At 38.9% G+C, this 63628-nt stretch overlaps 3 protein-coding genes across 7 annotated transcripts in view; 2 read left to right on the forward strand and 1 right to left on the reverse strand.

Annotated features, from left to right (window-relative positions):
- gdpd4b (glycerophosphodiester phosphodiesterase domain containing 4b) overlaps window positions 1-16253 on the reverse strand; it is a 19114-nt gene extending 2861 nt beyond the window's left edge. The window contains exons 1-10 of one of the 5 annotated variants that reach the window (XM_077504963.1): window positions 16137-16253; window positions 14419-14613; window positions 14230-14333; window positions 14042-14135; window positions 12690-12749; window positions 9179-9259; window positions 8979-9072; window positions 4170-4315; window positions 3958-4040; window positions 2731-2881 (exon numbers count right to left, since the gene is read on the reverse strand). In XM_077504963.1, the coding sequence (XP_077361089.1) occupies window positions 2731-2881; window positions 3958-4040; window positions 4170-4315; window positions 8979-9072; window positions 9179-9259; window positions 12690-12749; window positions 14042-14135; window positions 14230-14333; window positions 14419-14541 (936 nt within the window). In that variant the 5' untranslated portion in view covers window positions 14542-14613; window positions 16137-16253. Of the gene's footprint in view, window positions 1-2730; window positions 2882-3957; window positions 4041-4169; window positions 4316-8978; window positions 9073-9160; window positions 9260-10438; window positions 10820-12689; window positions 12750-14041; window positions 14136-14229; window positions 14334-14418; window positions 14614-16136 lie in introns of those variants that run through there. The other 4 variants (XM_077504961.1, XM_077504962.1, XM_077504965.1 and 1 more) reach the window with 4 other exon arrangements.
- A 13052-nt stretch (window positions 16254-29305) lies between these two features.
- On the forward strand, window positions 29306-36016 carry hspa8 (heat shock protein 8). Its single transcript, XM_077504700.1, has 9 exons — window positions 29306-29473; window positions 31887-32106; window positions 32203-32408; window positions 32479-32631; window positions 32703-33258; window positions 34424-34626; window positions 34995-35193; window positions 35284-35516; window positions 35586-36016. The coding sequence occupies exons 2-9, from the start codon at window positions 31902-31904 to the stop codon at window positions 35781-35783; spliced, it is 1953 nt and encodes a 650-aa protein (XP_077360826.1). The 5' UTR covers window positions 29306-29473; window positions 31887-31901; the 3' UTR covers window positions 35784-36016.
- Window positions 36017-36561: 545 nt separating this feature from the next.
- Window positions 36562-60547, forward strand: jhy (junctional cadherin complex regulator). The gene is made up of 9 exons (XM_077505676.1): window positions 36562-37108; window positions 38228-38570; window positions 44515-45205; window positions 49438-49524; window positions 49657-49730; window positions 52354-52624; window positions 55648-55734; window positions 59881-60009; window positions 60286-60547. The coding sequence occupies exons 2-9, from the start codon at window positions 38275-38277 to the stop codon at window positions 60490-60492; spliced, it is 1842 nt and encodes a 613-aa protein (XP_077361802.1). The 5' UTR covers window positions 36562-37108; window positions 38228-38274; the 3' UTR covers window positions 60493-60547.
- Window positions 60548-63628: the final 3081 nt, after the last annotated feature.

A 63628-nucleotide genomic window follows, 5' to 3' on the forward strand; every position in this document is an offset into this window, starting at 1 on the left:
ATCAGACACCTGGTAATGATGATAAGTTATATGTATTGAAGTGGGCGTGAAAAGTGATACTTAGAAAAAGTTCAATGTCTGTCCCATTGAAAATGAATGGGGAAAAGCTTATATTAAACGGTAAACTGTGCAAATACTGTAAGTAACGTGGAATCAGACGGTATATACCCCGGGAGGCGTCAATTTTTCAAGCTAGTTGAAATTTGAACAGTGTAAATTGGAAGTATTATGTGGGAGTTGTTACGTGCCACAAAAGTGTGGAGAATCAAAATCACAACATGTGGACATTCCCGCAACTAGACTAAGTGCAATTTCTTGAGAAATTGCGTGGGAATGCTGAAAGGTGAATGTTAAGATTTTGAATGCATGTGGAATGCTTCTGAAGTAAATTGAGAGATAAATTCTGAGATCATGACCTCCTGGGTACTGGGCAATGGACTTGACTAATTGTGCCACCAAGCAGTATCAGACACCGAGTAATGATGATACGTTATATGTATTGAAGTGGGCGTGAAAAGTGATACTTAGAAAAAGTTCAATGTCTGTCCCATTGAAAATGAATGGGGAAAGGTTTATATTAAACATTAAATTGTGCAAATACTGTAAGTAATGTGGAATCAGACGATATATACCCCAAGAGGCGTCCATTTTTGAAGCTATTTGAAATTTGAACAGTAAATTGGAAGTATTATGAGGGAGTTGTTACGCGGCAAAAAAGTGTGGAGAATAAAAATCACAATAACGTGGGAATGCTATTCCCACAATAATAATGCATATATTTGTGGAGAATGGGGTCAAGTTGTATTTTACAATTTTGAAAAATGTGCAGAATTTCACAAGTGGCTTCATGTTAAAGATTACATCGCTATTAATATGGAAAGAAAAACGCACTGAGCGGTCACCGTCTTACAAATGCAATCATGCCATCTTGTGGCAGAAAAATAACCTCAACACAAATCAATATCACACTCGTTTTACATCTCTTTAAAGTTGCAACGATGCAAGATTAGACTAAAATTTGAGTGTTAAAATAACCATATTTTTCACCCGCACATGTTTTAAGAATTGTATAATGGACAGGAGGCACGACTGTGGCATAATGACTGTTGCCCCTATTTTTCTGTAAAAGGAAAAAATGTTGGAGGATTCGGGCCGGAAACATTAGCTTTTGCTCTGAGCATGACGTCATGCGCGTGCACGCTATTGTCCCTGTTAGCTCTCGCAATTGTTCACGCAACTTCATGGACAGGACAGCTAATTCAAATTCCGTGGAGTCTCCATAAGGGATTGAGACGTATCGGGTGCAGGTCTCTTTAAATCCAGAGACCTGCACCCGATACGTCTCAATCCCTTATGGAGACTCCACGGAAGACAAAGAGAAGTAAAAAACTTTCAGACCAGCGTCACGGGAGGACGCGGATAAATATAGGAGCAGCGTCCGTCAGGTGGAGAGAGCTAAGAGCTATCCTGGGGATGAAACGGGACCCACAGCTTGCGGACTTTTTGCTAAAAAGGGAAGAATTTGTAACAAAAATACGATAGGGTCTATTTACGATTAGCAGTGCAGAATAAAACTACCACACGGTCGCAAACTAATGTCTCCGCACTTGGGCATATTAGCAACACACTGCTATCCTCAATGTCATCGGATTCACGGGATGCACTATTTACGTTTGGAAGGTTGTAATTACGTAAGCTTTTGGCACTCAAAATGACTTTCACATACAAAGTAACTTGAAGATGAATACGTTTCTAGACATTATTAAGCCTATGAAAAAGGTGTTGTGCTCCGTGTTCACGTTTGTTCGATTAACTTGGAGGTTTGCTCGTGCCCGAAAAGTCGCGCACGCTCATGGCCGTGTGGACGTGGCTGGGGTCCATTCCACCTTTCGCCAGAGGGGTCACAAATGTGCAAAAACTCTGAATCTTGCATCCTGCCCCTTTAATGTTAACTCAATTTTGTGAATTGTTATGAAATGACTGTATCAATGACTAAAAGATGCAACCATATTTCTATTAGTTTAACATTTTTTACACTTATGTTGACAAGAGTATGAAAACGTAGTCAAAGAAATTATTGTACAGTTGCGATTAATCGTGAGTTAACTGTTGAAGTCATGCGATTAATTGCAATTAAAAGTTTTAATCGCCTGACAGCCCTAATATATATTATTTTTGGGATGCAACTCTGTTTTTTCGTGCTTTTTTTCTTTTTTTTTCTCCTCGAATTTGGGGGTAAAAAAATGTGACACTCATTCCATCCATCCATCCATCCATCTTCTTCCGCTTATCCGAGGTCGGGTCGCGGGGGCAGCAGCTTTAGGAGGGGAAACCCAGACCTCCCTCTCCCCAGCCACTTCAACCAGCTCCGCCGGCGGGATCCCAAGGCGTTCCCAGGCCAGCCGAGAGACATAGTCTCTCCAGCGCGTCCTGGGTCGTACCCCGCCGGTGGGACATGCCCGGAACACCTCCCCAGGGAGGCGTCCAGGAGGCATCCGAACCAGATGCCCGAGCCACCTCAGCTGGCTCCTCTCAACGCGGAGGAGCAGCGGCTCGACTCTGAGTCCCTCCCGGATGACCGAGCTTCTCACCCTATCTCTAAGGGAGAGCCCGGACACCCTGCGGAGGAAACTCATTTCGGCCGCTTGTATCAAATACTAGTCGTAATGGACACTCATTAAAAAAAAAACAAAAAAAAAACGCACTGATTCCCCCCCTCCCATTTCTCACAGAAAGGAACCAGGCGCCCGCGTTGAGTCTCCTCAGTGCCAGCCATGAGAACATGTCAGACACCTGGTTGGCATGGTTAGGAAACACCTCGTCAACGTTGGTGGTCCGCCGTAATGTGTGGTCGTGCATCAGGAAGGGAACGCCGTCATAACTGACAAGAACACACATGGAAAACTGAGCTATTTTTGTTTGGATTAACCTGTCAAGTTGAACGGATACTATTTTGTTGTGGATCGGGTTGAAGCCCTGCCGCAAATAGCGAAAATCTGTAAGTAACTGACGCCTCCCCCAAAAAAATGTTGTTTGGACTTTAGATGCCAGAAGATGGCGGCAAAGCACTTTTTTTATGTTAGACAGTTTTGGCCTAACTACATAAACAGCAGATTGATGAATTTTCAGCCAGTAACGGAAGGTAGGTTCCAGCGGCAAAGTTATTATTTGTGATGTACCCTATTAAAAAAAAAAAAAAAATCCACATTAGCTAGGGCTGTCAAAGTCAAAGCGTTAATAGATTAATTAATCACAGAAAAAAGTTAAATTAATAACATATTAACGGAGATTAATCGCACTATTTTTTTGGACCGCATTTGAACCTTGAACGTAACCGCGGATGGTTACATTGAAGGCTGTGCAGTTCAGTGATGAGGTCAATGCACGGCATATCCTACGCCTGTTGTTCCAAAATGAGTGGGGTGACTCCAATTGGTGTGCTCGGTGGTAAATTTCACTTTCAAAAACACCCCGACGGGACTTTAGATAAAACAAAAGTAATTTGCGTTTAATTAATTGCTGAATTGCACCCAATTGTTATGATGCTGTTACGTTTTGAGCAATACACGCATGCATGCAATTGCGTACATGCATTTAATCAATGTTTGCAAATGACATTCAGATCATAAAATGCGTTAATGTCAAAATATTACGGTATTTTGTATTCATTCTATATTACGCAAATGCGCGAGTAATTTAGCTGATTAATCGTGATTAATCAAAATTTAAAAGTGTGATTAATCAGATTAAAAATTGTAATCGTTTGACAGCACTAATATTAACAATCAGTTTCCACTTCATGATTCCATACTTGCTCCTGATGTGCATGCCTTGGCCACCAGGGGGCAGTAGAATACTGACATAATACACAAAGGCGGCCTTCTGTACATTTTCTTTTAAGTGCAGTAATGTTTTTCACATAAAAAAAAAATATTGTTTAACAAGTCACAAACTGACCTGATGGTGACGTCCGTCTCCAGGCATTCGCAACCTGCCTCCACCGCCTTCTCGAAAGCCATCAGTGTATTTTCCGGAGCCACCTGAGCACGAAGAATACATCAAACGTTTCGGCGGTGCTGAAACTACAAACCGAGGGCCAAAGACGGCCAGGCCTGGCATGCCTTTTTGTTAAATGTATTCATCCAATTAGCAACGAGGACCACGCTCACCATGGGGGCTCCTCTGTGGCCGAAGAGTGTCGGCGGAGGGCCCAGGGTGTTGTGGTCTCTGATACATGGCGAATACATGCCGAGAGGCATCAAGTAGAGGGCCAGCAGGATGCTCAGATACACCACCAAGATCGAGTAACGCCTTACTGGCAAGTGCATACACAAACACAAAATTTCAGCACATAAAATACTTTACAAAACCATACAATAGGACCTGAAGCAAGGGTTTTATTAAATATGGCAATATTTTTACTTTAAAGTATAATACAGACTTAAGTGTAACTGTAACTGTTTTATATAATTTTTATGTGATTGTAAGTGAAACTTTTATTTGTAACTGTAATGAAAACTGTTTTGCTGCCTCTTGGCCAGGACTCCCTTGAAAAAGTGGTTCTTAATCTCAACGGGACTATCCTGGTTAAATAAAGGTTAAATAAATAAAAAAAAAAAAGTGTGACTCTGCAATGTGTTAGCCGCACTAGTAGCCAGCTGAAGCTATTTGCTAGCTAGGGTGGAGACTAAATTAGTAGTACTAAACTTGTGTACTTGTGTCAGAAGCCTCCAATGTGCTTGTTAGGATTAGTTCATTCTGTTGTAACATTGTAACATCACCACACATGCTAACTGTTAGCATGTATTTCTATGGAGTTTCCCATTGTATGTTAGCATGAGGTGGTGTTAAATAGCGTTATTTGTCTGTTTTTTGTTTGTTTGTTTAGTGTGTCAGTAAGCTTTATTTGGAGCTATTTTTTTTTAAAGAATACTTACAAAATATCTGCCAAACTACTTGCTGTGAAAAGTTAAGTCACCTGGCACCATAATATAGAGCTCGTATCGGAATTTTGCGCTCACACTGGGAAAACCTGAGCAGCGATTCAAACCCCAAAACTGAGGCAGACCTTACGTGAAATGAGTTTATACATTTCCTTGGATTGCTACGATTAGAGCTGCATGATATTGGACAATCATGCAATAGGCGATATAGTTGGATATGGATATTATTGCGATATTCAACATGTACGGTACTTAAAGAAATGACATTTTTATTATCTGCTAGTGATGTAATGATATCCAATCATCACGATACGATATCACCATATAAAGGTCACAATACGATAATTACCGCGATATTGTGGGGAGATTTCCGATACAAAAAAAAGGCCACAATATAACAAAACACAATATTGTGCTTTTGCACATTACAGCAATGAAAAATATAATGTTATAAAGATTTCCCTTCATGTGACCATTAGCGTGGATTTGTAACTGTCACGCCGCCACCGGCGTGACGGCCCATGCTTTTATTTTTGTGTTCATGTTTCCTGTTTTGTTGTGAAATAATGATTCCCCTCTCACCTCAGGTCACTTACCCTTCCTGCTGCTTGCTAATTACCGGTCCCCGCCCATGATTACCACCACCTGCCACCAATCAAGCCACAATAAAAGCCACCTGCATTCTCCCCTCCGTTGCCGAAGTGTCACACACAGTCAGTGCATGGAAGCGTCCCACAGTCCTCGAGTCCTTGTTCCCGGTGCCTTGTTGTCTTGTCTTGCCTTGTTTTTGTGCCTTGTTTTTGTGCCTTGTTTTTGTGCCTTGTTTTTGTGCCTTGTTTTTGTGCCTTGTTTTTGTGCCTTGTCCTCCCCAGCGGAGCGCCTTTAGTTACCCCTTTTGCCTTGAGCCTTTTTCCTCCCTAGCGGAGCGCCTTTTGTTGTCCCCTATACCTTTTGCCTGTTTTTTCCTCCCCAGTGGAGCGTTTTTAGTTTTCCACTTTTTGATTCCCCTTTCTCCTCTCAGTGTGAGAGGAGACAGCTGCTGACCGGCAATAAACCTGTTGCCTTTGTGGCCTACCTTGATCCTGCGTCTGGGTCCTACCTCTCCTCGTCGTGACAGTACACTTCGGCCAGCATGGACCCAGCAGGAAAGGTCGAGGCTAGGCTACAGAGCCTGGAGGTCCGGCTTGCCAACCGGGAAAAGGTTCAGCAAGCCGTGATTTCGCAGCTGGAGGAGCTGTCAAGCCAGGTCCATGAACTGGTGAGCCACATGCAGCCTCTCGCCCCTGAACCTCGCCTGCTGCAGCCTCTCGCCCCTGGACCTCGCCTGCTGCAGCCTCTCGCCCCTGAACCTCGTCTGCTGCGGCCTCTCGTTCCCGAGCCTTGTCTGCTGCAGCCTCAAGCCCCTGAACCTCGCCTGCTGCAGCCTCTCGCCCCTGAACCTCGCCTGCTGCAGCCTCTCGCCCCTGAACCTTGTCTGTTGCGGCCTCTCGCCCCCGAACCTCGTCTGTTGCGGCCTCTCGCCCACGAACCTCGTCTGTTGCGGCCTCTCGCCCCCGAACCTCGTCTGCTGCGGCCTCTCGCCCCTGAACCTCGTCTGCTGCGGCCTCTCGCCCCTGAACCTTGTCTGTTGCGGCCTCTCGCCCCTGAACCTTGTCTGTTGCGGCCTCTCGCCCCTGAACCTCGCCTGCTGCAGCCTCTCGCCCCTGGACCTCGCCTGCTGCAGCCTCTCGCCCCTGAACCTCGTCTGCTGCGGCCTCTCGTTCCCGAGCCTTGTCTGCTGCAGCCTCAAGCCCCTGAACCTCGCCTGCTGCAGCCTCTCGCCCCTGAACCTCGCCTGCTGCAGCCTCTCGCCCCTGAACCTCGCCTGCTGCAGCCTCTCGCCCCTGAACCTTGTCTGTTGCGGCCTCTCGCCCCCGAACCTCGTCTGTTGCGGCCTCTCGCCCCCGAACCTCGTCTGCTGCGGCCTCTCGCCCCTGAACCTCGTCTGCTGCGGCCTCTCGCCCCTGAACCTTGTCTGTTGCGGCCTCTCGCCCCTGAACCTTGTCTGTTGCGGCCTCTCGCCCCTGAACCTCGCCTGCTGCAGCCTCTCGCCCCTGGACCTCGCCTGCTGCAGCCTCTCGCCCCTGAACCTCGTCTGCTGCGGCCTCTCGTTCCCGAGCCTTGTCTGCTGCAGCCTCAAGCCCCTGAACCTCGCCTGCTGCAGCCTCTCGCCCCTGAACCTCGCCTGCTGCAGCCTCTCGCCCCTGAACCTCGCCTGCTGCAGCCTCTCGCCCCTGAACCTTGTCTGTTGCGGCCTCTCACCCCCGAACCTCGTCTGTTGCGGCCTCTCGCCCCCGAACCTCGTCTGTTGCGGCCTCTCGCCCCCGAACCTCGTCTGCTGCGGCCTCTCGCCCCTGAACCTCGTCTGCTGCGGCCTCTCGCCCCTGAACCTTGTCTGTTGCGGCCTCTCGCCCCTGAACCTTGTCTGTTGCGGCCTCTCGCCCCTGAACCTTGTCTGCTGCCGCCTCTCGCCCCTGAACCTTGTCTGCTGCCGCCTCTCGCCCCTGAACCTCGCCAGCGCCTTCAAGTCCCTGAGCCTCGCCAGGCGCCGCCCAAAGTCCGGGAGCCTCGCCAGGCGCCGCCCAAAGTCCGGGAGCCTCACCAGGCGCCGCCCAAAGTCCGGGAGCCTCGCCAGGCGCCGCCCAAAGTCCGGGAGCCTCGCCAGGTGCCGCCCAAAGTCCGGGAGCCTCGCCAGGCGCCGCCCAAAGTCCCGGAACCTCGCCAGGCGCCGCCCAAAGTCCCGGAACCTCGCCAGGCGCCGCCCAAAGTCCCGGAACCTCGCCGGCGCCGCAAGCCCTGCGGCTGCCTTCACCTCTCGTCGGGCGTCGAGGACGCCCTCCTGACTGGCCCCGCTGGGACTCTATTGTCGGGCGTCGAGGACGCCCTCCTGAACTGCCTTTTTGTCTGGGACGGATGGGTGGGCCGTGTTCCCACCTCCGTGCCCCCTTCCGCCCGCCCTTGTTTTTGGACTCTTTGTGTCGGATGGCCGTCAGGAGCCGGCCATTGAGGGGGGGGTACTGTCACGCCGCCACCGGCGTGACGGCCCATGCTTTTATTTTTATAGTCATGTTTCCTGTTTTATTGTGAAATAATGATTCCCCTCTCACCTCAGGTCACTTACCCTTCCTGCTGCTTGCTAATTACCGGTCCCCGCCCATGATTACCACCACCTGCCACCAATCAAGCCACAATAAAAGCCACCTGCATTCTCCCCTCCGTTGCCGAAGTGTCACACACAGTCAGTGCATGGAAGCGTCCCACAGTCCTCGAGTCCTTGTTCCCGGTGCCTTGTTGTCTTGTCTTGTCTTGCCTTGTTTTTGTGGCTTGTTTTTGTGCCTTGTTTTTGTGCCTTGTCCTCCCCAGCGGAGCGCCTTTAGTTACCCCTTTTGCCTTGAGCCTTTTTCCTCCCTAGCGGAGCGCCTTTTGTTGTCCCCTATACCTTTTGCATGTTTTTTCCTCCCCAGTGGAGCGTTTTTAGTTCTCCACTTTTTGATTCCCCTTTCTCCTCTCAGTGTGAGAGGAAACAGCTGCTGACCGGCAATAAACCTGTTGCCTTTGTGGCCTACCTTGATCCTGCGTCTGGGTCCTACCTCTCCTCGTCGTGTCAGTAACATAGTAGGACCAAAACATCCCTAATGAAAATTAAACTGCACTAAAAAAAATATCCACCAGAGGGTGCTAGAACTGCACAAATGGAAATCAACCTCATTTTTTAAATAGATGTGCTGCTTTTAAATATTGTGACATGACGACGACGATATATTGTGGCAAATTTTTCATGTGGCAAAATAAGCAAACTCAATGTATTCTTAATTAATTGTAATTACAGCTCGATAATCAACTATTGGATGGCGGGTGCACATTTTAGTTCACGCCAAATTCAGATAAAAGCATAAAATTCCATATGGAACTTATTGCATGTCTTTGCGATATGCATATTGCATGGGCCAATATCGCAATATCAATATTTCCCTGTTTTTTTTCTAGTCAACTCACCTTTCTTGAGCATGCTGAAAAAGTGCAACGCCACTGGCCAGGCCAGCACAGTCATCAGCGCCACCCCGCCAACATGAAGGTACGGCGCAGTCACCTGATGGCACAAACGGATGAAAAAGAGCAATAAGTACGAGGACACCGTGGCACCACGACGGCGGCGGCGGACAACAAAGGGTCGTCACCTGGAAGGAAAGTCGCACCGTGAGCCATTCCAGGAGCCACAGGTCGGACATGACGGCTGTGGCGGCGATGGCGAATGTCAAGCTCAGAATCACGCCGATCTGACCCAGGATATATATATATATATATATATATATATATATATATATATATGTATATATACGGGATGTTCGATACCACTTTTTTTCAGACCGATACCGATACTCAGACCCTCAGTACTCACCGATACCGATACCAACTGCCGTTACCAGTAGTACATTTTGACAAATAAAATAAAAAATCACTAAAAGATATTTTTAAACAAATATATTTCCTTTAATTTTGACCAAAAAAACTGCACAGTCACTCTTCAATAGCTTTAACGCTCAAAATAAAACACAAAAATGCTCTTTTAGTTTAAGATTCACAATTTTGAAGTATTTCCAAACCGGTGAAGTTTTGGTGAAAACCTGCTGCAAGCTAGCGCCAGTTACAGGCAAGTAGGACTCACTTAACATCTTCCCCCTCTGCCATCGGTCGCTTGTACTCGTCTGCATCACGAGTACTCGAGTACTTGAAAAAAGGCTGGTATCGGCCCGATTGGGGGGGGAGAGAGAGAGACCACAAAATGGCGGCAAAGTATGTACACATTCAGATCTGTTCAATCAGAATTCAAATCCATTTCAAAGTAACTTTTAAATTAACTACAGATAAATGTTGCATTTTATAGGAGCTGCATCAAATAAAAGAGTTGCAAAGTGAAGAATGAAAGATATAACAGTTATGTTTTTTTTAAGCGTTGAATTTTTTTTTGAGCCATCATGTTTTCAGTCAGGCAGACCAATTCAATTATTATGATTATTGAAGTCCAGCAATATTCCCAGATCTTGAAATCATTAAAATCTTTAGCAAACGCACGTATCCTCTGTCACAAACATTTTGATGCATATCAACCACATCTTAATTTTTGAATTAAAAAAAAAATATATATATAAAGCAAATTGTCACTGCGTCAAAGACAAGAAAATAACATCATTCAATTGATATTTATAGAAAAAAATTTGAAGCACATCATAGGGAACAGTATTTATAAAATTCCCTGCTTCAAAGACAAGTAAATGACCAACGCCACATCTGATTCTTTTTATTTATAGAAAAGACTCAAGATATCAAAAGATATTTGAGTTTATATAAACTAGTGCAATACAAAATACAATAATTCAAATAATATATTTTTGTTTAGGTCAATTAATAAATATGGCATCAACTAGCTTTGCTTTGAAATGTTTACTTCAACCGACCAGTTCTGCTCCAGTCATGATTGGAGGACCTGTCGCACTTCCTGTTTCAACCTCACATTCTCGTTAGCAGCTAGCATTCCGTCGTCTCAGCTATGACATCGTTTTCGGCTCTTGCAAATGTTTTTTTTTGTTTTTCTCCTGATGTCACATAAGAATGAAAGTGATTTGCCCGCATAGTCGGCAAGTCATAAGACTTCATCAACATGTTGTCATATTGCCCCAGCGACCCAGGTCGGGCGGCCCTGTTGGAAAACGAAGCTTGCCTGAGAAAGGTTTACGAGATAATGTTGCAGAAATGGCCAACGTTTATGAAAATTATCATCAAATGTCTTGAGTTTGAGTCCATGATACGCTTGACATGTTTGGTTTTACAAAATGAACGATGATCTTGGTGAAAACAGACAATCTTTCTACTGCTGATTTACGAAAGTAGCGAAGGTTGATTTCTTGCCAGGGTTCGCTTAAGGTCACAAAAAGACCTGTTTTGCATATATATTGTTTCCAGAATGCATTGTGTGGCGCAGTTAACGCATTCACTCGCCATTTTCACTGAAGTAACCCCCTTTTCTCCCGGCTGTTTTCCTGGATTTTGACTGATTTTTACAAGACCCACAGAATATTGTGTTGTATTGCTATAAAAACATGGAACCTACCAAAAAAAAGATTAGAGTCTCTTCTTTCATCAGGAAAAAAAAAGTATGTTTCTATCTGTTTCCGATTTGCAGCAAGATTAGTATAATTAGTATTAGAATATAGCTAAGTTTTAACATGATTCACAAATCTGTTTAAAACTGTGGGGGAATAGCGTGTTGCAACAGGGCCCTTGTTGATCTCTTATACTCTGCTGTCACCTGCTGGACGTTTTTGTAATTACTACCAATTTTTCACCCGTTCACTGCAGTTGAGAGGCTGCATCAAAGACTTCTGTATGCTCTAGCATTAAAAAACAAACATAAAAAAAACGTATAAATACGTCTTTGGGACACTTAAAACATTTAAAATAGAACGTATTTATAAGTTTTGGGGAGAAAATGAGTTAATGATGTTATAAACATGTTAATCCTTGTCATATATATTGTTACCATTAATTAATTTGTGTCGTACTCGTATTTAACATGTTTATGTCGATCTATGATTTAAAAAATAAATAACTATAAGTTGTGTGTAAAATAATGACATCCAGGACGATTCCCCGTACAAGTTGCACTGCTCATCTTAGGACTACTTGTGAAATTATAATTTTAATATGTTTTGATTGTGGCCAGCTGATTAAGTGGTTCGACATTGCAAATTATTTTTTACTTTGCAAAATCATCTCGCAGGCCGGGTTAAACCCCGTTGCGGGCCTGACCCGGCCCAAGGGCCACATGTTTGACACCCCTGTCCTAAATGGTAATCACATGACAGATCAAGGAAACAAATTTCGTGGCTTTGACTTGCGGAACTGAAATTGAGGCCATTAGCAGTTCAATCTTGCACTTGTTGTCATTTGCCAAATAATTGGCTGATGATACCTCATTTGCTCCCAAAAACGTCTAATTAAGTCTGTCTCAAAGACATATTTTTAAATATTTTTTTTTTATGCTAGAGCATACAGAAGGCTTTGATGCAGCCTCTCAACTGCAGAGAACGGTTGAAGAAATGATAGTAATTACAAAAACGGCCAGAAGGTGGCAGCAGAGTATGAGATCAACCAGGGGCATATTGAAAAATAATTTCCCCACAGTTCTAAACAGATTTGTGAACAATAATGAAACTTAGCTATATTCTAATGTTAATTGCTGCGAAACTGAAACAGATAGAAATATCCTTTTTTTTTCCTGATGAAAGAAGAGACTCTAATCTTTCTTTTGATACGTTCCATGTTTTTATAGCAATAGAACACAATATTCTTTGGGCCTTGCAAAATCAGTCAAGATCCAGTAAAACAGCAGGGAGCGAAGGGGGTTGCGTCAGTCAAAATGGCTGCCAGTGAATGAGTTAACAAATTAAGTAGAAAACAAATCTATAAATTTTAATGACACGTTTGAAAAGTGGTGAATCATGTAGCTAAAAAAACTAAAAAAGCTACAAAAAATAAAAAATAAATAAGAATATTGGGAACAACAATGACCAAAAAAATTGAACATTGCATGAGATTGCGTTTTAAAAAACAAAGAATGTGAGGACTTTGAAGTCACTGGACTGATAACCAAACGTTGCAATCTGCTGTGATGCAATGTGAGTGGAGAGTTTGTGTTTGTCAGTGCACCTTGTGACTCCAGTGTAAAGAAAGTCTTTGGCGCTGAGACAGCAGACACACGGCCAGCAGCTGCAAAGAGAAACAAGCAAAACGGTTGTTCTGTGCACTTATATGGGTATAAATAATCCACAGCTCAGCAAACCGGATTGGGTTTTGAAACAAGGGTTAGGGTTTCAATTTGGGGTTTAAAACTAGAGTTAGGATTTCAAATTGGGGTTTATAACTCAGTCTGGGGTTTCAAATGAAGGTTTCGAAATAGGGTTGGGGTTTCAAATTAGGGTTCGCGTTTTAAAGTAAGGTTTCAAAATAAGATTGGGGTTTCAAATTAGACTTATAATCTTGGTTGGGGTCTTAAATTAGGGTTTCAATCTCGGGTTAAAGTTTAAAATTGGGGTTTCAAACGGGTTAGGGTTTCAAATTGGGGTTTACAACTCAGTTTGGGGTTTCAAATTAGGGTTTAAAACTCAGGTAAGGTTTCAAAATAAGATTGGGGTTTCAAATTAGACTTCTAATCTTGGTTGGGATCTTAAAGTAGGGTTTTAAAAACTAGGGTTAGGGTTTCATAGGGTTTCAATCTCGGGTTAAAGTTTAAAATTGGGGTTTCAAACTAGGGTTAGGATTTCAAATTAGGTTTTCCAACTCAGGTTTGCGTTTTAAAGTTGGGTTTCGAATTAATTAATTAAGATTGGGGTTTCAAATTACACTTCTAATCTTGGTTATGGTCTTGGGTTTAAAACCAGGGTTAGGGTTTGAAACTCGGGTTAAAGTTTAAAATTGGGGTTTCAAACTATGGCTAGGTTTTCAAATTAGGGTTTTAAACTTGGGTTAGGGTTTATTTCAAATTCGGACTCCAAAACAACAAAAAATGCAAAATATTTTAATAAAATGAGAAATTGAAAAACAATACATTAGCAAATGTTAATGTCCAAACATAAATCAGAAATGCATTTAAAGATATATATAAAAAAACAAGATAATTACAAAGTGACTAAAAATTTAAATTGTAAAAATGATTTTATTGTTTAAACACTTAAATCAGAAATGCATCAAATATATACTTAAAAAACTATAATTACAAAGTAACTTAAAATTTAAATACTAAAAATGATTTAATTACTTTTAAATTCAATTTAAACAATCAAAATAAACGACAAAGTGTGTAATATCTGAATATAGTAAAGACAAAATTCATTCGTTCATGAACTTCCTGTTCACGAATCAATGAATGGTTGATTAATATGGCTAATTAATACACGGCTGATTAATTAGTTATCCGAATTTTATTCTGCCAAATATCGTCCTAAAAAATCAATTTTGACCTCAAAAGATGTAACATGTCAGCATCTCTCTCTCTCTCTCACCATGAGTGCTGCCACATAGGAGAAGAACACGGCAGCGATGACCAGCAACACCAGCGACCACGCCCACCAGAAGCCCAAGTTGCCATAGTTAAACCTACCAATTACACACACACGCACTTCGTATCCGCCAACAGGAAGTAGACGGCATGCGCGCAGGAAGTAATTGGTGACTGTCGTTTCCAACCCACCAGTCAAAATCATTGTAGTCGTTCTTGGCTTGCGTCCAGAAGTAGAGGAAGAGCAGAGTGAGGCAGAAGGCCGCCGTCAACACGGCGAAGATGGCGCCTTCCCGCTGCGCAAACAGGAAACAGGAAGTTAATTCAACTTGGCGGGGCTAATAAAGGCAACGTATGCGAGCGTGGCGGTGGTCCGCTGACCTTGCTGCAGCAGCAGTCGCCGGGTCGCACCAAGCTCCCCTGCCGCCGTCGCCACCGACAGCTGTACAAGCCCAGCAGACATGAGGTCAAAGGTCGCCGCTCCACGCTCAACGTGGACGCCATCGGCTGGCCTCAGGAACTCGCTGACCCCGTGGCAGCCATCTTGATCAAAAAATGGTTAATACGGGACGAAACCTGAAAGGGGACATTGGATGGGAAACTGGTGGCTGATATTAGCGCCTATAAAATCGACAATTGGCTGATTATTGCCATTTTTGCTTTAAAGATTAACACATTGTGACATAAGACAATACTGATCACATTCAAACCCCCCTCTCCAAAAAAAAAGGGGCAAAAATTAGCTGACAAATATTAGCAGACAAGCTACTGTAAAACAGTTTTTCTGACAGTAATTAATAACTAATTAATTCCTATTTTTTTTCAAAAAAGTTTATATATATATATATATATATATATATATATATATATATATATATATATATATATATATATATATATATATATATATATGTATATATATATATATATATATATATATATATAATTGACCAGAATTAGCAGAATTTTATTCTTGATCATTTTGGGTATTTTTGACGAAGACGCTTGGGAACTTTTTAATATTAGTTGTATTTAGTTTCCCAACTTGTGTCAAATAAACACATCAGTTAACCCATATAAAGAGTCGTTTTTGCATTTCCAGTTTTCAACAAAAACTGGAGATTAGTTGCTTTGTTCGATGGAGACAGAAACACTGCCCCCTAGCGGACGGAGGGGAGATGGCGGCCTCTCCAGATTTGGAAAACTGCATGACGTTTGTCTCAAAAAAATACAAAAATATGTGCCGGCTAATACACATACCTACATTCAATAATTCACAAGCACAATTGAATATTTTGAATTACTATGATTAATGCACATGCAGCATTTAGGAAAAACATGTAAATTGCACATATATTTGTGAGAATTGTGGATATGTGAATAATTTTGAGACAAAATAAAATGATTTAAAGATACCACATAAAAGCAAAGCCTTTTTTTTTAATAGAATTAGATATTAGTGACGTTACAGCACATCCCTGAATGCACATTTTAATAAAAAGGAGTCATACAAGTATTAAAATACTGTACCTGTAAGGTTCCTCTTATCCAAACAGTCTCTGCAGTGCAAACACTTTTCTTTTCTTTTTTCTTTTTTTCTTTATAGCAGATGCGAAACTGACGACATAGATAAGATAAGGTTTACCTCATGGGATGGAACAATGGAGACTTTAGCCTCATGAGGTGTGTGTATAAAGTCGTCAAATGTAAAGCGACAGGTGGGCTGCTGCTGAAAGAACAAGTCACCAAATTCCGTCCACATTTCAGTCATTTTAACGGACCACTGGCACTGAAGCGGACGCCCGTGAGCGGATTGTCGTAAAAATGTTTCCATTTGTCGAACCTACTACCTATTTTCTACTATTCTATTCCTTTTCATTTTTCTATTATGTCTGAGCCAAAATAAATTCACAATGTTTGTGAATACATAGTTTGAATTTGTTGCGCTTGAACTCTTGTTTTTGTTTTGTTTTTTACGCACGGATGCCATTCCTTTCAAAATAACCAACTTAATTTGAGTGCGAGGTTTGAGCACGAGGCAGAAAATGACCCCATCGCATAGTTTTATTAGAAAGTGGACATTATTGAGGTCTTCTTACCTTTCAGTCGGACGTCGCTGCTTCTGTCGGATCTTTTTCTTTTTTCTTTTTTTTTTTGTAATCCTCGGTTAGCGGACAAGTCCAGCAAACCAGCAGACGATGCTGCGTCAAGCTGACGGAGACAACACAAAACCGGAAGTTGAAGATGCTTCGTCGGCAACTTGGTCAGACCTTTCACCATAAAAGTTGTTTTATTTTGTTTTGTCCTTTCTGTGGAGAGCTTTTCATGGCAAGGCAGTAAATTCCCTTTCCTCCGCCATAAACCTTAACTTAATAGACGCCATCTAGTACTATTCAGGTGGTATCAGTGAAATGATGCTAATAGAACAGCTTTATAACACGTAATCTACAGGACAAATTGTTGAACATCTCGTGCTCATCCTACCAGTATAAATAAGTTAAAAAAAATATCAGTCATGGGAAAGTATCTGTAACTAAAACAGCATTTTATTTTGTCACTTCTCAAAGAACTTTTTTTTTTCCCCCAATAAAAATGTGTCTCATAAAAATGGCTTCGGCAACTATTTCAAGAAGCTGAGGACATCCATTCACTGAAGGGGAGATAGATCTTCGCTAATACCTACTTGCACATCCTCATGTCACGTTTAGGCATCTGGTTGCTATCAGTCATAGTAAATGTACTGTAATATGTAAAAATGCATTGTGTGTACAACAAGAAGTGCCTATTTGAGACAAGGTGTTTATCTATTCACGTGGATGACACCTGAATTGAGATTATGGTTAGCCTCAAGATAGCTGGCATGCAATCCTGTGGGAGGATTTTAAGTATGCTGTTCCCTTGACTCAACAGTTTAAAGAGAAAAAAAAATCAAGTTTCAAGTATTGCACAACAAATAACACAACTTCCTTTCAACGTTTACAAATAAATCTTTCTTCACGCATGTGCGTTTGTCCATTTTTCAATGTAATTTCCCAACTTTCATTGTCTAAAATCCTGAAGATGCCCTTTGTCACCATTTCCCAACTTTCATTGAGGCAAGGAGCTCATTTCACATTTGATTTTGTGTGTGTGTGTGCGTGTGTGTGTGTGTGTGTGTGTGTAAGGGGGGGTTGGGAGGGGGGGGGGGTCTTATTCTTTGAAAAACTGGCCTATTGTGATTTTCTACAGCATGGCAAAATAGGCACAAAAAAAGTATTTGTCATGGCAGTTTGCATAATATTATTGTATTGCAGCATCTCTTTAAATAAAACAAGTTACTGCCAGCTGTCTCCACAAGGATAATAATAATAAAATAGTTGTCCGACTTCCGCGGCGGAAGGTAGAAATCTGGAAATGTTTTAAGCATTTAAAATGTGATTCAAGTGTTTTGGGATCATAGTTCATGGTCAGAGGCGTATCTTACCAGCAGGCAATTGCTTGGGGCCCTTTAACTTAGCAGGGGTCCCCAGAGGGCCAACAGATTTGACACAAACTATCGGGTGTTTTTTTTCCCCCTTCTTTTCTTCTTCTTTAAAAAAAATAAATAAAAATGTATATAGCAAGTAATTAATGACAAATGACTTGATTGCTGTCTCTTTTTCATCACCAGGTGAAGTCGTGAGCCAGTGGAAGCAAATAGTGCAGACCTAAAGACAAAATGACATCTTTTAAAAAAAAAAAAAAAAAAAAAAAAAGACAAAATGACATCAAGTGAGTTGAGTCAACTTGTGCAGCAAATGTTTTTGAAATGTGATGAAATGAAACCCACCAGCACAGAAGGGGATTTGACGACTTTCCAGGGATTTGGGCCAATCAATAACTGACATGGCTGCATCGCCAGGAAGCCCGCCATGTTCCACGGCACCTGTGGCAGAACACCATTAGAAGACATCGAGGAGCAGCTCGCCAAGTCAACAACATTGAAAGTAGTGATGCACAAAAATCAGAATTTTTGGCCGAAATCAAAAACAAGAACTGCTTGGCTGAAAACTGAAACACCAGGTTTTTTTTTTGTTTTTTGTTTTTTAAACAACAACAACAAAAAAACAACAACACCCCCCCAGAGGAAGTCGTAGTCAAGCCAACGGCAGTATGCGTGACGGTACACGGAGAAATAGTATATTGGGATAGATGTAGTGTAGCACTTTTATTTTGAAGTTGTTCCCGGAAGCGTGTCGCCGCCTATGGAATCAGAATCCTGCCACTCCACGTAATAAGGGTTTGAATCTCCAAAAACATTTTTGTTGGACTGAAAGTTTTGAATCTCCAAAATTATTTTTCAATGGATGACTGAAAAATCTCTGAAAAAGCTTTATTAAAAAATAAAAAAAAAATACAAAAGTATGACTTTACAGTGTTTCACCCACAAATTTTCAGAGGTTCAAAACTGTCACAAGCTGAGCAATAATTTTGTTTCCCGTGTTGAAACCTGTGAATGGTGATCATTTTTAAAACTTTAAGGTTGAAAGACTGAAAATGTTATTTTGAAGCTATAATTCACTATAATAATTTAATTTTATTTCAACCAAACGCCAAAAAGGCCTGTTTTGGCTGAATGTTTTCGTTGGCAGAAAAGTCGGTGCATCCCTTATTTAAAGCTTACCATCGACTGCGTCGAGTTCTTCAAGCTGATGGCATAAATGCAGCACCAAGAAAGCAACTGTTGTCCAACAGTCACTGCTGGTGAAGTGGACTCTACAACAAAAGAAAGGACACGTTAAATGCTTTTTTTTATGCATTTTTGTAAATGCAGCAAACATTTGACAAGATGAAACCCACCAGTGCAGAAGATGACCTGCGAGTTTCTGGGACTGTCGGTGATGACGCAGCTGCATTCACAAGAAGCGGACCATCAAGAAAACATTCAAGTCACATGCGTTGACAGAACGTACGAGAACCAGTCCAGATTCTACTTCACTTTATTAACGTGTTAATCTAAAAAAAAAAAATCATCAGCAATGAAGACGATATACGCGTTTGTATTTTTCCCAGGATCTTGGTAGCCAGGCAGTTTCTCCACGATGACCAATATAAAAATAAACTTTACTTGACTTAAAAAAATAAAATAAAATAAAGCAGTTGAGCTTCTCCAGGGCCCAGAGATGCGTTGGCACCACCTAGTGGACATAATACCAACGTGAACGTGTCAACACAAAAAGGTAAATGTACTGTACCTTTTTCCGCACTTCAATGCAGCTTTGGGGGAACTACTGAAAGAGAGATGTTCCTCAAATGTTCACGTCAGCCATTTTGTTTTGCAGCATGCTCAAACCCAGGGATGGCCAGCCTCGTACACAATTCTTGTTCCTCAGGCCACTCTGGTTGGTTGAGAAGTCAAGATGCAGTTTTTACCTGCACGCACACACAAAAAAGCAGCATGTCAGGAATGGTCAGCGCAAGTCACCTGACACGTCCTTACCTTCCTTCAGTCATCTTCACCATATGCTAAAACATTAAAACATGATATCACATTTTAACGTGTTATGAGAGTTTGTTTTTCACCAGTGACGAGAACGGCTGAGCTGGATACCGTGTCAATGGCCTGCTGCATGCTGGCTGGGCTAAAAGACAGTCACATTACATAGATGGCTTCGAAACATGCAAGCACATTTAGCCACACTCAATCAGTCACAGCTTAAATAGATTTTCGGTGAAACGTCATCACGTGCTATTTTTTATTTATTTAAAAAAAAAAAGCTTTATTTAAACAGGAAAACAAAAAAAAGTATTTGAACTGCATTTAGACAAAAAAAATATAAATCCAGGAGGCTACTTGACGTTGGAATCGAACTCTGCTCTTCGGGACCGGATACCATGTAACCACGGATAACCACTCGACTATATTTGCGTACCAACCTTTTTTCTTTTTGTCGTAACTATACTAGAAAGTGACAAATGGCAGCCGAACTATACAACGACTGATTCTATGAATAGAACCGAAAACCCCAAAATCGTCAGAGCTGCGATGGTCGAGTGGTATATGACATTCCCTTTGGTTTATTTGCTCTCGCGTTCGAGTCGCTTATTGTGCAACCTTTAAATTTCCTCGTTATGCATGTTTATGTAGTTCGAGGGTGCACAGGCGAGGATCGAACCCGAATCGCTTGAAGCGGAGGCAAAGTTTTATACCATTCGGCCATCATGGTTAAAGGTGGGCGACATTTTATCATATGTATTTGTAGAACCTCCACAAGTGTTTATGAACCCAATAAATGTGATAAGATGCAGTGTTTGAGTCTGGAAAAGTGGTCGAGTGGTTTGTAACAAGTTTTTCGGTATCGGCAAACACGGATACAATGCCAAACGTTTCTGCTTTTATGGGATTATTTAACATGAAGTCGAAAGCGAGCCTCGCACCTGGTACCAGGTGTATGAGAGTCGTTGTTTTATTCCATTCGGCCATCGGCTTACGTTGCGGTTGATGAAAATTAATGAAGGTCAAAAGGATCCTAATTGTAATCCGCCCATGGACACCCCTCCCCACAACCATTACCACCAGACACGGCACTCCGCATACGCTTACCACGCACTGCGCGTAGGGCACCAACTGCCTAAGGGGGCACCAAAAAACAAATCAAGCCCGTAAAAATAATCATATTAGTAATTATAATATCAGTGTCTAATATTTAAAATAAAAGCTTGGAAAGCATGTTAATAAATACAAAAAATAACGTAGCATTATTTACTCGACGAGCGGTATCGCTGGTCTACGTTGGTGCCCCCCCTCCCCTAGTAGTTTGTTCCTATTAGGGAAAGGGGGAGGGGGGCGGGGTGCACTTTATGCTTCAATCGCAAATTTGGCAGAAGTTTATTCTTGGATATCTGGACATGTCATTAAAAAGGCATCAAGAATTGGGGGCGGAAAAGAAAAAACAATGAGATGATGCTCGCGCGTCACTTGCAGGTATGACAATGACAATTTGTTTATTTTGTAGCAGCTACGTTTACATGACCACAGTTAGCAAAAAAACAAAAAAAAACTGCAGTGCCGCAGTGGAATGGTTGTGACCAGCACGTTCATTACACGGTATGTTGAATGGAATGTGACGAGACAATATTGTTTCATATGGAACGGCCAAGAGCGGCATGTACTGGTGGAAGTGTAATTTGAAAATAATAATAATAATAATCATCTTAAGGCTAAGTAGATTTCCTCATTTTATATTCATAGTTTTAACATTATGTCCAGAATTTTTACATAGTGCCCTATCAGTCCTTCTCTAAAAAGGTAGATTATTAAAATGTTCATGTACCTGTGTTTTAAATATAGGCCTGCACAATACCATAATCCTAATCAATTTAGAAAATGTTTGTACCATGGTTGGTTGAAAACCATATTTCATTGTAGAATCCCTGAATATTGTCTTGTATTTCTGAATACAGGATCAATGCTTCAATATGTTCAAGGAGCATTTCATACCCTAACATAAATGCGGAAATTGCACAAAAGCTGTCATATGATGACCTGATAGCCGATTTTGCAGCCCAGAAATGTAGACATGTGCCTCTGTAGGGCCTCTACTAACTTGCTTGCACTTTGTTTATTTCCAGATGTTTATTTGTTCATAGTAGTGGCATTGAGTTTTATTTTAATTCATTTACCTTTATTTATTTGAGTATTTGGCATCATTGTTAGTTTTATAGACTTATTATTTATCACTTATTTTTGTGAACATTTTTAAAACTTCAATATTGACACTTACAAGTAGGGCTGGGTATCGATTCAGATTTCCAGAATCGATTTAATTCGATTCACAAGGGCCCGATTCAATTCATGATTCACAACGATTTTCGATTCAGTTGAGAAATTCATGCAGCACATATTTTAGACAGTCAAAAGTACCAATGCTGCAAAGAGTAGAAACTTCTTGCTCTAATTTAATGCATTATTAAGAATATGAATATTTACATTAGGAATTGAATCCATTGCAGTTACATTAATCTGTTTCATTTAACATGGCCTTATAAAACAATAAATAATCATTTAAATAAATTACAACCACAGCACAGGCTGTGTAAATAAATTGACAAAAATGGGGGGGTCGATATATTGATACATGGTTTTATGTATCGATATTGGGATATGAAAAGGTGTATCGATATGATAGCGATATATCGATATTTCAAACCCAACCCTACTTACAAGTTATTTTGTTGAATAAAGCAAAACTGACAAATACTCAGATATTGTTCATTTCTACCAGGGGAGGGGTGACGGGGTGTGCGGACGGAGTGTTGGGGGGGGCACCACAAAACATTTATGCTTAGGGCACCAAAATGGCTAGCGCCGGCCCTTATTACCACCATCATATACTTCTTTCTTTTATTTATATAATTTTTAATGGGTATTACTTTCAATTCCCGCATCCACATCCTGGTAGTCAACTATGTAATCGGTTTAAGTACGAAGGATTGTTAACAGCTCACGAACAAATCAATCCTCATTACCACCCCGTATGTAGTTACTCCAGTCATCCACTGGAGGGCAGTATTGTATCGTATCTCAGTTGCTTCTCCTTCAAACTTTCACGACTTTGACTGACCACCCATACAGATTCTCGACGATTCTGTTTCTTTTGTTTTGTTTGTTTTTTTGGTTGAACTATATTTCCTTGGCGGCTTTAATGATGCGTGTCTTATAAACGCTTGTTGTGTTATCACATTATTGAACAATTACAAACGAGCCGAAACACACGTATACGAACCTGAAACGTCACCCTTCCAGGGAGTGCGCTATCTGCTGGGGACATGCGGTACTGCACCCAACGCACTAATTTCTGCATGGAGTATCGTCGCCCGCCCCGGGTAGTGGTTTGACTAAACGTGAATGAATGAATGAATGAATGAATGAATGAATGTAAGAAAGACTTAAAGATCTATGTCATCATAACATTTGAATAAGAGACTGGGGCTGTACTGTAGTGTACACATTTACTTATACAGTAGGCCTATTTAAACCTTGATTTCTGTTTTGTTTTGTCTGAAAGGCTCATACAACTGTGTTAAACATGAATATTATAACAGTCTGTTAATTTCCTGTTTAATAAATGTGACAGTATGGTATGTAATAACATTTTATTGCAATATACAATAGACTTCTGGAAAGTGTTTCCCCCCCCCCTGGGAGTTTAAAAGTTGTGACTGATGAAGTTTGTCATCATCATACAGGGTTCCTAACTAATTATTTTTTTATTTATGTATTATTATTATTATTATTATTATTATTATTATTATTATTATTATTATTATTTCACTAGGAGCGGTGGCATTTAACCTGAAATTTTAAGGGTGCACACTGTAAAGCAACTTGCCAAGTAAGTATATTCATTCGAAATAAATATTTCAATCTACTTTTTTTTTTTTTTTTTTTTTTTTTTTTAGATAAGTGGTCTGACGTATGGAGCAGAAGAGTGTTAGCAGCATTTTTCCCCCAAGAATCTTCGTTTTAAAAAAAAAATAAACGGCAAACTTACTGGTCACAGGCCCAAGTAGATGAAAAATGTACTTGTACTGCCTCAAATTTTAGGATAAAAAAAATGACAAATTTGGGGGCATTCTGGAACCCTGTGTTATTTTGTTTTGTTTGTTTTTGCAACTTTAATGACTTATGTGACTTTTTGTCTAGTCAAAATTATTTTCCTTAGCAATGGAGAAGGACATGGAGCAGACCATCGTTCCAGGCTGCAGAACAAGAAGGAACACTATGCACTTGACCACATGCCAGACTTGCTGATGGTTAAGTCACAGTCCACAGCAACAGCAGCTCATTCTGGATCAGTGATGTTGGCGGCATCAGTGACAGGTTTTGGTAACAGTGGCGCACAACTTGCGCTCGGTGAATTGTGTCTGCTGCCTGGGCGATTTGGACCTCGCCTCGTTCCGTTTGTATGTTCTGACGTGCATGGGCACGTTATGGTCGCGTCCTCAAGAATGGTGAGTACTGTACACGTACATTGTTTTTTCACCTTGGTACTTGCCAAACGTGAACAACATAATCCAAGCATGTTCACCTAATTGCATTCCCCCTTCATCCATCTCTGAAAAGGCATTCAACCCTGTTCCTCTCCCTGCACCTGAGCATAACACCACAAGGGATGGGGCCTGCTCTCAACACCAGATGTGAATGAAGAGCGAGCTACACGATCTGGAGCTGTGGTCAGTTGTCAACTGGTGCGCAGAGGGGGCAACGTCATCGCTCTGTGGTGTCTTCCCCCTCAGCTGACCTTGTGACAGTGCTGCTGTCTTTCCCCAAACTTCTTCCAGCTCCATTCCTTCTTCATTCGTAAGCATGAGCATGAGGTTATTTATGAGCTGCCGCGTCTCCACGACTGTCTCCAGCTTCAGGTGCGCATGACTTGATGTTGTACTACACGTGATGCAATGCTGATGTCACACACATTTTAAAGACATATAAAATGAGTCTTCTCTTTTTGTTTAAACTGGTGTGACGCGGTCACAAGGAATCGTCTGCACCGGAGGCCTTGGCTTCACGACTCTGCTGCAAACACGGGTTAGCAATCTGCAGTGGCTAGAGAAGCTGCCCAAATGCTTCACAAGCATCCTGCCAACTTTCCTACAAAAAAAAAACAAAACAAAAAAACAACAACAACAAAAAAGACATATGCACGTCGAACATGGATTAGCTATAGCGCACAGGTAAGTCACGGCTGGACAACAAATTGCTCCAGGGCACCTCCAACCAATTCTTCAAGTCTGGCTGAAAGAAGTACAGAATGTGTTCTGACACACAGCCCGTTTGGCACGCTCTGATCCAAAGTTTGTGCTCTGTACAAGGACATGGACAATACTGGTTACCATTTCAGGCATTCTCTTTCTCTGACACAAAGTGGCTGCAATGGATAATAGACAGTCGTATATGGCGTTTACTTGTGTGCATTTTTTTTGTGTCCTTTTGTAAAGGAGGTTCCTATGTTGAGCCAATAAGGTTTCAATGAATATTTAATTTTATTTTTTCTAAACTGTATTATATAAACATTGAATAAAATATTACTTCTGTCTGTGTAGTTAATTTTTGCATGTTACGATTTATTTATTTTTTTCAGTATAAAATCTAACAATGTTTACCGTTTGACATTTGATGGACTATATTTCAACATACAAGTCAGTCCTCGTAAAAGGAAAGGATGTAATCTCACACTAAAAAAAAACAAAAAAAAACAGGCAGCATAGTAAAAACATCTATGCTGATTGATCAATTTAAGTTAATTAATTTCAGTTTATATTAAATCCAACAAAGCTGAAATTAAGGGTTATTGATTAGAATAAAGGCCCAAATAAAGGCTATTAATTAAAATTATGTCTAAATTTAAGGCTATTAAGTACAATAAAAACTACTAAGTTCCACTGAAAATAACATGTCAAAAATGTTAATGTGCATCTTTAAGAAATTAGCAGGCAGATTTGATACAGCATCCTAACAATAGAACTAGACTAAGCAATTTCTGAAGAAATTGCGTGGGATGCTGAAAGCCGAATGCTAATAGCTGAATGCTAAGCTGACTGCTAATAGCAGAATGCTATTGTTATCATTGAAGTGTGAAATGTAATTGAGAGATGTCTTGCTGAACCAGAATGCATTAAATAAAACGTATGTTAAATTAATAAAGAAAGATACATTGGCTGTAAATTACATATGAGAAATTATGAATGAATTATAAATGAAAAGGCTGAAGTTGAAATTCAACCAGCCTGAGATTGAATTTGAACCCTCACCTCCTGTTTACTGTTCAATGAGCTACTGCACTGCCAATCTATCCACTGACCCACAGAAGACTTGTTGGCATCACTAAAGTGTTGTGAAATGGAAGCAGCGAATGTGTCTGAACATGCAATAAAATGTATGTTAAATAAAGAAAGATAAATTGGTTGTAAATTACAAATGAGAAATTATGGTTGAATTATAAATGAAAAGAAGAAAGTTTTAGTTTTAACTAAAAAAAAAAAAGAAGTATGTCCATGTCCAAAAGTTGCTCCATCCGAGGTTTGAACCAGCGAACCATTCGTAGGGCTGTCTTTGCTATGCAAGCGCTTAAGCCAGTGAGCCATATATATGCTTTCAGCATCCCACAATGACAAATATGATTAACATGACTTGTTTTGATTTGTTTGCTATAAGATATAAAACAAAATGTAGAATAAAATCTAATTTCCACTGAAAATATTGACATTTTTTTAAATGCCAATCTTAAAAAAAAAAATTAACAGGAAGATTTGCTAGCCTACTGCCCAGAGTCAGCTGAGATAGGCGCCAGCAACCCCCGCGACCCTTGTGAGGAATAAGCGGTCAAGAAAATGGATGGATATATATATATATATATATATATATATATATATATATATATATATATATTTTTTTTTTTTTTTCTTTTCTGAATTTCTGCCCAATTTGTATATCAATACTCTTAATTTCTTGTGATGGCAGATGTGTTTTCATCAGAATTATTACATACAAAACGCTTCACTGTGTCACTTACACTTTAATTAATACATTGAAATGACCCACTCCCCCCCTCAATATTATTTATTGGGATGCACCTGTACTTTGCTTAGATTCAACGTCTTATCATCATTGCCTTTTTTTTTTTTTTTTTTTTTTGTGTGTGTGTGTGTGTGTGAATCGATTTTTAAACTTCCATTTTTAATGGAAAAATATTCAACAAAACGTCTGACTTCGGGTTAGGATTCACACCTTGAGCATGGAAGAATGTTATATGAACGGAACATTAAGCCTTAATATTTTATTTTAATGCTGTTCAAACATGAAACAGATTACAACCTCTATAAGAAATTTCAGATAAATAAATAATAAATTTTCATATAAATCTTACACTCTACAAGCTAACTGATTAGTATTTTCTAAATTTGAATGAAAAAAAATCGCAACAATCGACTTATAAATTCGTATCGGGATTAATCGGTATCGAATCGAATCGTGACCTGTGAATCGTGATACGAATCGAATCGTCAGGTACTAGGCAATTCACACCCCTAATATATATATATATAAACAAAAAGGAATAAAACTTCTCTAGTCATTTAATGCTTTTGATTTCTTATTAAACTGAATTTAGAATAAAATCTAATAATTTCCACTGAAAATAACATTTTTTACGCATATTAAAAAAAAAAAAACTAAATAAAATTACATTTGTTAGCACTTCCTAAAATAGAATGACAAATGTGCCTACAATGACTAGTTTTGATTTGTATTGTCACATCAAATAAAAAAAAAAAAACTAATTAAGCCTACTTTAGTCATTTAATGGTTTCGATTTCTTATTAAAATGAATTTACAATACTCCAAAAGCAACATTTGAACAGTTTAAGTACCATCGTCCCTAAGGTGACATGGTAGAAAAAAAACAAACTTTGCGTTCCCTCGCAAAGATTGCGTTCCCTCGCAATCTTTGCGTTCCCTCGCAAACGCACCATCGTACGTGCCAACTTTTTTTCTTTTTTTTTTAATGCCTTTATCAAAACTGACCGGCTGCGGGAACACGAATGAAGCACCTTTCTTTTCTGAATTTCGCCGCCCCCCCATTTTTTTTTAGGATTAGACCTTGAATGAACCACTTGATTGGGTGGTTCATTCAAGGTAATGAAGCCATTGCTGCTAAATCTGAATCTGCTGTTAAGTATCATTCCATAGTGTCATCCATTCCAACATCATAACAGAACACTATCAATCAATCAATCAACTTTATTTATATAGCACCTTTCATACATTTAAAATGCAACTCAAAGTGCTGGACATCCATAATACAAAGCCCCCCCATCCCCATGATCGTACCCACAGACACACCCAAAACCCAACAAACACATGAAAACCACAACATGGCGGGGCACAGAAGTACCCTGTAAGGAAAGGCACCCAGGAGGAGTTCATCCACAGTGAGATGGATGAAGACCAAGCATCCCTCTCACTGTGGAGGCTCCCCCATGAGAAAACACTGGAGCTAAAAATTTAATAACTACCAAATAAAAAGATTGAAACATTAAAAGAAAACAGTTAAACACGATAGAAAAAATAAATAAATAAAAAACAAAGCTACAAGACAATATAGATTAAAATAGTTAAATAAATAAAAGGGGATAATAAAAAAAATACAAAATAAATAAAAATATAAGTAATAAAAATAATAATAATAATAATAATAATAATAATAATAAACATAAATAAATACAATAAAATTAAAAAAGATCAATCAAATGCCAAACTAAAAAAATAAGTCTTAAGCCTCTTCTTAAAAACATCAATATTCTCTGCAGACCTGATGCTCTCCGGCAGGCCATTCCATAGGTGAGGACCAAAGTGGCTAAAGGCAGCTTCACCATGTGTCTTGGTCCTCACTTTTGGAATAGTTAAAAGGCCACTGCCAGAAGACCTCAGAAGCCGCAAGGGGTAATAGGGTAAAAGCAAATCAGATAAATAAGATGGGCCAAGACCGTTAAGACATTTAAAAACTAATAAAAGCACCTTAAAATCAATCCTGAAACGCACGGGGAGCCAATGCAGCGATTTTAAAACTGGTGTAACGACACCGTTTGCGGACGCCAGGCTGCCGCCATCTCCTGGCCAGTATGGGTAATGCTCTTTAGACTTTTCCTGACCCGTTCCAGACAAACAAGAAAACCAAGCTGTCTTTCAATTTGGGTGTTTCTATTCTAAAATTAAAATCAAATTAGTCGTTTTTTTTGTTTTTTTGTTTTTTTATTCATGCCTGTTTCCAAACGAAATATCAAATGACAAAAAACGACCGACCCGGAAGTCGCCCGTTATCTGTTTTATCCATTTTTCAAATTCGGAAATATGAAAATGACTCATCCGTTTTTTTCCCACTTTGTTTTAAAAACAAATATGTTTTGTTTTGAAAACGAACTAAGGAATGACACGGGAACCGTGGTCAAATGAAAAACGTATTAATTTACTTTTGTCACCGGGAGACAACCACTCTGGAGAGGAGGGGGAAAAATAACTGTCTCAGTTACTTACAATTTTATGATTATAGTCAGATGCTTTGCCAAGAACGTAAAACCTTCAAATTTCTTTATTCTGTTTTTGTCGCATTTGCCGGTGGAGAATGTTCTCGAAATTGATGACCATTGTTTAAAGCCACGCGGTTGCGCGTTGGTTTGCGAAACACATACGTCAAATAGGAAGCGGTCACTCTCGTTTCCGCGTCACAAGATTGCCCATTGGCTGTACGATGAGTGCGCATTGAAAACGTTGTGTGTGATTGGGTGCTTTGACCGCCTTAAATACCGGCCAGTTCGCATGTACTTCCCTTTCCTGCTTCCCCACCAAGGACAAGCATCTCCAGTCCAGGGCTTCCCTACGACCTCCGTCTTGTGAAATTATACCAGACTCACTCCTTTGGTTAGTCCTGCATTGATTCTTTTGTTCATATTTTTTCCACAATTGTTTGTTTGAACGATAAACTAACGTCTTCACGTTTTACGTCCCTTATCGCTTATGAGTATTGTGTAATTCCGATTAAGCGGTGTTTTCATATTACCATTACACAGATTTCCACCTTCCCCCATCATTTTACAGTGTTATTTTCCCGTAGCGCTTAAACAAATCGTATTCGCGCTAGCTTTAGCTAATGAGCAGAGATTAATGGAAGGGTGGGGGCAGAGGATGCGAGACATTCGCGAACGTTCTCGCCTCGAGGCAAGTTAACGGTTCACTTGCATCCCGCTGTTTAAGGTGAGCCAAAGTGTGAACCCCACAACACGTCGAGTGTAGATTTTGTTGACTAATTTGGCATATTTTCAAGACCTTTTTTATTTTATTTATTTATTTTTTAAATCAGCAGTCAACTTAGAGCACCATCTGCCTGTCGAAATTAGCTAGCGCCATGGTCTCCATTTTGTATTACACAAGTGTATCCGCCGCTGAAAGACTCTTTATTTAAAAAAAACAAAAACAAAACAGCCCCTTCGATATTGAGTAAAATCGAAACCGTTGTCTTCTGTGTTCTTTCGTTTGCGGGTTTTCATTTTACCATTATAAGCTACTGAGGATGACGTCGAACAGGTGTCGCAGTTTTCATTACGGCATAGAAATTTCTCGAAATGGCGATTAAGTACACGCGGTACGAGTCAACATTTCCCCAATTTGTTGTTGACAAATGTCGTCAGAACATCGACTATAAGTGAGGGAAAAGTGATTTATATATTTTTCAATGTATATGCCAAATTTGTTATTATTGTTGATGTTATTGTTGTTAATAATATTATTATTATTATTATTGTTATTATTATTATTATTATTATTTTAAGTTATTTTGCAGACCCCCTCTGATGTTACTGACCCGCCATGATGGCTTATGGTTTTCGTCGCTTCCAAAGCTAGTTTCATGAATAACCGACAAATGCCACCCAACTGAGTTGATCCTTATGAAGGCTGTTGAGTATTAGTACAGCAATAATGGTCGACTCGTTACTTGTTCTTTTTTTGCCTTATTTGTGGTATTTTTAAACACTTAAGTATTTGTTTTTATATTATATTTTTATATTGAAATGTTCCATTTATTTTATTGTAGTTTTTAAATTATGATTTTTAAGTTTCATGTAGCGATAGAAATAGCTTCTGTAGCCAATTAATTAGAAATAATAAACGTGTCTGCCTACAGCAACAGATGAATAAAATAGCTAATTAAGTGTTAGACGTGCAATTACTTGAGTACTGCGTTTCCCTGGATGTCCACTGGATGGCACTTGTTTGTACTTTTGTGTGGGGTGCGAGAACATCTATACGTCCACTACTGTGTATATAAATAAAAAACAAAATTTCCCACTGGTAAAAGACTTGTTACCATTTATTCATGATTGCACTCATTTTTTGCCATAAATTTTATACATGCTGTTTTTGTGTATAAAGTACAATGCAATTGACCGCTTGGTAAATACAGTGTCAGATTTGACTTCTTGAATTAAAAAAAAAAAAATATATATATATATATATATATATATATATTTTTTTTTTTTTTTTTTTTTTTTTTTTTTATTTGAATCAACTTTTCTTGTAATCATTTAACTGGAAGTGATGTGGGTAGAAAATGTTGGTGAACACCAGACGCTACAGCTGCTTGTTTCAGTTTGAAACCTGTCTTGGAGCAAATGTGTGACGTCATGCATGCTGTGATCATGACGTTTTTGATCCACTGTTGAAAGGAGACCAAATCACCTCTTTCATCTATAACCACTCCAAACAAAGCAGGCGGATGACAAACTCATTTTAAGCAGATTTTGTTTTTCCCCATTGCCTATTGTAAAGCTATATGACCACAACCTTAAAGTTAAAAAGTTACTTCAAGACCTCTGAGCCTGTGACATTGACACAGCAACACGTTTGTGCACATTTTCTGCCCTGCCTGTTTGAGCTAATGTCCTGTGGGTTTTTTTTTTTTTTTTTTTTTTTTAAGGTAATGAAAATTAATTAAAAACAAAAACACATGATTAATCCAAAAAATTGTCATTAAGTAATCATTGGTTGAGGCTAGACACCGATCGGATCAGCGTGGCATATTTCAATGCAAAATTAATAGTCTTTTTTTCAAATACAGTGCAGTAAATAATGCTGTGTATATACATAAGTAAACAAGTCATTTAAATCAAACATTGCTGAATTATAGTTATTGGATCCTGTAATTGTTTTACTGTTATTAACCCCATTGTTTTACCTCAAGACCAATAAACGTCAGGGTTTTATTTTATTTTAAATGTAAGATTCATTGACATGCTTGCTTTTTTTAATGTTTATCTTATTTCCTTGAATTTTTCAGAGAAACAGAGCAAACATGTCAAAAGGACCAGCTGTTGGTATTGATCTAGGGACCACCTACTCTTGTGTTGGTGTATTCCAGCATGGGAAAGTTGAAATTATTGCCAATGACCAAGGCAATAGGACAACACCTAGTTATGTGGCCTTCACTGATACTGAGAGGCTGATAGGTGATGCAGCCAAGAACCAGGTTGCAATGAACCCCACCAATACAGTCTTTGGTAAGGTATACATTGTGTCCTTGCACTGATCTTATGCAAACAGAGTTCATAATCTAATGACATGCATTTTCCAATGTATCGTTCATGTTTCTACAGATGCCAAACGTTTAATTGGCCGGAGGTTTGATGATTCAGTTGTTCAATCCGATATGAAACACTGGCCATTTATTGTAGTTGATGACAACACTCGCCCCAAGGTACAAGTTGAGTACAAGGGTGAGACAAAGTCCTTCTATCCAGAGGAGATCTCCTCAATGGTGCTAACAAAGATGAAGGAGATTGCAGAAGCTTATCTTGGAAAAGTAAGGTCCTAACTATTAGTGTGCATTTGAAGTGAAGTCGTATATGGACTCATTTTTGCTTTGTTTGCAGTCTGTCAACAATGCTGTTATTACGGTTCCCGCCTACTTCAATGATTCCCAGCGCCAGGCCACAAAGGATGCAGGAACAATCTCTGGTCTCAATGTTCTGCGTATCATCAATGAACCAACTGCAGCTGCTATAGCCTATGGCTTGGACAAAAAAGTATGTTCAGTTTCACTGCTTGAATTTTATTTTTTTTATTGTTTTTGTGTTGTAAAATGTTACAATTTCAGGTTGGTGCAGAGAGGAATGTGCTTATATTTGATCTTGGCGGCGGCACATTTGACGTGTCAATTTTGACCATCGAAGATGGAATCTTTGAGGTCAAGTCCACTGCTGGCGATACCCATCTTGGCGGCGAAGATTTCGACAACCGCATGGTCAACCACTTCATTGCGGAGTTTAAGCGCAAGTACAAGAAAGACATCAGTGACAACAAGAGAGCCGTCCGTCGTCTGCGCACAGCGTGCGAGAGAGCAAAGCGCACCTTGTCTTCCAGCACTCAGGCAAGCATTGAAATCGACTCTCTGTATGAGGGAGTTGATTTCTACACCTCCATCACAAGAGCTCGCTTCGAGGAGCTCAATGCTGACCTCTTCCGGGGCACCTTGGACCCAGTGGAGAAATCGCTGCGTGATGCCAAGATGGACAAAGGGCTGATTCATGACATAGTCTTGGTTGGTGGCTCCACTCGTATCCCCAAGATCCAAAAGCTGCTGCAGGATTTTTTTAATGGGAAAGAGCTGAACAAGAGCATCAACCCAGATGAAGCCGTTGCTTATGGGGCTGGTAAGTGTTTTCACCCAGACTTTAGGGCAAGTGACACGAAACGTAGCAGTAATTTTGATACGTCAACATGGAGAAACCTTCGGAAATGTGGCCTGTGCAAGCTGATTGGTGGATATTACTGAAACTTGTCAACCAATCAAAGGGGTTCCCAGAGTAGTAACTGAAACAAAAGGTATACAGTCCCCTCTAAGTATTGGAACAGCAAGGCAAATTCCTTTTTTGTTTTATACTAAAGACTTGGTTTGAGGTCAAAAGTTTAAAAAAATTCAGCTTTTATTTGATGCTATTTACATTTAGCTGTATTAACACACAAACATGGACAGAGCACCTTTTTGTTTGAACCTTACCCACATCAAGTGAGCACAAGTCTTGGAACATTTGACTGTTTGGTGGTGCTTGCCTTGGGTTACACATATGGTCGGCAGGGTATCAACATTTTGTTGACCAACATTGAGACTTAAGAAGAAACACCCACAGATGAGAACCAATGACATCACTGAACCTTCACAGGGTAGGGATCAAAGTATCGTAGTCCAATATTTGAAGAAGACTTTGAGATAAGAAAAACACCGGTTAAGATGCAAAGAGTTTCGGAAGTCCCGATTGGATTGAGTATGCGTGATTATATGAGCTAAAAAAAAAAATTTGAACAAACTATTAGACAAGAACCTCAACCAAAGGGCTCTAAAGGCCAAGGTATGAAGAAAAGGATCTGTTTATGATCCAAGTTGCATTTTACCTCCTGAGGAAGGAAGGAAGGGAGAAACAAGAACTGAAAGTGAATGAAAGCTTGGAAGAGCATTTCAAATGAAGTCAGTTGGTCGGATACTTGATGCCATTATTGCAACAATGTCTAATGTCTGTTCCATTACTTTTGCTCACTTGAAAATTGGGTGAGTTAAAGCAAAAGGTGCCCTATCATGAGTTAACCCACCTCGGTGTAAATGCCATGAAATAAAACCTGGAATTTTCGACTTTCTCGTTCATCTTTTGATCTGAAATCAAAATGTGCTCAGTCTCCGGAACCCTTCATCAGACCTTCAAAATTGTTGCAATACTCCAGGATGAGTTGGCCATTCCAATCAGGCCCAGCATTTTGAATTATTTTATTTTTTAACCTTCAAATTTGGGAAGTGTTGTTAATTTTCTGTGTGTATGTCCACAGCTGTTCAGGCTGCCATCCTGTCTGGTGACAAGTCTGAGAATGTCCAGGACCTGCTACTTCTGGATGTAACTCCTCTTTCACTGGGTATCGAAACAGCAGGCGGTGTCATGACTGTCCTGATCAAGCGTAACACCACCATTCCAACAAAGCAGACTCAGACCTTCACCACTTACTCTGATAACCAGCCAGGTGTGCTCATTCAGGTCAGTGTATATAATTATTTTTTTACATTTCCATTTCAAATGTTAAGAGGTGATATACCTCAGTGTAACAATTGTTTCAAGCACAGAGACCACAGAGCAGAATAAACTACTAATATATTTTGACAACATGTATGTTACAATTTCATTCTTCCTTCCGAAATACTAGGGCTAATCAATTTTGGAAAGTAATCTTAATTGAGGTTTTATTTTCCTGTCCTCAATATAATGATTTCAAAATTTTTATTAATAAAGATATCATCATCACACTACATCTTCCCATATCAGAAACATAGCGGCACCGCAGTCATTAGATGAATAGTAACGTGTGCAAGCTTGAATATTAAATGCTGCTTCCACTCTCCCATCAGGTATATGAAGGTGAACGTGCCATGACGAAGGACAATAACCTGTTGGGCAAGTTTGAGTTGACCGGGATCCCTCCAGCACCTCGTGGAGTTCCTCAGATTGAAGTGACATTTGATATTGATGCGAACGGCATCATGAACGTCTCTGCAGTGGACAAGAGCACTGGCAAAGAGAATAAAATCACAATCACAAATGACAAGGGTACGGTGTTCATTTTAAGATGCTTAAAATATGAGCATTGTGAATTGATAAAAGCACAGGGTTGAATGCTGTATTTTGATTTAATTTTAGGACGCCTCAGCAAAGACGATATTGAGCGCATGGTTCGTGAAGCTGAGAAATACAAAGAGGAGGATGATGTCCAACGTGACAAGGTGTCAGCCAAGAATGGCCTGGAATCGTACGCTTTCAACATGAAATCAACCGTGGAGGACGAGAAACTTTCTGGCAAAATCAGTGACGATGACAAGAAAAATATACTGGACAAATGCAACGAGGTCATCAGCTGGCTTGACAAGAACCAGGTATGTGGTTATACTTAGACTCCTGTTAACGATGGTAAGTTTTTAAATTTAATTTTGTTTTGTTTTTAGACTGCTGAGAAGGATGAGTATGAACACCAGCAGAAGGAACTGGAGAAGGTGTGCAACCCGATCATTACCAAGCTGTACCAGAGTGCTGGAGGCATGGCAGGTGGCATGCCAGAAGGCATGCCTGGTGCATTCCCTGGTGCTGGCGGTGCTGCTCCTGGTGGCGGATCCTCTGGCCCAACCATCGAGGAAGTTGATTAAGCATTCCATCACACGCTAAATAAATATTCTGCATCTAAGAAGGTAGCCCTCTTGTAGCACTTTGATCCTGCTGAAGAGTGTAATTATATTGTTAAAAATAATAAAAAAAAATAGGTTCAAGTTATCTTTGTAACTGAACTAAATTGTTTTGAAGGGACACATTGCACTGATGGTTGAATGAAGTACATTGAAAATATGTTGTCTATGCCTTGACAATAAAACTTGTAACCTTTTTCTTTGGTATCTTTATTTTATTTATTTTTGGTCTTAAAATCCAACTAGTTTTTCCATGCAACTGATTTTATTTCAAGTCGGAGGATGTGAATGTTCATTGTGTCGTGAGTTGAAAACTTCGTGTGGGATGAACAGCCATTTAGAATCAAATTAATGCTTACATTTTAGGGCATTAAGGGGATACTCGACTTGATCCATTTTTAGTAAAAAGGTTTTGTCCAGAAACAATTTTGTCATTTTCTATGTACAATTAAACTTTTTTTTTAAACCAGGTAATTTTTATGGACATCACTGTTTTCAAAACTAAAGCGAATTTAAAGTAAAAGTCCAAATGAATTGCTTGTAATGGTAAATAAATGGGATTAACTTTTTTTTTTTTTTACTGTATTTTTGATCTCGGTGGTTTTGAATTTATTTTTAAAATTTAAAAATTGCCAGTAACTGAAATTATCTGCGTATCATAAACAGGTGGTCCACTAATGGAAGATAGTGTTATACCTTTACCCACAATTGTTCACCGCATGGCTCCACCTTATGGAACAACAGGGTAAGTACATTCAACAAGAATACTAACGTAATATGAGAAACACATCTTTGTTACGGATATAAGATGAAGATTGTCAATTTCTGAGTTTGGAAGAGTTTAAGAGAACATTTTACATGAAACGTTCTACGAGAGAATAAAAGAGTTTTTAAAGCGGTTCCCGAGGCGTTCGCAAATGGCCGGGGAGTCCCCATTCAAGATGGCGGCATGAGTTGCATGTCCTCAACCAGTCAAGGCTCCCTCTAGTGATTATATACGATATCTTCGGGATGAACATTGAAAGCACGCTGTCCGCGACTGTGTCTCTATGGTTACCGCGTTTGCCATTTTTGTTTCCGTATATTATTTTACGTTACTTATTTTACTTACGTCATTAAGGTCAACGATTCAGCCCGGCACTGTAGCTAATACGAAGCCTTGCGTCCAGAGTTGTTTCGGGTTGACAAATGAACTTCTTTAAATGTAACCGATTTTGTGAATTTTGTGTCCGCTCTTAACTATCTCACTGGCGACAGTTTGAGCAGCTTGCTGGCAGTGAAGAGACGAGGTAAGTTTCAGTGTCAGATATGGTGCATGAAAATACTTGGCTGAGCGGCCCAGTTTATCTACAAGAAATCAAATTACGTCCACATTGTTTTAATAAGTTTGCATGTCTGCTTTGGCGCACTTTTTAGGTGATGGTTGCAAATTAAGTTTACATAAAAAAACAGTTCTCCAAGGATATTTAATCCTCCTGTAGCTATAGGTCTTTAATTCGTGTTTTGAATTTCCATTTGACAATTCAAAATTAAAAACGAGGAGGTGAGTGACTAATTATTTAAATCGAACACAGACACAAAAAGATCCATTTATTTTTTTTAATATCTTAATTTTTGAGAGAAAATGGGGAAAAGGAAATGGAAAAACGGACCTCAGTCAGAACTGAATTTGATTTCAACACGATTAATGGTCGGCGCTACGTCACCCAGTTCGATACAGCTACAGCTTTAGCCGCCACAATCTTTTTGTGTTGTTGACTTAACAACAAAACCGTACACAATGCAATTTACCACTCAACAAGGCAGCATCAACATCTGATTGAACCACAGCACAATTCCAAACCAAACCTTCCACAATTCCAAACCAAAACTTCTAATGCATCATCAAAAAGTCTTCCCTATTTTGTTAATTTTACAGTATATACAAAAAAGTACTGCTATAGAAGACAAAAAATACTTGTATGTCAAGAAAATAAGAGACACAGTGATGTGAAATTAAGTACGTCTCCAGCAGCATGTTTCAAGATGCACAAAATTGTGGGTGCTCCGATGTTAAAGATCCATTACGGAATGCGGATTTGTCTTTTTTTTTTTTACTCACAACTGCCAATTCTGGCCTAAAGCATAACTGCAGCATCTGTGTCAAGCTCGTGCATGGTGCCCGTGCAAGTATGTGCGCTCGAATAAACTGTTTGAATTCAAATTTAACACTCCACACTGAAGAGAAGATACAAGTTGACTGGTGTAGGTACAGTTAAAATGTCAGGGCTCTTTGTACTCATCTGGGCATTGGTGAAGCATGCATTATGTCGAAAAGTCTTTGACATTACTATTTTCAACTCTGCAATGTACCTTTTAATGAAAATGAAACTCCCTTCATTTTTTAATATGAATATTTTTCTCTGTAGTGTTTGACAGTTCTCTTGGGGCAGACATTGGCCTGCAACCTGACAGTATGGACAACACAGTCCGAGCTACGTCTCCTAATCAGGGAACAGCTGCTCTGACTGACTCTCTGGAGATAGACACAGAGAGTGTGGCCCAGGTGAGCGTCTGCAAACAACAGCTAAGAATGCACTTTGGTGATGACATAGTGCCTCCAGGAAAGATGGATGACAGTTTCAAGGAAGGAAATCCGGACGTTGCAGACGCAAACAGTAATCCACATGAAGATGACATGGTTTGTGATAGCATTGAAGTAGCAGCACATTCACAGAGAACGACGGAACCTGAAAGATATACTCACAAGAGGTAATTTTTTTCGCATTAGAACCAGGGCTATTATAGTTTGGGAATTTTCAGTTTAGTTTATATTTATTTCGTTTTCAGTTTTGTTTTTTAAATTGAGTTAGTTTTCAGGGTGCTTCTGTTAGTTTTTATTTAAATTATTTTTAAAAATGCTTAGTTTTAGTTAGTTTCAGTATTAGGTTTTTTTTTAATGTGTATTATTTGTGCACAATATTTACACCACAGTAAAATGAATAAAGTAACACGTTTCTTACCTAGCGATGCATTTCGGCTGAGTTAAATGAAAAAAGCATGCCATGGGTACGACGGCGTATTAGGGCCACATAAAAATTTATATTTTTATGGAGGGTGGGGGTAATATTCAGAGAAAAAAAACTTGTTCATTTGCGACTTTATATAGTGGCGAATTTTCACCTTTATAAAGTGGCAGATTTGTGAGAAAAATAAAACTCAGAAATTTATGAGAAATACATGTAGCGTACTCCTCGGATGTTTGTGCCAATAATTATCGGTTTGGTTTTCAAATAAGGAGATAGTAATTGCTTTAGCAGAGATTAACCATATGATGTTTTGAAGGATTCACACTTTGAAACGTTGGACGCTGCCAGCGACAAACTTTGTGAAAGTCTGCACCCTGAGGATCAAGCATTTAAGTTTATTTACAGTGAACCGTTTTTGCATCTATCGTATAGTATTACTTTTATTATTAGTATTACCTTATTATTGATTATAATTTTACAGAATGCTATTTTTTATATTAAAATGTATGACATTATTTTTTAAAACTGTCGTAAAACAAAATATCTTCTGGGCCCTGTTGCGTCTCCCCCCAAACCACTCACAAGACAGAAAACAAAAGTATGTGCATATCTTACTCTGAAAAAAAGACATAAATAGTACCACACCGTGACTTGGATTAAATACTTTATTCTGATTACTGTTCTGGAAATAGTAACATTGATTACTACAAAATACAAGTTATTTGCACATTACTGGAGTCACTTTTTTTATGCCTTTTATTAGAGGGAAATTGCCAGTAGATGGCAGTAATGATGTTTGTAGCACTGCTGAGAAAATTGTGGTTAAATTATGAACGTGGATTGAATTTGATCCTATGTTGGGAACAATAGGTATTCTTTGTGTTTATAATTACAATAGTTTGTGAGGTAAAAGATGTATTATCCAATTACATTCACTTCAAATAACATTTATCCTTTAATAAGATTTAAATAGCGCGCATTCAAAATACTATAACACAGATAATAGCGGTAATTAAACACAACAGAGAGCATCAATGAAACTTTGAATATTTAAACATCAAGGATAGTTAAAAGCCAAAAAGTGTCATAATTCAATAAATGAAAACAACAGTTTGAAATAAATGTCCTTTGGATAAATAACAGACAATTCAAATCAAATAAAAAAAATCAAATCAAAATCAACAATTATGTAATATGGCCATTAAATTGTAAAATGTGGGATGATTATTATTATTATTATTATTATTATTATTATTATTATTATTATTATTATTATTATTAAAATTAGGGCGGCACGGTGGAAGAGTGGTTAGCACGTCCGCCTCCCAGTTCTGAGGTCTCCAGTTCGAGTCCAGGCTCCGGCCTTCCCGGATGGAGTTTGCATGTTCTCCCCGTGCCTGCGTGGGTCTTCTCCGGGTACTCCGGTCTCCTCCCACATTCCAAAGACATGCATGGCAGGTTAATTGGGCGCTCTGAATTGTCCCTCGGTGTGCTTGTGTGCATGGATGGCTGTTTGTCACTGTGTGCCCTGCGATTGGCTGTCAACCAGTTCAGGGTGTACCCCGCCTACTGCCCGAAGCCAGTTGAGATAGGCTCCAGCACCCCCAACGACCCCTGTGAGGAATAAGCGGTCAAGAAGATGGATGGATGGATGTATTGTTGTTATTGTTGTTAATATTATTATTATTATTATTATTATTATTATTATTATTATTATTATTATTATTATTATTATTATTATTATGAAAAGTGTTCATAAGTTCATACTATTCTGTAATATGTAACAAATATTTTATTATGACTAAATATTTCATTATTATTTTAACAATGTCATACTTTTTTAAAATAATGACATTTATTTATTTTTTCCAAGATTTTATAAGATAAGAAAACATTTTTGACAAAGTCAGTTTTTATTTAATAATATCCCTTTCCACAATGGCCTTTTAATTTCATAATGGGGTTTTTATGCAGAATAATTTGGTCTTGTCAATCAAATCACATGACGCGGAGCCAGTTAAGTGATTGGCTGAGATGATTGGCTGAGTCCTTTATACAGACATGGGCAACAGCTTTATGACCATAAAACTGAAAAGCCTGAGGGCCAACCTCAATCATCGGTTCAGAAAGAATGCCTGCAGGAGAGAAGTCTCATTCAGAAGTGCCAAGTTCTCATGCTCTGTTTGATTCGCTAGAGTCAGCAGAGCTGCAGAAACACAGCAGAAGTCCACCATTGTTTCTTCTGTTACTGCCGAAACAACGACCATGACCTGTGTCTAGGAAAGCTAATCGATCTTAAAGGATCCAGTAGAGGTCCAAATAAACCACTAACTTTGACTGACAGACCAAGTTTTTCTTCTGAAAAACATCATTATGAAATAAAAAAAGACATTGTGGAAAAGGACATTGTTATTTTATTATATATATATATATATATATATATATATATATATATATATATATATATATATATATATATATATATATATATATATATATATATATATATATATATATATATATATATATATATATATATATAATTTTAGAAAATTTTGGAAAAAGTATGACATTGTTAAAATAATCATTATGAAATATTTAATCAAATAAATATTAATAAGTACATATTAAAGAAGAGTATGAACACATTTAATAATAATAATAACAATAATAATAATAATATAATAATAATACCTAATTTTACAACGTAATGATCATATTACATAATTGTCTGTTATTTATCAAAAGCGTATTTATTTAAAACTGTTGTTTTTATTTATTGAATTGTGACATTTTTGGGCTTCCATAATTATAGTGAAGCATGCCCTAACTGAGGAACAAGGAGAATAAAAGCTTTCATTCCAGGTAAATTATAGTTTTCTTTTGTTTGTGTGGCCACTCGTGGACCAAATAACAAAGATTATTGCAACTGTAAGAGAGATCTCTCTTTTGGGGAAAATGTGATAGTCATCTCCTATATGTAAAGCACAACAGGACATCTGTCTTTCAACTCTTCTTGTCTCAAACTTTTGTCTGCTTCAGACATTGAAGGATAGTAAATTACAAAAAAAAAAAGGGAATTTACGGTACTCTCCTGCGGTCATTAACCTGTGGATAATGTTCATCTGCTACCAAAGTATATTGTTTCAGAGGAAAATGACCTTGGTACATTTACACAAAGGGTTCAATCTAATAGAGCCGAGGCAGAGGACACAGTTGTATTCCCATCATCATGTTCTCATAGTCCTTTTTTACCGACTCCTCAAAGCAGATAAGCCTTTTCACACAATGCCACTGCATACTTTACAAACCCAGTGCCCATTCCTCATTCAAGTGAACAAATCCTATCTAAGCAGCTCTATTCATCCCTGTGCACTATATTTTTCACTTATTTACTCAATATTGGAAGATGGTGTTTGAGTCCATGCAACTATTTTCTTTCATTGTCACTGTTTTTCCACTTGCTTCTGTATCCGGGCCTCTATACTCATGGGCAAATTCTGTATTTTTCCATCACACCCAGCTGCATGTTTTAATATATTCTCTAACTAGTTTGAATTTGACTCATTAGAGGGACATCTCGTACCCTTTCGGTCTCGTTGAAACGAGCAATCCTACACCGATGACCCCCGTCCTCCCCCACACATACTCATCATGATGTTTGTTAGTCTATTTTCATCCCACCAAGAATAAATTACAGTTTATTTTAACAACATCTTTTCATTGCCATTGAGCATTTTATACCACAATTTGTAGCCTGTTTATGATCGGAAAAATTGAATTTCTGAACGATTCCCCTGATAGTATGGCTAAAATTCACGTTCATTTGTCAGCCTGAAGGTAAAAATACAAAACAATTATTATATGATTGCAAACCCTATTAGCATCTTAGCTTGAGGACATCATTGCTTACGTTCCCTTTGTATTTTTTATATGCTGTACATGTACAAGCGCTTGGGCATTTATCGTACTGAAAACTGCCATTGGTAATCGAACTCCATAAATGTGATTTCTTGTCAAGAAGGGGCGATTCTATGAACTGAACTAAAGGGGCCCAGCCCATCAATTCAGTCACTTTCACAATCTACCGAATTAGTCGGATGGTCCCATAATGATTCACGATTAATCATCAGTCTTAAACGTCATGCTTTTTTTAAATTTTATTTTATTTTATTTTTTAAGCTTGACCTTCTGGTTAATGAAATCTAAGACAAAGACTCATATGCTCTAATTTCTTAGACGGGTGTTCGCGCTCAGTGTGCTCGGCATAAAAACAGGGGCAACGTAATTTTTGTGGAGTTTAGTGTGTTTGTGAATTTGAAAGACGAGCCACACGTCGCTGTGCTGTCACGCCCCTGGCAGTTTGGTGAAAAAAGTGGACTAGATTTGACGCAGTATGTACAGGTCTAACTTGTGGTGCAGGTGATATCATTTTGGTGGATTTGATCAGGCGCAGGAAGACGGATTTGGTGCTCCGCGGGCATGTGTATGCTGGATGTCATTGTATTTTATTCATGACAACAGCGTCGGACAATCGGAGGGGGTAGTGCTGTTCATATTGAAGTTTGGGAAAAATCCCGTACGGCCGGTCCATTCCAGGCCAAAATGGTTGCGCATTTACCACGCGTATCCATGTGACAAGCTCCAGCACCCCCCGCGACCCTTGTGAGGAATAAGCGGTCAAGAAAATGGATGTATCGATGGATGGGTGAATATAACAGTTCGTGTCCCCCAAATCCTCGTTCCCTCAGCGTGGTTGTGTTCGGAAATAAGATCAGAGCGTGTTGCTTCACGCAGACCATTCACGGCACCGCAGCAGCGACGAGGACGGCTATTAACTTACCATCAACTTTCGATCATATCTGAACTCGTATTCATATTTCATGTTAGTAGTTAAATTTATTAACTCATTTGCTCTCAAAATCGTATCAAAACGTTCTATTTTAAATATTGCCATAGGACTAGTATTTTTTCATTTTATTTTTTTTAATGCTAGAGCATACAGAAGGCTTTGTTGCAGCCTCTGACCTGAACTGCCACCAGGTGGCAGCAGTGTATAAGCGATCAACCAGGGCCATGTTGCAACGAGCTCTTTTCCCCATGGTTTTAAACAGATTTGTGAATAATGGTGAAACTTATATTCTAATGCTAATTGCTGCAAAACGGAAACAGGAATTTTTCCTGATGAAAGAAGAGACTCTAATCTTTCTTTTGGTAAGTTCCATGGTTTTATTGCAAAAGAACACAATATTCTGTGTGCCTTGAAAAATCAGTCAAAATCCAGTAAAAGAGCCAGAAAGCGAAGGGGGTTGCTTCAGTGAAATTGGCTGGGAGTGAATGAGGTAAGTGGAACAAGTGTTTAGAAGGATAAGACCCGTGTGGGATGGTTCATAATTACATAATAGAGGCGTAAATTCCCCTAAAAACAAAACAAAAACAAAAACGAAACATAGAAAAAAAAAGTCAAAAGCTACTTTGCAGAACTCACTCAAAAGACTTACAATGGATCACTTTCCAAAAAAAGTAACTTTGACCCAAGTAAATTTCAGTCGAGAACATAAATGGGAAGGGAAAAGTGTAAGCTAATATAACCTCTTGCGAACTATCCTGCTTAAATGCACAGAGGCAGATGCAAGTGTTTGGCTTTATGTACTGAGTGTCTTCTTCTGTTTCCTTTTACATTACAGCAAACTGGATGTCAGTGATATTTCCTCAGAATTGTGCTGTGACCCAAACTGGAACACTAATGAAATGGGAGATGTCATCTCTGAGAGGTTAAACTTTTCTGTCCCGGAACATCACCACTTTTGTAGACAAACGCCAAGTCAATCGCAGGAGCCATTTATAAGCGGATACAGATATATTGTTGACACAAGTTCAATGACTCCTCATGTTTCTAGCAGTGACTGTAATCAGCCATACCACTTACACCCCCAAGATGATCAGGTTAGCTCAATAACAACCCAATGCTATCACAGCAATAGTTTGTGTCATAGCTCACCAAAATCCCACTCATCTCATAGTTGTAGTGATTGCACTACCCACGGGCAGTCCGAAGACCAGCCAAAGAATAGCTGTGCCAACGTGGATAAGAATATTAAAAGATCTCTTGAGACGACAGAGCACATGGAGGAAATGCATGTTAAGTGCTTAAAAGAATATCAAACCTACTACCAGAAGGAACTGCAACACATAACTGGAGGATCATTTCAAATTTCACCGACAACAGAGATTTCTCAGACTCCTGGAAAGAAAAAACGACACACAGAAGGCGTTGTGGAACGTAACAAAATAACACTGGGCCGAAGCACATCTGATAATGGATCCTATGTGAATATGCATGCACTTCAGCAGAAGAAGGCCCGCGGTGTGAAAAAGGTACGTGAAGATGATGGTTAATCAGTACCCTAGCTTCACATAATAAAAATTCGGCTGCTGTAACCTATATAGCAGCTATTTTATTCTGACATTTTGCAAAAAATAAAGCAGAAACTCTCCAAAAAGTCTCAAGTTCAATGAATTTAAGAATTGTGAAACTTCCAGTGGCAGGCGGGGAGTTTTTGGATCTGGTCATTCAGTGTGGCCATATAAGGGAAGTCAACACAAAAATTGTCTTTAGAATATTTTTTTTCTACTAGTCTAAATGGTTGATATTGCACTCGTGGAATATGAATAAAGCAGCAAAATCCACATGTAGCTTTGCCACTGATGTTGCTTGGTTCAGTTTGATATCTATATTGCAAATTAATGGGTTGCTCCCTCTAAATTGTGGGCCGGTCTGTTGAGTAAACTTGAGGAATATTGACTGGAAGCTGCTATGAAATAAGGGGTCCTATATTCAAATGTAATGTGGCCTTTTGGGATGCTTTTGACTAAAATAGCTTTTAATTTCAGTAAATTACTAATACTTCAAATTCAACAAATTACGGAAGCGTAGAGCTGCCAATGTGGAGTAAACATTTTTGGCTGGCGAGTATGTTCGAACATACTCGCAAATATGTTCGAATATTCTTGCAAATATGTTCAAATGTATTGAAATATGTTCGAACATACTCGCAAATATGTTCGAACCTACTTTAGGCTAAAGTTAGCATACCTTCCCATAATGCCACGGTGTATTATTTGCGCATGCGCAAGCGCAAACAAAACCCCATTTTTAGGCATTTGGGCCACATTACCAATTCATTAGAAAATTAAGTAGACAAAAAACAGTATTCATTCATAACTTTTACGATTTATTATGTTTTTTTTTTAATTTATTATGTTTGTTTTGTTTTCACTCGCGCATATGCAAATAATACCCCGTGGCATTATGGGAAGGTATGCTAACTTTGTAGCATGTAGCCTATATATACGTTCGAACGTATTTGCGAATATGGTCGAACGTATTTGCGAGTATGTTCGAACGTATTTGCGGGTATGTTCGAACGTATTTGCGAGTATGGTCGAACGTATTTGCGAGTATGTTCGAACGTATTTGCGGGTATGTTCGAACGTATTTGCGAGTATGTTCGAACGTATTTGCGAGTATGTTCGAACGGATTTGCGGGTATGTTCGAAAGTATTTGCGAGTATGTTCGAATATATTTCAATACGTTCGAACATATTTGCTAGTATGTTCATGCCAGCCAAAAATGTTTACTCCTCATTGGCAGCTCTATACTTCCGTAACAAATGATTCTTTTCAAATCTTTACAGCCTATACAATGTTGTGAAACTTTGTGTGGAACAACAAATTGGAACTGTGCATTTTAAATTAATCCCCAAACCATCATGGGATTGTTCAAAAATATTGAATTGAAATAATCACTTTCAACTACTTGAGAAAATTCTAGAAAAACATCATTAATGAGCTGGACTGCAGCATGCCCGCGAACCTCGTGAGGATAAGCGGTTGGGAAAATGGACGGATGAATCATTTGTGTAATAATCTTGAACAGACTATTTGTACCTGTGAGAAAATGTTTTTCAAAAACCTGATGTTGGATGGTCAGGTCAGCAGTTGTCAACTCCACCCATTGTGAAAAGGTCTGTTTTACCAACGACCCCACATAAAACGGAATCTTAATGCAATTAAACAAATGACCACCAGGAGCTGCAGATAATGGATGGATAGTTTCAAAAGGAGTCCTTTCTTATTTTTTTATTTTTTTATTTTTTTTTAAATTTCAGCAATGCTGTTTATTATTGGCTCAGTAAGTGTTAGTATTTCTTTTTTTCAAGATGCCTTGAGGGAATTATCTCTTTACCTTTAAAGCTAAAATTACTCTGGAAAGCATAAACCTCCACCCTTTTGTTTGATTTTCAGCTTACCCCAGCAGGGGTCGCCACAGCGAGCCCACTCTCATGATATGTTTGGCACATTGTTTTTAGCCGGTGGCCTTCCTATCAAAACCCTCTCTCATTTTTATTTATTTTTAAAATGTATTTTATCTGTGCTTGCCACCGTCAGTGGCCAGGTGTTCACCATATATCCACCGATACACCGTGACCAAATATTAATGTAATGTTATTAAGTCTGTATGGTTAGCTTGATTACTTTTTCATTTGCAGCTGTTTGAATGGAGCTTGGCTACCCAAAACACTATTGGCATCTTTCTGCTATGCCTGCATCAAGCGACCCTTTTCTGATTTATTAGTATCATTGCGAGCTAAAAGCTTTGTATGGCACTGTCAGTCACCAACCAAAAAGATGTCCTATCATGTTTGCTTTAACCCCCACCTGGAAAATTAATTTGCGTGGTTTCATTTTACTTCTCTTCAACCATATGAAAGAGCCATACATATTTGTCTGGCTATGTAGTGCTTATTATGACTTGATGTGTGCAACCAGAACATCAGAGACATGGCTCCCAATAGGCTCTCAGACATCCATGCACCTGGCACAGTGGCATAATTGGTCTGGATAGCACGCATTCACCATTTGTTGGGCCACATGACTGTTTTTCTGGCTATAATACCCTCAACCTTGTCCACCCATCTGAGCCCCAGCCCTCGACAATGTCTCATATCATCACCATTTACATAGTCAAGAGCCGTTAGCTTTGTGTAGTGGTAAACAGAGCCGGAGGCTTTCCCTCTCTTGAACCCTTGGGTTTTGTCAATATCGCTCTGAATTTGCTCATTAGTTTTCAATTGCCAGACACATCTTACTTAATAATAATTGTTCTCTATTCAATTATTTCATTTAAGAGATTAAGAGATTAAATTCTCAATTGAAAATAACATGTATAATGATACATTGAAAAAAAAATAAATTACAAATCCATATAAACTATATATATATATATATATATATATATATATAGCATATTAGCATGCGGTATTTAAAAACTGTTGACAGCAAAATAACCTAAAAAATGACAACACAAGCCAGTTGTTACCATGCCACAATACCACATTTGGTCCTTGTTGTAATTACACACTGTTAAATGTACACCAGCTTCTAATGCGGCAATTGCTTGCACCATCAAAGTGGTACTGTGGCAGTAGCAACGAGTAGGTTCGTTGAGACTAGTATTCTTTGATAATAACAGAAGTAGCAGATCAATCTTCTGCTATTGCACTCACGGTCCCGTCTCGTCTTGCAGGCCCTCACTTCAAAGCTAGGGTAACATAATGTACAATCTTTTAATAGCTTTAGACCAAAGCTTTGGGAAGGCCTCTGCCCCTGCCTCATTCTAAACACCCAATCAAGATTACCTAGGCTGTCTACAATAGCAGCTAAATGCAATTCAAGATCCACATCCTCTTTGATGTCATCATTGCAAAAAAAGATGTTTCTGGGGTACAGGAGGTAATCCAGCCGGGTGCAATTGCCAGACTTTGTTGTGACATTGCCTCATGGAGAAGCAATTACTGGTCTCCCAATTTAGAAGAAAAGATATTACACAGGTTACCATCCTCCAAATGCAATTCTGGCAAGATTATTGGCTCCATTTGATTCGGCGTTTCGTAATGGGTGACAAAAGGCAATGATAGAGACAAACACAACATGTTTGTGCATGTTGGTATATATATACATATATACACTGGGTATCTTGCGTAACATAACCGTAAACCTACCACTTATTTTACAGATGCTGATCTGATTCATTCTCATTGGTCATTTCAAATGTATTCCTCTACAGTCTGATTTTATCAGTCGACATCAGTCTGAATCTGGAGGTCCAGGGTTCAAGAACTCGCTTGGGTTGATCCTGGAAGTGAAAGCAGTTCATGCATCTTTGGAACTGGAGAGTCATGGATGCAAGTCGGTCGGGCAAGACACTGATTTTGGTGCTTGTCCTTCTTAATGTCCAAGACCAAGAATCTTACACAACCAGATTTTTTTGGATTGTTAAATGTGTTACAAATGGCCTACTTGGTCACTCGTTACAAACATAAAGTCCAGCTCCCAAAACAAGTGGCATACGCAGTTACTATTCATTCAAATGTTTCGTTAGATTTAAATCATACAGGCATCGACGGTATCGGCTGTGTGATCGTTATCAGGCGTTGCTGTGCATGATTCTCAAGACTGGCATTCTGCCTTATAAAAAGAAAAGAATAATAACGTACCTGACAACACTGTTGATTGAAGTTGCTTTTCTTTTTGTACTTTTGTGAAGATGCATGAAGCTGCTCATCAGGAAGCCACTACTGAGTGTCCAAAAGAGAGTTCAGATCCAGACCTAAGTTTAACACAACAATTGAAGGTATGGACTCCGTTATCCCAGTTTGAAGACAGTATTTGCACAAGGATGCATTTTATGTACTGTGTACTTTTTTCCCCCTTTGCTGGGACCCCTTTATTTGTGCTTAAAGTGTTAAACCATCTCTAACTCCAGGTCACCCATATCATTGAAGAAAGTAAACAGGGGAATATGGAACCCAGCATGGAGAAAAGCCCCAAATTGCAAAGGTGATTTACTGTTAAAAAAAAACGTTTTGATCAAATTTTTGGGTTATTGTATTTTACTATTGCTTTTGCAATAACAGTATATTTCCTTATTGCTTGGATTTAACACTACAGTCCACAAAAAAAGCAACACACAAGAAGCAACTGTACCAAGCCTCCAAATCTGGGACTGATACCGTGTATAATGTAATCTTGTATTTAACAAGCACATAACCTTTTCATTCCTAAACCATTAATCCCAAATTTGCCACTTTTTAATATGACGAGAACAAAAATGGCAAATTTGCCACTTTTTAATATGACGAGAAAAAAAGCTTTAATATGACAAGAAAAAAAGTGGCAAATTTGCCACTTTTTAATATGATGAGAAAAAAAGTGGCAAATTTGCCACTTTTTAATATGACGAGAAAAAAAGCTTTAATATGATGAGAAAAAAAGTGGCAAATTTGCCACTTTTTAATATGACGAGGAAAAAAGTGGCAAATTTGCCACTTTATAAACTGGCAACTATAATATTGTTAATCTCTGCTAAAGCAATTAATATCTCTTTGTTTGAAAACCCAACCGTGAAGTACATTTTAAGGAGTGCTTCCTTCGTAGACATTTTCCAAACTGTTACTTGTGTAGCATGACATGTGCGTTTCCTTTCTGCCGACACAGCCGCGCGGCGAGAGAAAAAAAGTGGCAAATTTGCCACTTTATAAAGTCACTTGAACTGGACCATTTGGGTCTAATTATACTGTCATTGACTGGAGCAAACATTATTTAATTGACTTTGATATTAATGATAAGAAACTGGATTTTGAGCTGGCAGTTTTTCTCCCATTAATGTCTGGTAATTTTTTTTTGTGAAAAATGACAAAAATGGACATGTTTTTCACATAACAGCGACGATATGTGGAACATTTTATTACTCAATACCAACACACTAATATCAATACAATTCCTGATTTTTGCTGCATTTAATGGTAGCTGTCTGTTTATGTTGTTAGGTAGAGGATAGCTAATATTTTTCTAACTAGGAAACTTTTCAGGTGGTCAGAGGGAGCACCACCGTCCACCGTTTGAATTTGATTTGGAGAAGATAGTCATGTGCATGTGTTAATATGAAATTAATATTAATATATTAAATTAAAACTAAATTGCTCCCAATAACGTGTAAATACGTTTGTTTGTTTTTTAATGTTCTAAGTGTCCCAAAGACGTATTTATGTTTTTTTTTTCGTTTTTTTTTGTTGTTTTTTTTTTAATGCTAGAGCATACAGAAGGCTTTTTGATGAAGCCTCTCAACTGAAAAGAACGGTTGCAGAAATGGTAGTTATTACACAAACGGCCAGCAGGTGGCAGCAGAGCAAAGGATATCAACCAGGGCCATGTAGATAAAAAGCTCAATTACTTACAATTTCGAATAGATTTGTGAAAACTGATGAAACTTAGCTCTCTTCTAATGCTAATTGCTGCAAAACGGAAACCGGTAGAAACATACTTTTTTTTCCTGATGAAAGAAGAGACTTTAATCTTTCTTTTGATAGGTTCCATGCTTTTATAGCAATTGAACACAATATTCTGTGGGCCTTGCAAAATCAGTCAAAATCCAGTAAAACAGCCGGAAGCGAACGGGACTGCTTCTGTGAAAATGGCTGGGAGTGAATGAGTTAAGTGCTACTGACAACCTGATAAATTCACCCACTAAATCTAATAAAAATAATGTAATCAGAAAATTTTGCTTAGGACTAAATGCATATTTGGAGGTTAGTCAATAAAAAAAAAGTGCATTACCGTGCACTGGATTCTTGGCTTTAAATGTCTTATTACTATAATAAACACAGATTAATTGGAATTAATTGGCTTGATTATTGTTCACACTGGAGAGCTGCTCCTCCAAAAGATGGCACAGTTGAATGATGGACTCACCGTCCAGACAAAATCCACATTAAAAGTCGGTGAGCCCGACCATATCTAAACATATCCGATTTATCGCCGTTGTGCTGTTCTCGTACACACCTTCTTGCCCATTGACACAGAACAAGCAGGTAGAAGATGGGCATACTGGTTTGGAATTGTTAATTCACAGCAATATGATGGTCCTTTTATACTTATTCACATGGACAAAATTGTTAGTACACTTCTGTTAATGAAAGTAAAACCTCAATTGGTCACAGAAATAACTTGAATATGGCAAAGTAATAATAAATAATTTAAGGAAAACAAACCAGTGAAATTCAGACATTGCTTTTGAGTTGTGGCTCAACAGAATTATGTATTTAAAAATAACTCAAAAGTAACCATTTTTTTCCATTTGGAACAAATATGTTCCAACCAGAAACCTTTTTCAAATCATATTTATTTTGTTCATTGTATTTATTTAGGTAAGTGCTGTATTAAGTTATACAATGTCAATACATCTAAAGAAGACTTCTCAAGATGTTGTTATAAGCTACATCTATTAATAACACACTAATTAATAGTTATAAATCCTAGATTCTCCACTGTCAGTGAGGTCAATGGGTCAGAAAAACAATGAGCACCAGGCGCCACTTGAGTACCTTACCAGACCAAAATTATGTGCACCCCTAACTATATTTTGTTATTCCATTATCATTGAACAAACAATTATGTGTTTCAGCACAACTGCATTAAAATGCTACTTAACCATTAAAGAGGGCAAAGAGGAGTTGTGTCCAAATGAAGATTGCAATCACCAAAGTCTGGAAAACGACTCCACGCTACCTTCAAGTACTTCACACAACAAGGGAGTCTATACAAAGCTGCCACCTATTATGCCAAAGCAATGCTTTAGACAAGGTGTGAAGACAATCAATCCCAACCATAGAAACAGCTCTGCTGAAATCTTGGCACAGATGGAAGATAAGACGGGGACAAGAACCAATTACAAGGTTGGTTTGAGCTTCAGTATTTTCTGTATCCCCCCCCCCAGATCTCTTATGGGGTGGTATTGGATGCCCCTTAAGACCTTTAGTCATTCAAACTTTCAAGCGTATTTACATTATAAGTACAGAACAGTAAAATGGACTAATAAGCTGGTTGAGGAGGAAAATTTTGTGGCATCCATTCTAATCCCCATATTCACGGGAGGTTATGCTTCTTTGAAGTCACAAGTAATCCCCTCAACCCTCGTCACACGGGCTGCTTAATCCAACAGGAGGGTTTTAGTTACTCAGCGCACAAAGCATCAGGTTAATTGTCTAGCTCCTCTAAGATACACTTAATTGCAATAAGATGGCCACTGCTGGCTCTGTAAAGCCGTTTGAAGATGTGTTAGATGATAAAGTGATTATAGCCTGTGTAAGGTACAAGGTCACCAAAGATGCTTGGGCATTTGGTAACAAGCCTGTCGTTTATTTTGTTTATGTATGGAAAGATGATAGAAAATGTATCCCTCATGCCTGTTCACACACATTTTCTAGTTCTAGTACCGATGCGCGGATCACTAGCCATTTCACTCCTTCTCCCCCTCCAAGAACTACACAGAAAAATAGCTCGTGTTATCTTAACACTGAGAAGTGTTAAATCTAACACTAGAAAAGTGTGTATATGTGCGCACACCAATGAATGTAAATCTGACACGTTTCAAAGTGTTACTTTTTTTTTTTTACACTGAAACAATGTTGCTCCAACATTGTATAGTGTTAGAAATCTATACTGGTAAACACTGAGTAGTGTTGAAAGTACTCTACACTAGTGTCAGTGTTGAAAATTGAACTCTAACATTTCACTTTGGTGAAACGTACTTTATTTATACAACGTTTTTCCTCCTAACAAGGCCCTCAAAGTGCTTTTGACTCGGGATGTATATATCCAAACATCACGATATGATATTATCACGATATGAAGGTCACAATACGGTAATTATCACGATATTGTGTGGGGAGGTTGGCGATACAAATGAAAGTCACAATACTGGAAAAAATGAGCTCATACAAAAAAAAACACACGCAATATTGTGTTTTTATACATTACAGCAATGAAAAATATAAAAATATAAATATATATATATATATAAATGTAAATAATACTAACACACTAATACAAGCAGTACAATAAATTAATATTTTTTAATTAATAAAAGAAATAAAATAATTAATTATTATTTAAATTAAATAAGAAATTAATAAATACAATAAATTGAGTTCCTCCACATATTGACTCTGTTCACAACATGGATGCCATGTTCCCCTTCATTTGGCCATTATCATGGATTTTAAACAGAAGGGCCAAAACATGCCTTGTGAAAATTAAACTGCACTAATAAACTAGCCACCAGAGGGTGCTAGAACTGCACAAATGGAAATCAGCCTGACTTTTTTTTTTTAACAGATGTGCTGCTTTTAATATTGTGCCATGACAACGACGATATATTGTGGCAGTTTTAATATCACAATATTGCCATTATCGTTACATCCCTACTTTTGACTACTGATAACATGGCACCAGGAGCAACTTGGGGGGTTCAGCATGTTGCTCAATGATACTTTGACATAGTTTCGCTGGCCTGGAATTGAACTCACACTCTCTGGGTCGGGAGACGACCATTCTACCACTGAGCAACGCTGCCCCAACAACAACAGATGTATCGCAATAAGCGATATGCGCATCTCAAAATCAAGGTGCATTTTGGGTAATTCAAGGTGCATTGTGGTTAGCGGCGTGGTGCATTGTGGGTAGGCGAAACGACCAAATGGTCATTGAAAATGAATTGGATCCAATGGAATCAGCTCTGATAGAAACGTTTCAACCGCTGGAAAGTTTCTGTTTTTTATTAACATGCGTAGCATGTGGTTTACTGACATCGGGGAAGTTTACTTGCAAGCTTTAAAGTGTACAGTTGCGCAAGGTTTGTCACCACTCTAATCCCCGCAATTCAAATTGATAGGGTAGTTGGTAGCCATGTTTTTTTTGGGCTGTACTTTGCAACATCACCACATCCACGGCAATTCACATGTTTAAACGGCACAAAAACAGTGGCAGAGACTCACCACTCGGAAAATGTTTTGGTAGAAATCCATAAGCTTGGAGTGTACACTGTGAAAGTGCAAGTTCAGTTGATCCCGCCCCCATCCCGCACCGCGCCTGCTCTAATGGAAAAGCAACAGAGGCTGGGCCAAGCGATGCCGGTGAAGCGTATGGAGCCATTCAAGAATCGGAAATAACATTACTTTGCCTCTGTTCAAAACAGAATAAAGTAGGATTCTGTAGTGACTTATTCATGGATGGGCTTCAGTGTAAGTATGCGCAATGACCACTTAACGCATGTGCATTCTGTGGCACGTGACGTAGCTCGACTGACGTAATAAAAGCACAACACAGCAGGTAAGTGGCATAATAATTAGTGACATAATAATTGCATGACACATCCATCCATCCATTTTTTTTTTAGAATATTAGATTTGATCAATATTATTGATTCGTTGATGCAGCCAATGGCCGGCGCATCTCGGCAGACAATCGTTCACTCTCACATTTACGCTGTCTTTGAATGGGAACTGAACAGAAGCTGCCTGCTCCTTCGTCAGGGGAACAAATTTAGTTCAACTGCAGATTTTCTGGGCGATACCCACAAACTAATTTGCTGATAATCCTTGGACTGACGGCATTAACTTGACTTTTTTAATGTTTAAGCTGTATAACTTTGACTTGCTACTTTTTGTTCTGATCCCAGAATTGTTTACATGTTCTATTAAGTGGGCACGAACCATTGTACTCATTTTATCATCAAATCCACATCTTGAAACTAAATCATGTTAACAGTGCAACAGTGTCAGCAGTTGCAATTGTCAGCTTTGACGAAGAGTGAAGAGTAGAAAAAGTGCTAAGAGATCACCTGTTGTTGATCATGATAAAGCTGAATTCAACTGGATTTCACAACGGTGCCCAACAACTCTCTCCTCCATATTCTCAGACATACAGCCTGAAAGAATACAAGGAGCTGAAGCTAGATGTGAAGCTCCAAGGTCTGGGTCCTGACTACACAGCAGCTAAGAAGCAAGTAAGTATAGCACCCTGTTTTAAGAGCTCAAAATCTATGATATGGTGAAGCTGCAATTAAAAATTACAGTGCTACTCTGACTTTCGAGGGCCCCAATTTACAAGTTTTTTTTTTTTTTTTCATTACAAGTCAACTCTCAGTTGATTATTTTTCTCCATTTTGCCAGCAAAAATTTTACATGTGAGAGGGCATTCAAGCACTTCACCGCTAGATGTTGGCAGTGAATTTAATCATGTAATTTAATCAATGATCAAGTATGAAGGTACAGCAAACTAGACTATTCATAGACGGCCAATAAAAGCAACATTGAGAGCGCACAAGTTATAAACCTTTATACAACTCATTTGAACACAAATGGTGCACAACACACCAAGCAACAACTGATTCATCCTTGGCTTATGCTAGGAAAAAAGAACAACATCCGGGAATTCCGTGTGGTCTTCGCTTATGCATACTTTCGATTGGAACAGTACTTGGGCTCAACTCAACTCAAGTTTATTTATATGGCACTTTCAAACTGCCATTGATGACGTCTCACGAAATCACAAGGATGTAAGTAAAGTTTTTAACCGATATATGGTGTACACACACATTTTGAAACACCGTAATAGTAGTACAAATTCATTGAAAGCAAGTCACATGATATAACTGCGATGAATTACGGAAATACGGCAGCGAGATATGCGGGCTTGGGAAGTACGTTCTTTAGACCGGGCTTACCAAGAACGTACTCGTTACGTCACAAGAACGTACTCTGTGTTCTTGATATTGAGAAACGGCGAATGTGTCCTGGTCCAGGAAGTAAAAACCCTGCCATAGTTTAGTTTTAGCCACAGGTGTTTCTACTCAACCGGCAGGTAAACCAGCTTGTTTCTTGCCGGTTGAGTAGAAGCAACCTGAATATTGGCAATATTCCAGTTTGGGAAGGCCATGTAAACACACGTCAAAACCCAAATAGGCTTTTTTTCAGGTTTTTAAAGACCCAAATATGATCCCAATGAGTTACCCCTTTCGTAACCCAAATTCTTCGTCATATGGCTGCGTATCGAGGCACCTCGATTGATTGAGGTTGTTCTGAATCTTTCAGAAACCGGAATTATGACAATTACCCAAATATTGTCTGTTTTCCTCTCTTCTCCTGACAAGTTCTGAATCTTCACCCACCAGTTCTTGTGGTTCAACCCTCTTGCCCCCACCCCCTGACCCTGTCATTTGCAGATCATTAAACAGCACACTTAGCTCTTAATTCACATTGGTGTTCTCCAGGTGCTCTCAACCTAATCCTCCAACATTGCGGTTGGCAACTAACATTTGAACCTCTTTCATAAAAGAAACCACGGGAGCCACAAACCCTTTGGGCATCAAAAATGGAGATTGAATACCGCCAACCCCACTCCCCCGCCCCCTTTTTTTCTTTTAATTTCTGCTGCAGACACCCATTGAACCATGAGGCCTATTTGAAGTGACGACAGCTAATTCGCCATATTGGACGCAGCCATCGTATTCGCCATAATATTGGCAAGTAATATTTATATAATGGAGTTCAAATCCCATAATGCAATCAAAAGCAGTAGTTAAGTATTAACTCAAAGAGTTGTGGCTCTCCAAGGAGCCAGTGAACGAGGTATCTTCACAAATTGCTTCACTCGCTTTTTACGTATTGTAAATGTCGTCTATATTAACACTTGCCAGCAATTGTTGCAGATTAGAAGATGACTGACATTTGTGCACAAAATCGGAACTTGGGGAACAAGTCGTTTTTTTGTTTTTTCATTTTTGGAACGAATATTGCCAAAACAAGTCATTGTTTTGTAGTTTCTGTTTTGTTTTGAAAAATAACTGAATGAAATATGACAGAGCTTTCACTTGACAAGCACAAACTTTCAAAACAGAATCTCAAACAGAGCTTTACACTAATAAAATATCCTGATATTTAGATACCGTTTTGCGTTGACAGGAACAATTTTAGAATGAATCAAAACCTTTTATGTGATACATAGGCTCAATGGGTTTTTTTTAGGCAGTGTATTGATGGCCTACTCATATTCCAATTACAATGTAGCTGAAACGTGTAAAACATAGTTAAAGGTTTGCCAATCATTTTCACCCTATTATTCAATTCAATACGTACACTAAAGTCAAGATACTTAACATACGTATTTAAACCCAAAAAATGTGTTAACACGTTTTTAATACTTTCTTCACTCTCCAAAATGTATTTACACATATTTTTTTTTATGCAAGAGCATACAGAAGGCTTTGATGCAGCTTCTGACATGAAGAGGTGGCTTGAAGCAATGGTCATTATTACAAAAAATGGCCAGCAGCTGACAGCAAAATATAAGCGATCAGCTCAGGGCCATATTGCAACAAGCTCTATTTGCCAGTGTTTTCAACAGGAATGTGAATAATGATGAAACTTAGCTTTATTCTGATGCTAATTGCTGAAAATGGGAACCTATAAAAATGTATTTTTTTTTTTATTTTTTTTTTTTACCGATGAAAGAAGCAACTCCAATCGTTCTTTTGGTGGGTTCCATGTTTTTATTGCAATAGAACATCAACAAAATACTGGCAAAGTTGAAGAATGCTTTAAAAAAAAAGAATGCTTTAAAAAATGTTTAAAACAAAAAAAACTCCTGTGTGCACTATTCCACTACTGAACATGTTAATTGGAAACTGTGTGTCAAGATAGGGTATATATGGATTATCCCAGACAGGCTCAGTTGTTCACACGAAAATATGGGATGAGGTTCACCACTTTGTTAACAACTGTGTGACCAAACAGATTAAAATGGAGTTTATAGATCGTCAGAAAATCTGCAAGTAAGTAGCAAGGCCGAAAACCAGCATCTAATGCCCGTTGCCCTTGAAAACACACATTACTGTGTAACTGATATTGCCAGGTGGGTTTAGGAACACTTTGGAAAATCATTGCCATCTAACAGTTTATCAATACATCTACAATTGCTACAAATGCAAGTTATCGTGCAAAATGAAAGTCGTATACAGTATCAGCAACAGCCAGAAATTTTGCAGGCTTCGCGGGCCGGGCTCATCCAAGATGAGAAAAGTATGTTGCGGTCTGACGAGTCCACTTTTTTTCTTATTTTTTTTTTTTAATTTGTGATGTCGTGTCTGAAGCCAAAAATGACAATCCGGATTGTTATAAGCGTAAAGTTCAAATACCAATTTCTGTGATGGAGTAGGGGTGTGTTGGCGTCATATCATGAGAGCACCACAAATGCTGATGGTTTTGGATCAACATGTGCTGCCATCTATTTCAGAGACATTCCTCGTTTTTTCTGCAAGACAATACCAAGCCACATTCTGTAATGTAAGAACATTGGGGCTTTGTAGTAAAAGTGAGAGCACTATACTGGCCTGCCAGCAGTCCAGACCTGCCTTCTATTGAGAATGTGTGGCGCATTATGTGTTGAGCAACTGAAGAATCTGGATAAAAATCCACCCACAAACTTGCAGCAATTACTTTCCGAAATTCTTCTTGAATGGTGTTAAAAGGAAAGGTGACCCCCAGTACCAGCTCCTTTGAATGTGTTGCAGACATCACATTTAAAATGAGCAGTACAGATAATGGCTGGATGGTTGGATGAATGAATATTTGTAACAACAACAACAACAAAATGTTACACATCTTGTCTTTGTAGTATATTTAATTGAAAAATGGTGGGAAAGGATTTGCAAATGATTCCATTCTGTTTTTGTTTCCATTTTATGCAACATCCCATCTTTGGATTTGAGTGCTTTACATGCACTGCCTCTGTTTTCAGTTCATCATTTAAAGGCTCACTTGCTACTCCACAGATAAAATTACATTTACAAAGCAAATGAGAGGACCCATTAGAAGTTAAGTGCTCTTTGGCTTCAATATATCTTTTCTTAATCCCCTGTTGCACAAAGTGAGCATGTTTGACTAATTTACTCGAAATTGAGGTCTGCGTATGTCCAGGGCCAAGCCTATTAGTGACTGATATATGTAATTGTTTATAGGCCTAGTGAATAGCTTGCTGGGTTTGGTTTTGTTGGGTTGTGTGGAGAGGTTCCTCTTTATCATCTGCATGTGAATCTCTCATTCGCTTTCTTTTTTTTCTATTCAATTTGTTTCCATTGTTTGACCATCGCCAGGCTGAGAAGATGACCCAACAGAAGCTGTATTCAATTGCGGTCCGAGAGAGGAACAAAAACATAAGTAAAAGACCCTTTCTGTTGGCCAAGGAGCCGGTAGGCAAAGACAGGAAAGTTCCCAGGATTAAGGTGTGTCTGCATTTTTGTGTATTTGTTTTATGGGTGTGTTGTGATTGTATTGTGTGACAGTATTTGATAGTAAGAGTTTCATTTTTCAAACTGTGTCTTCATTTCATTGTTTTTTCGAGTTCAATTTGATTACATTGAAGGTGAATGACGTTAATCATAATGCTGGATATCATTAGCATGGTAGAGCTAAATTTTGTTTTTTGCAATAGATGAATAATGTTTTAGGAAACAATTTGACACTCGATGTTACAATCTCTCTCACTCTTTTACTCTCAGGCTTTGGAGTATGCTAAGACCATAGCCAAGCCTCTCGTTCGGCTTCCTCAACCAAAATCAAGTAAAAAACAACAGTCAGGAGATTCCATTGGACACGCTCCGTGTTTGGACGGCTCTAAAGTTTCCCAAACGGCCACAGTTGACCATCTTATGAAACGTCACCAAGAGGAAAAGGAGGCCCTCTTCAGGAAGGGGCATGTCATTTGAGGAAATCACAAATCATTCTATTTGAACATTCAATAAATACTTATTTAAGAGATTATGTATTGGTTTATCGTTTAAATGATTTTTTTGCTCAACAATTCCATCCTATGAAATTCACCAAGGGAATGAATGATTTTACTAAAGTTGCTTTACAGCACACAGACACAATTATTCACGTTATACGTTTTAGATGAGGTTACAAGTACTTTTAAAATGAACTTTCTCTATTAAAAGTTGTTTCATAATTGACAACACAACAGTGCATTGAAACACTAATTCCATAATAACCTTTTCGCTTTTCCATGAAGAGAAAGCTACAGTGAATTCGAATTGCAATATAGAATGTGCGTTATTTGACTAATTGTGAAATCAAAGAAACGTAATAATCACAATAATGGCACTAATCTCATGAATGAAGTCACTACATTACTCCCCCCTCCATCACAGGGGTTATGTTCCATACATGGATAACACAAACATTTTGGAACGTGTATTTAAAACAAACAAACAAAAACTGTAATAACACTTAAATCTATGGTATACTGTAACAGAGTGTTTCTCAACTGGTGGTTTAAAATCCAAAAGTGGGTCGCAGACCCATTTTGCGTGGGATGAAGGCAGCTAGCAAAAAATTACATGTATTTGTGTTCATATTTTTTCATAATAGTACTGTTGTGTAACAACTTAGTTCCCACATAGAACACACAATATTTGGTAAGCATCAGGAAATATTACTCACTTGTGCTCTGGTCACTAGCTACTCTGTAAACAAAGACTGTGTAGCTCAGCCTTTGGCTAGTAAATGTCAAAACTAGCAAAATGCTTTTGATGGTAAACCGACATCATTTGAAACTGCATGCGTTTAAAAATGCACCATACTGTACATGTATTTTTTGGGGCATTTTTCTTTTTCTTTTTTAAACAAATAATGCTTTATTGTTCTTAACATCTATAAAATGAATTGTGATGTTGCAAATTTTTCCCTTAAATTTGATTATTTATGCACCCTGTATTTTTTTATTCTAAAACTGTACCTTTTGTTATCCATCTTGTCCATAGTTTAGTAAATAAATCATACCTTAAAGCAAAAAGAAACATGATTTATGTTTTTGTGTGGAGTCCATTTTAAAAAATATATACCGTATTTTCCGCACTATAAGGCGCACCTAAAAGCCTTCAATTTTTTCAAAAGCTGACCATGCTCCTTATAATCCAGTGCGCCTTATATATGGATCAATATTGAGCCGCAACAGGTCTAGCTGTCAAGACGCTATCGGTGACCCTGCACGATCGGTGACGCGCATGCGCAGAAGATCCCGCCATCTTGGATTGCTTGCTAATACTAATACTTTACCTCAGAGAAAATAATAACAGCCGTCTATTCATTTTGGGAGTGAATGGAGTTGTCAGAAAGCTAGTTTGTAATCTATTAATAAAGTTTGACTGACCTATCTGACTGTTTTGTTGACATTCCCTTTAGCGCAGCACCATCTAATGGATGCATGACGTAACCCCAGCCTTATATATGGAAAAAGTTTTAAAATGTCATTCATTGAAGGTGCGCCTTATAATGCGGTGCGCCTTATAGTGCGGAAAATACGGTATATATGATTGCTGTTACCAACTAATGAATGCTTCAAAATGTTTGTAACTGCTCATTAGATTTCCCCCGTTTTAAAGCAATCTATAGCTCATTTTTCAACGCTATCATTCAGGGTAATAGATACAAGGGCATAAAAGGATTTCCAAGACATTAAATATACTATGGAGCACTGAAAAGACAGTCATCAAGTGGTGAAAATATGTCAACACAGTTACTACCAAGAACTGAACAAGGAGGCTGGTCAGGGAGGCTGCCACGAGGCAGACAACATTGAAGGAGCTGCAGGAATTTCTGGCAAATAAGGTTGTTAGGTGACAACAATCTTCTGTCTTCTACGTAAGTCTTGGTGTCGGGAAGGAAGTATTTTTTTTAAGCAAGCATGTATTTTTTTAGCTGATATGTAGTCATTTGATTTACGGATGTAAATTAGTTGGTTTGCACCAATATGACTACATTTCCCATGATTCTTAGGCACAGAAGACCAAAGTAATTCTAGTTAAGATGTGATGAAAACAAATACTGTTAGTTCATTAGTTCTGTTCATTTTTGTAGTAAATATAATGGGAAATAAAGATCCTGGTCTTTATATATATATATATATATATATATATATATATATATATATATATATATATATATATATACATATATTTCTCTCTTTCTTTGATTTATACACTATTGGTCTTGTCTCGGCCACAATACTCTAGTCTCAATAAATTCTTGATCTCAGTTGGTGTGATCTTGACTACAACACTACATGTACGTGGAACCTCCTCATAGTGTTGCTCCTTGATGATTATCAGAATTTTGACACTCTTTAATATGGTGTCATGTGAACAAATTCTGGGTTGGAGTCAAAGCATGAAGGAACTTAGAATGCCTGTTTACGACCTGGAAAAACTTGTGTTGATCATGCAGGAACTTTCTTCTTATCTAACAGATTTTTATTTTTTTATTTTTGGGATGTCACCCTCTTCATTGGTCTTGAACAAACGGCGATTGTTGGCCGTATCCGACGCCGAAAACAATTCATAAGAAAGTAATGGGGTAGATGCCACGGACTTCCGACTTCCAGGTTTCCACACATCAGCGCTGTTTCCGGTCACTGCTGGCCGCGTTCCAAGACTCGCACCCCCAACCCTTGCAGCCCCATCGACAGGAGCACGCGGGACGTCTCAGCTCTCTGAAATGCTTCGGACAACTGAGACACATGTGACATACTCGCACCTGTTGACGGGAACGCGCAACCGAGGGGCACAAATCGGAAGCGCAAGTACTCCGGACGCGGCCCACATGTCGCAAACCGGAAGCGGAAACATAGCTGATGTGTGAAAACTCGGAAGTCCTGCCTCCTCCGTGTCATATACCCACTGACCTGTATGTATGACTGGAAAGCATAGCTCATATACGCCAGTGCAAGTCGTGGTCACAGGGCGGCCATCTTGTTACTCCCATCTCGCGAGCAGACTACTGTTTAAACTATACGGTATACGTACAAATGAGACATATACAGCTCCATCGGTTCCTTCTTTTTTT

This window comes from Festucalex cinctus, chromosome 18 (genome assembly GCF_051991245.1).
Source record: "Festucalex cinctus isolate MCC-2025b chromosome 18, RoL_Fcin_1.0, whole genome shotgun sequence".
NCBI lineage: Eukaryota > Metazoa > Chordata > Actinopteri > Syngnathiformes > Syngnathidae > Festucalex > Festucalex cinctus.

Excerpts from the sequence above, each read along its gene's own strand:
- hspa8 (XM_077504700.1), top strand. The coding sequence starts at position 31,902 with ATGTCAAAAGGACCAGCTGTTGGTATTGATCTAGGGACCACCTACTCT. Across the intron at positions 32,409-32,478 it reads CAGAAGCTTATCTTGGAAAA|TCTGTCAACAATGCTGTTAT; the intron begins GTAAGGTCCTAA and ends CTTTGTTTGCAG. Across the intron at positions 35,194-35,283 it reads CACAATCACAAATGACAAGG|GACGCCTCAGCAAAGACGAT; the intron begins GTACGGTGTTCA and ends ATTTAATTTTAG.
- jhy (XM_077505676.1), top strand. The coding sequence starts at position 38,275 with ATGGACAACACAGTCCGAGCTACGTCTCCTAATCAGGGAACAGCTGCT. Across the intron at positions 55,735-59,880 it reads ACACAGCAGCTAAGAAGCAA|GCTGAGAAGATGACCCAACA; the intron begins GTAAGTATAGCA and ends GACCATCGCCAG. Across the intron at positions 60,010-60,285 it reads GGAAAGTTCCCAGGATTAAG|GCTTTGGAGTATGCTAAGAC; the intron begins GTGTGTCTGCAT and ends TTTTACTCTCAG.